This window comes from Peromyscus maniculatus, chromosome 12 (assembly GCF_049852395.1).
Source record: "Peromyscus maniculatus bairdii isolate BWxNUB_F1_BW_parent chromosome 12, HU_Pman_BW_mat_3.1, whole genome shotgun sequence".
Lineage (NCBI taxonomy): Eukaryota > Metazoa > Chordata > Mammalia > Rodentia > Cricetidae > Peromyscus > Peromyscus maniculatus.
In genome coordinates, this window is record NC_134863.1 from 15,334,960 (window position 1) to 15,406,754 (window position 71,795).

A 71,795-nucleotide genomic window follows, 5' to 3' on the forward strand; every position below is an offset into this window, starting at 1 on the left:
CAAGGTGAAGAATGGGTGGGCACCATCATGATGAGCAAATACCTGGTGGAGAAATGGGAGAGAAAGGGAAGGGGACCAGTTCATGTGCTGTGGACAGAGGCAGAACTGGAGAAGCAGGAGCAGTGAGGAACAGGCTGATATGGATGGCCTGCTTGCTGTTCAGGGCCCTGGTGATGTCCAGGCCTGGGTTGCTAACAAGGGCCATGTCTGGGTCTATGGCCCTACCCCAGCCAGGGTCTGTGTTGACATCTGTGGCCCATGTTGCCACCTAAGGACATAAGGCTGTCTGGAGTCTGGGCCAACACCTGTGGCCATGTTGGTGTCCGAGAGCCATGCTATAGCTGGACCATACTGATCTTAGTGGCCTGTGCTACCACCTAGGGCCAGGATGACATCCAGGCCTGAGCTACCACAGCCGGGGGCAAGGTTGATGTCCATGGATTCTGTTACCATGGAAGACTGTGCAGATGTCTGGGGTCTAGGTTGCCACCTGGGGACATTTTAGTGTCCAAGGACCATGCTGCTTCTGGGGTCATGCTGATCTGAGTAGCCTAAGCTACCTTCTATGGCCATGTAACATCTGGTCCACAGCTGGGACCTGTATTGATGTTGGTGTCCTGTGTTGCCACCAAAAGCCACATGGATTCCCAAGGTCTGGGCCACCATCTGTGGCCATGCTGGTGTCTGAGAGCCATGTTGCTGCCAAGGCCATGCTGATCTGAGTGTCCTGTACATGGTGTTGTCCGGGCTGGAGCTGCTGCTAAGGGTCATGTCTGAGTCTATGTTTCTGCACCAGCCAGGATCTGAGTTGATGTCTATGGTTCCTGTTACCACCGAGGGCCATGCAGATGCCCAGGTTCTAGTCAGCCACCTGAGACCATGATGGTGTCTGAGAGCCATGTTGATGCCAGGATTATACTGATCTGGGTGGCCTGCACTCCCACCCTGGGCATGGTGACCTCCAGGCCCAAACTGCTGCCGAGGGCCATGTCTGGGGCTGCCAGTGGTCCAATTGCATCTGAGTTCTTTGTTGATCTCCACGGCCCATGTTACCACAGGGAGCCACAGGAACTATGCATGTTGAAATCTGAGGGCCATGCTGAGCTGGCATCACCCTTCACTGGCCTTGGGAGAGCTGGCCCTGCCCCTCACTGGCCTTGGGAGAGCTGGTCCTGGCCCTCACTGGCCACTGCAGCAGGAGAGCTGGTCCTGCCCCTCATGAGAAAGCTGGTCCAAAACTCAGGAGAGATGGCCCTACCCCTCACCACCAGGGGGAGAGAGCTGACCCTGATGGCATGGACATAGAAGAGCTGACTCCACCCCTTGCCTGAGGTGGGGGTGGTCCCAGCAGCCCAGACTGACCAAATCAGCTACCAGCCACAACCACATCCAGGGCTTTGAGCAGGCCCACCCCAACATCTACGCCATCTATGACCTGCTGGAGTGTGGCAAGGGTCTGGTCCTATGGAACCACATTGGCAGGATCTCCATGACTGGGACAACAGCAGGATATTGTGGAGGAGTTTCAGTGAGGGTCCAGTATTGAGGGTGTACCAGAAGCCAGAGGCCTTGAACCTGATCAAAAACCCATTGCAATGAAGGTTTGCCAGTCAAGCTGAGAGGACAAAAGTGTACACTGCATGACACACTGCAGCTCCCAGTGCCGCTAAGATGGATGAAGAGGTGCTGGAGAGCCGGCAAAGATGGAGGAGTGAAGCGGTGTGTTGGTTTGTTTTTAATTGATTTTTTAATTTCCTTTTGGGGGAGCATGTTGCAGGGGTGAAGGGCAGAGGTGGAGGGACTGGGAAATGAGTGGGGTTGGGGTGCATAATGTGAAATTCCCAAAGAATCAATAAAAAATTATGTTGGAAAAAAAAAGAAAGTTTGGACAGAAAGAATTATACCAGAAACTCCTGAGAAGAACAAGACAAGCAAGAAACACCCGATGATGTCGATTAAACAGGAAACAGCCGCAGGCAGGAGGCAGGGCGTCAGATGGTTATATGTAAATGTGGCTATAGAGCGGGATGTGGGTGACGTACAGAACCGGTGTAGGCCCGAGTTCACCATAAGCATCGTGAATTTTCATTCCAATATGATCCCAGTAGCAGCGAGTCTACTTTCCACACACACCCAAGTTTCCCCAATTAGGGAACTAGGAACCATTGGAAAACTCAGATGCGGAGTCCCTCACTGACTGTTTTTGGTCAGTGTTGCCTGGTGGCTACCACCCCACCAGGACAAGGGACGATGGCACCTGCACACGGCTTCTGCATGTGGCCTGGGTTCGAGCTGCTAGTGTTCCAAGAGAATGCACGTCTCCCACAGAAGCGATGTCTCCTTTTATGATCTAGTCTCAGAAGCCACATCCTCTGTTGCCCAGATTCAAGGCAAAGGAATGGAGAGTCCCATATTGGCATCCACAGAAAGGCAGAGTTACGTTAGAGGAAGAAAATGACAGTCAGGAAACAGTGTTGTGATTATTTCCGGTGGTTCACATTGTCATGGCTGGTGGGAAGCTAAAGATGCTTCTGGAAGATTGAGACATAGGGTTACCCTTAGAGAATAAGAAGTTAACAGACTAACAGGGAAAGTAATCTTGAGCAGGGAGCTGCAAGTGAAATAATCTAGAACCATTTCTATTCTTTATCATTTGGTGTGCTGGGTTAAAACAAAAACAATCAAAATCGAGACCTGGAAGAAATATGGGACACCATTCCTTTTTATAGCACACAGAGTTAAGATGTCTTAAAGGTGATGTGAAGTCTCTGAATTGATTTAAACCTCAGCTACATGACCACATCTGCCTTGTCGATAACAGACTGCATTGGTCCATTGCTTCCTGTGGTTTCCTGTCTTGGCTGGTGCTTACCATGTTTCCTTGGCACACTCACTCTGATTTCTGGTCTAATTCCTTGAAACTTTGGGCCTCTGTGAAGAAGGTGAATTTATCACACATATATTTCAGGGCACCTCACAGACAGATTGAGTCACTGTGGTGGCTCTTACACCTCAAGATTCTATTTTTAGGATCACCGTTGTCCAATAAACTTCCATGGAATGTGCTTTGTTCACTCTTAGTTAACATTTATGACATTGTTACGAGGAAATGGAGAAATGGTTTACGATGTTTACATTGGAGAGCAATTAAAATTACTTGTCAGAGTCAGAATATTAAATTTCTTAATGAGATTTTACAAATTTTTGTGGCCTGTTCCCCAGCGGAGCTCATGTGGTCTAGAAATAGATCCAGTGTGCTCATTAGTACACCACATTTATAAAATGAACAAAGGCAGTGCTATGATTTGAACCTGTCCCTCAAAAGTCATGTCTCAGAATATTAATCCACAGTGGAAGAATGTTGGGAGGCGGGCCAAATCAGAAATAGTTGGGTCGTCATCTGGCTTTGCTTTCTTGAAGGAACTAATTTTATGAGAGTAAATAAACAGATTAGTTATCATGAGAGTAGCCTTGTTATAAAAAGTTCAGAGCCTGGAGAGATGGCTCAGTGGTTAAGAGAATGTACTTCTCTTGCAGAGGAAGAGAACTCAATTCCCAGCACCCACATCGGGCAATCACCACAGCCTTTAAGTCCAGAGCCAAGAGACGCTATATCTTCTGCTGGCCTCTGTGGTCACTGCAGTCACTTGCACACACCCACCTACCCACACACAAAAGCCAAAAATTTGTCTTGTCAGGGTGGCATGTGTTTGCAATTCCAGCACTCAGACAGGCAGTAGGATCACCGAGTTCAAGGCCAGCCTCATCTACATAGTAAGACCTTACTTCAAACAAAGCAAGACATTAAGTTCAGCTCCCTCCTGCTCTCCGGCTCTCACTGTCTCTTGCCCTTCTGCCTTTCACCTTGGAATGAGGTAGAACAAAGATTCTTTCCAGATACAGTGCCATGCCTGGAACTTCCCGTCTCCTAGAACTATGAGACAAAATAATTTGCACCATCTATACGTTACCCAGCCTCTGGCACTCTGTTATAGCCTCAGACTAAGACAGAAACCTACAGGGCACATCCATCAAATTGTTGCCTTACCTAGTTTTAGAAAGGGAATGGTGTAAACAAAGAACAGGACAATCTTTTAAATTTTTTTTTTTTTTTTTTGGTTTTTCAAGACAAGGTTTCTCTGTGTAGCTTTGCGCCTTTCCTGGAGCTCACTTGGTAGCCCAGGCTGGCCTCGAACTCACAGAGATCCGCCTGGCTCTGCCTCCCGAGTGCTGGGATTAAAGGCGTGCGCCACCACCGCCCGGCACTTAAATTTTTATTTATTTTTATTTCATGTGGGGTATGTGGTGTGTGTGTGTGTGTGTGTGTGTGTGTGTGTGTGTGTGTGTGTGTGTGTTTGCCTACATGTATTTATGTGCACCACATGTGTGCCTGGTGCTCACAGAGGCCAGAAGACAGCATTGGATCCCCTGGAACTGCAGTTATAAACCACTGTGTCACCTTACGGGTCTAGGAACTGAACCTGGGTCCCCTGGAAGAGCAATTAGTGCTCTTAACTGCTGAGTCGTCTCTCCAGCCTTGACCAGGACAATATTGAAGTAGACTTATCCTGGCTATAAGGGAAATTAGAATCTTGAAACTAAGTTAGAAGACAGAGTCAATGTGGTGATCCTAAAATAGAACCTTGAGGTGCAAAAGCCACCAGAGTGACTCAATCTGTCTGTGAGGTGCCCTGAAAGGCAATAAGAAATGTCCAAGTGGCTGAGGGAACTCTAAGGTTCAGGAATGGCTTCCATGTCCAAGGGGACCTCTTGATGGAAACTGGTCAAGGGACTCCTGGGTAGCTGCAATTCGCAACCAGGGAATCCAGGTCATTCTTCCAAAACACTTTGTATGATGCAAGAAATAGGAGAAACTGCAGCCTGAGGCACCAGGAGCCAGACAAAGAAACAATAGAACAATAGTCTCTTTCCTCATCCAAATACCAGCATGTGTAGGGGAGGATCTTGCTGAGCATCTAGGAGAAAAGTTAATAATGATGCCATACTGCCCATGTACCGTGAGCTTTTCTAAGTGAACATGCGTCATGACATCCAACACACATGAACCCTTTGAGGCAGTGTGTGTTGTAATGACATTCTGCTCTTTACACACGAGGAAACTGGGGCTCACAAAGGTCAGATGATATACCAAAGGTCACAGACGGGCTGGTCATTCTGGGATTTGGAGCCGTGTCATATGCCCGCAACCTGTGTGCATTTCAACATGGAGCTTCCTTGATTGATCACTATAAAATTTCAAACAATTCAAAAATATATTAAAGTTCAAAATCTTTAATGACAGAACCCATTTTATTTTTAAGAGGTATCATATCATTTTAGAAATGTTTTAGCATTGACACCTTCCCAGTTCAGTACAGAATGATCTGGGAGACCCAGAGGTCAACCTTGTGAGCCTGTGTCAACAACAGATGATGTGATGGTTAATAGCGATTGTTGGCTTGACAGGACCTAGAATCACCTAGAAGACGTATCTCCATGAACGTCTTGGAGAAATTGCCTAGACTGGGCCGACTGAGGTAGGAAGACCCATTGTGCATATGAGTTCCACCGTTCCATGAGCAGGCGTCCTGCACTGAGCAAACAGGAAAAGGTAAACTGAGCACCCACATCCATCACCCTCTGCTCCTGACACATCATGGACGAATGGGGCCAGCTTCCTCAAGCTCCTGTCGCCATGACTCCTCCATCACGATGGGCTGTTCCCTTGAATTCTGAGACAACATCAACTGGTTGTCCCTTAGCTTTGCTTCTCCGCAGATGCTTTGCCACAGCAATGAGAAGAGTGACGTCACAGTCACACACACTCTACTGGAGGCTGCCGTCAGTGCCTTGAAATCACACTGCATGGCAGCTTGCACACTCTACTAAACAGGGCCTACCTTGTGACATCATTGAATAGTGCTTCTCTGTGGAAAAGGATTACCAAAGCCTACAAAGAACTCCACTACAATTCCATTACAATAGTTAACCTGTAAGACAAGGACATGCCTTGGCATCCATATGTGATCATTCATTTTATGTCAACCTAGTGAACACAGGGCATTGGCTGACAGAGTATTTCTGGAAGAGGTTAGCATTGAACCAGTGGCCTGTGTACAGCTGGTGGCGCTCCCCAATCTACTGGACCTGAGTATAACAAAAATGGACTGTAGGAGGGTGGAGCTCACACTGCCTGGCTGGGCATTAGCTCTCTCCTCTCTTTGCTCCTTGCTAATCAGCCTACATACCACATTCCAGCTTCCCTGGCTCTCCAGCTTGCTGAAGATTGTGAGACTTTCCACCCATTTGGTACTCTGTTACTATGATAAAGACCGTGATCAAAAGTAACTTGAGAAGGAGAGAGGTTATTTAGCTTCCACGTCCTGGTCACAGTTCATCATTGTAGGAAGCCAAGGCAGGTACTCAAGCAGGGCAGGAACCTGGAGGCAGGAACTAATGCAGAGCCCATGAAGGAATGCTGATTATTGACTTGCTCTTTGGTAACATTCTCAGCTTCCTTTCTTTTTATTTTTGTTCTGTCAAACAGTATCTCTCTATGTGGCACTGGCTGTCCTGGAACTCACTGTGTAGACCAGGCTGGCCTCGAACTCATAGAACTCCACCTGCCTCTGCCTTCAGAGTGCTGAGATGAAAGGCACCACACACAGCTCATCTTGATTTCTTATTATCTCCCACAACTATTGACCATTGGTTCAGATACAGTACCACCTAGGGTGGGCTGGAGGCTGGGTACTCCCTATCAATCATCAATCAAGAAAATGCCTACTGGCCAATCTGATGGAGATAATTTCTCAGTTGAGGTCTCCAGACAACTGTGGCTACCTTCAAGGTGACAAACACTACCCAGGACACCACCCCCCATAATCACATGAACCAATTCTCCCCGCCCCCCATTGGTTTTGTTTCTCCAGGGAAACATGGGATATATAGGAACCATATGGCATATATATGTGTGTGTGTGTGTACATGAGATAGCGTCACATATCTCCTCTCAACAAATGATGTGTTATTCATATATTACAGTCACCAGTACAAAGGCAGAGCGCTCACCTTGAAGGGAATAAGCTAGTTAGTTTATTATGAAGCTGAAGATGAGTCATGACCCAGAAACACAGATTTAGGTTACCCCAAATACCATATTCCAATGTTGTTACAGGTTGGTGAAGTTCTGACAGTTAAAGAAGTTAAAAAGCCCTAAGACACAGTGCTTTTCAAATGTGCTGGTGGGAACCCCGGGTAGGTGTTTAGAGAAAAGCAGGGGAGTCTCTGCTGTAGGATTCAGATGCTTGTCTGATGACACTACCGCCTTGCAGGTTGGTGGAAGCTGGTGGGCTAAAGTACATTGCAAGAGGTTTCATGTGATAGTCACAAGGGTGCCAGACAAGACACAAGTGGACAGTGAATGGCTAGTAATGGAGCAAAAGACAGTTCAGGGTGATTTGGCTTTGGATCTGCAGCATTCTAATTCTTTATCATCACGAAGTTCTAATCAGTCAGTCCTCTTGCAGAATTAGTTCACACACTAAATATGTGTGCATTTATAGTTACAGATGATTAGCTAGATAGATGATAGATGGTAGCTAGATAGGTAGATAGACAGATGATAGATAGACAGACAGATACATACATACATACATACATACATACATACATACATACATACATACACACACACATACATACACACATACATACATACATGGATCGATCCTAGCTATTCTATTTCTCTGGAAGGCCCTGAATGACATCATGATTCTCTCTAAATGTGACTTTGGTGAAAAACAAAAAACAAACAAAAACAGTCATGTAGAGCACGTGAGGTCTGTATCACTGATCCTTACACAGGTATTGCTGCTCACTTAGTGCCCCTCTGCCTCTCCACCTAGTTGGGGCTGGTCTTCTTTCCAGGGCCTACAAGCACCTCTCAGCTTTGTCTCTGCAGTAAAAGATTCGGAGGAGGTGTGTGCCCTGGGGTGAGTTTGACTTCCACCAGAACTTGAGTCCAACAGCCTGTGGCAGGTCTATGAGTCTGTGTGGGATGCAGCTCTGAGGATGTGGGGGTCCTGGGACATGGTGCCTACTCTCAGGGACGTGGCTTAGAATGGAGCTGGCGGTACATCTATCTCTACTGTGGGAAGTGCCTGGTGGGTGCCTGGTGCACCACACCGTAAGGGAGACTGAGGCTGTCTGGCTGAAGGTAAGGGTCTTGCCTACCTCTGACCTGTGAATTTTTTATAAGTTATTTTGTTTTTGTTTTGTTTTGTTTGTTTATGTTGTTGTTGTTGTTTTCAAGACAGGGTCCTCTCTGTGTAGCCCTGCCTATCCTAGAATTTGCTCTGTAGATCAAGCTGGACTTGAACTCAAAAAGATCCACCTGCCTCTGCCTCCCAAGTTGTGGGATCAAATTAAAGGTACATGCCACCACCTCCCAGCTATGAGTTAAATTTTTTAATCAAAAAACAAATAGAATTTTATGTGTTTACTATTATTTTTTAAAATAAATGCTTTATTGTTCTTAGAAAATGTACTCTGTGGTACTAACCCGTGGAAATGTTTTGAGGCTATTCCTAGCCTCATAACTGTAACATTCTCTGTTGAATTTTTAAAATTTAAAATCTTTTAAGAGGTTGTATTTTAACTGGGCGATGGTGGCACACATCTTTAATCCCAGCACTTGGGAGGCAGAGGCAGGCGGATCTCTGTGAGTTTGAGGCCAGCCTGGTCTACAAAGTGAGAGCCAGGACAGCCAGGACTGTTACACAGAGACACCCTGGCTCAAAAAAAGATTGTATTTATAATTAAAACTACAGACCACAGAGCCAGATCTAGAGGTGCCAGCTGCTGACCACATCAGTTGGATGAAGAGCTCAGCCTCCGAGTCTGTAAAACATGGAAGCTAGTAGAGACTGGGGCAGTGGACTAGGGACAGGGCCCAATGTGCCGACAGAAGCTCCTGACACACAGTGAGTGCTCAGTATGATTTCAATCACAGAGCACTCTCAAATGCACAGCAGCTATGAAAACAGAGAACAAAACAGTGAGCGGAGAGTCGGGTGGAGGTGAAAAGTAGAAAGAGACCTTGGTGGTGGTGAACAGCTATGTACTGTGATGGTCGTGGAACCCTCCACAGAGAAAATGCATAAAAATGCACATCACTCATAAAAAGAGATTTTGGTGGCAGTGAACAGCTATGTACTGTGATTGTCGTGGAACGCTCCACAGAGAAAATGAGTAAAAATGCACATCACTCGTATGCACACAGACTCACATACACTGATATACACATACACTCACAGTCATAATGCGCAAACATACCCATATGCACATAGACATACCCATACAAACACAGATACACAGGTATGCACACACGAATGCACATACCATATGCAAATATGCATACATACATGCAAACATACACACCTGCATACACAAACATACACACACACACACACACACACACACACACAAGCACATGTAAAACTGGCAAAATGTGGGTTGGATCTCTGAATGGCACCATGAACAGTCTCACTTTGATATTGTGCTATGGGCATGCAGCATATTACCACTGGGGGACAGGGGGACAGAAATGCTGACTCTCTCTGTTCTCTTTCTGTAACGTCCCTGCTATAATTTCAGGATTTAAAAATTATTTAAATGATCCTGGTACATTCTGAGTGCTCCATAAATATTCTTTAGTACGATTGTCTATGTCATAATTGTTTTGCCACATTCAATATACATTATTCTAAAGTTAAAGATGCCCGGCAGCAGTGGTGCACATCTTTAATCCCAGCACTAGGGAGGTAGGTGGATCTCTGTGAGTTCGAGGCCTGCCTGGTCTACAAAGCGAGTTCCAGAACAGCCAGGACTATTACACAGAGAAACCGTGCCTTTGAAAAAAAATTAAAGAAATATTTAGCATGTTCCTTTTTGAGAAAAAAAAATATATCTCAGTAGGGTTACACACTGTTACCTATGCAGGACTTTGAGTTGCAAACTGTAAAATAACTTAGTGTGGATAGCTAGTACCATTTGCAAGTGCCTTTTGAGTTTCAGGGGCATTCCAAGCCATGGCCAAGAGAGACTCAAGTCTTGGGCAAGGAACTCTGTGAACAGTACATGAAAGAGCTGCCTTCCAGTCCTTAGAAGTCTGTGGTCACAGTGAGTGGCTGACATTCCGGAACACTCCAGTGAGCGCTCAGCCTCCTGTCTCAGCTCCCACTTACTTCGACTGGAGTCCTGTGGTTGTGTTGTCAGCTTTAGAGAATCTAGAATCACCTGGGAGACGAACCTCTGGGCATGCCTGGGGAGGGGGGGAATGGTCTTCATGCCGTTAATTGACATGGGGAGACCCACTATACATTACACACACACACACACACACACACACTGTAGGTGGCATCATTCTCTAGTAGCGTGCATTCGTGGATCTTTCTTTGCCTCCTAATTATGGATGTAGTGTTACTGGTTATTTCAAGCTCTTGCCACAGTGGACTGTGAGAGACATTGGAAGTGTGAGACAGAACAAGCTCCTTGTCCTCGAAGTTTCTTCTGTAGAGTATTTCAGTACAGCAACAGAAAAGAGACCCTAAGACAATGAGAAGTTGGGAGTAGGGGGTTGTCTTGGTAATCACCATGTGGTCTTTTCATTTAGAACCCCGAGCCCAGGGATGATGAGCAGTCCCACCAAGGCCAGAGACTGGATCCTGAGCCAGGGCTGTTCACCTGATCTCATGGCAGTGGGGCCCTGCTCTGCAGAGATTCAATAAGCCTCCACAGCCACCCACAGTCTTGGGGGCATAATCTGAGCAATGCTGAGGGGCACTTCTGCCTGTCACTGAGGGGTAGACGTGAGAGTAGGCATGTGCCCATTCCACAGCCTCAGTAATAATAAAGTGGGTGAGTTCTAAGTGTCCCAATGGCTTCCTAACTCCACCCAAAACTTGCAATATCCTTCCCCACAAACCTTCCAATTCTGAAAGACTGATTCTCTTCTAGGACTATGTTGTGCAATAGGAAAGCCGTGCACAGGACTGCGCAGAGACAGGGTCACCAAATTCCAAGGAGTGGCTGTGCTACCTGAGGTCCAGACTGGCCACTTACCAGTCCAGTCATCTTAGCTCATTCTCATCGTTTGCTTCTCAAACAAGGTGGGTTTTTTTTTTTGTTGTTGTTGTTGTTTTGTTTTGTTTTTTAGCTCTCAGGTCTGAACCTGCTTTTCTGACCTGGAGTATTCATTAGCAGTATTATTTGAAGGCTCTTGAAGGACTCTAGTAGAGATCGGCCTCATTTGACTGAAAATTGGGACAGGACTTCCGATTTCCTCGTTTTTTTTTTTTTTTTTTTAAGGAAAACTGGAAACCTACAGTTCAAAGGAATGCCAGAGTGGAAATTTCCACTCTCGAGGAGGCCCTCAGATCACACCCTATAGGCCACTAACCACTTGGGGTGAAAAGAACTAAAGGGACGGAAAAGACCCCCGTGGAAAACCAGCTCCAAAAGACAGTCTGACACTTTCCTGGGGGGCTGGAGAGTTGCAGATGGGGGTGGTGGTGGTGGTGGTGGTGGTGGTGGTGGTGGTGGTGGTGGTGGTGGTGGTGGTGGAAATGGTAAAACAGCCACTGCTTGTCCTACCCTGCCACCTTGTGGTTGTCTTTCAGGCTGCACAAATAAAATATCCTCAAAATAGGAAGTGGAGAGAGGGAAAATCAGCTTAAGATGAGCCTCCAACTGGTTCTCCCCATGCCAAGTGAGCAGCCCCAAAACATACACACACTAGCAGCACTGAAGTGGACTCAGGAGGTTGTGTTTATGTATTTATCTGTGTATACGCATACATATGTAAGAATAATAAAAAGAAGTTATGAATTTGAGAGAGAGTGGCAGGGCTTGGAGGGAGAAAAAGGAAAGAGAAAATGTTGTAAACACAGTGCACATCTGTTTAAAAATGAAATGTTTAAAAAATAAATAAAATACAAGTAAAAACCAAACAGAGATGTCACATGCCTATAATATCAGGGGAGGTTGGGGGCGAAGCATTAATGAACTATAGGGCAGGCTGAGAGACAAAGTGATATCTAGTCTCAAAAGTAAGTGAATGAGTAAGCAAGTAAACCTGAAATCCTAAAACACATTGCCCAGCACCCAGTCCGCTTTGGGCTGGATCTGAGGTGTGTGAAGGAAGGGTACCCAGATAATGACGCAAGCCAGGCGGTATGCAGGATGACCAGACACTGTACTCTTGATTTACAGATTCTCCTCTGGCAGGCCACCTTACAACCCCCATGAGCAGATATTGAGTCTCTTGGGGGTAAAGATCTCCTGACTGTGACGACTTTCACAAGTTCAAATATCATGAGCAACCATCTTCCAGAGTTCATGTCAAGGGACTTCCACCCAGTCTTGAGAGTCTATTCTATAAAAGTCCGATGCTTCTGTTTCATAGATACCTGCCTGACCTTGACTTGTCTTCACATCTGTACAACCCAAGTGTTAGTGCTCACCAAGCCCGACCATTCTGTTCACTGATGTTTATTTGTAGCAAGACCCACCAACGATAAGGATGACAAAACTGTTTAGAAGGGGGAATGAAGCATTTACTGGCCTTGAGCCAACACCACTGCCTCCATCCCCCATCCTCTGGAGCAAGAAGCAAGGCCAAGTCTCCTTGATGAATTGCTGGGAGCTCTCTGGGACCCTGTGAGCAGAGTCTGGCCATGAGAAGGCATTCAAACCTCAGCTCCCTGGACCTCTAGTGGGTGAGAGAACATGAGAAAGAGGATTGATGCTGGTGCCCTTTGTGAAAACGTTTCAGCGTGTCTCCCTCCTGAGCAGCCTCTATTCTAAGTTTAATCGTGTTCCTTTGAAAAGTCACAGGTTGAGATTTTAATCCCGAGTACCTGAGAATTCAGCATCGTTTCCAAACAGTTTTTATTGTATGTGCCATTAGTGTCACAATTACCTTTCCTGTTGCTGTGACAAACATTTCTAACAAGGGAAGAGGGGTTTATTTACACAGTTTAGATCCCTAGCCACTCACAGTTAGGTGGAGTCTTCCTGTCTCAATTAACCGAATTTAGCTAATTCCGCATAGACATGCCTAGAAAGCTGTCTTCTGAGCGACTCCAGATCCAGTCAACTTGATAATCAATATTAACTATTTCACATCCACCCCCTTGTCAACTTGACACCCAAACACATCGCTTTTAATCCATAGCCTTCCCCTCCTTGTCCCCACAGGCTCGAGGCCATTTCACAGCACAAAATGCATTCAGTCCAACTTGAACAATCCCCACAGCCTTTAGCAATTCCAAGACTGTTTAAAAGCCCAGAGTCCGAATCTCTTCGGAGAGTCAAGGCAATCCCTTAGCTGTAAACTCCTATATTTTTGGTTGTGAGCCTAGCCTTTAATGGCGGAACCATCTGTCCAGTCAATAAATGGAGATAATTTTTTTCTTTTTTTTTTGGTTTTTTGAGACAGGGTTTCTCTGTGTAGCTTTGCACCTTTCCTGGAACTCACTTGGTAGCCCAGGCTGGCCTTCAACTCACAGAGATCCACCTGCCTCTGCCTCCCAAGTGCTGGGATTAAAGGCGTGCGCCACCACCGCCTGGCTGGAGATAAAATTTTTTAAAAAGAAAAAGAAAAAACAAGTGTTTACATAGTTTTAATACATGATGGTACCAAGTAAGCATTCCCATTTCAAGATGGAGAAATAGGGGGCATAACAAAGAGTGATCAAACCAGATCAAGACCCAAGCTTTCAGGGCAAACAGGAAGCAGCTTGTGATGTCATCCTCTGGGCAGCAAAGAGCTGAAGAGCCCTGCAGGTACAGCTTCGCCGCCTGGAACACTCACAGACTCTGGAATCCCCTCTGTGTGTGCAGCCTCCCTTAGCAGGAGGTCTGTGGTCCTGGCATCTCCACCGTTCTGGGGGCTCGACTGCAACTTTAGCTTCCTCCTCCTCCTCCTCCTCCTCCTCCTCCTCCTCCTCTTCCTTCTTTTTCTTCTTCTTCCTCCTCTTCCTCTCCTCCTTCTCTTCTCCTTCTTCCTCTTCCCCTTTCTTCCTCTTCTTTCTTTCCTTCCTCTTCTTCCTTTCCTTCTTCCTTTCTCTTCCTCCTCTTCTTCCTTCCTTTATCCTCTTCCTCCTCTTCTTCCTTCTTCTTTTTGCTTTTCTTCTTTCTCCTTCTTCTTCCTCTCCTTTTTCTTTCTTTTCCTCTCCTTCTCCTCCTTCTCCTTCTCCTCCCCCTTCTCCTTCTCCTCCCCCTTCTCCTTCTCCTCCTCCCCCTTCTCCTCCTCCTCCTCCCCCTTCTCCTCCTCCTCCTCCTCCTTCTTCTCCTCCCCTTTCTTCTTCTTTCCCTTCTTCTTCTTCCCAGTGTCATGTAAGGGTCTTAAGAGACCTAAGGGTCTCCTGGCCGCACACTGCCTAGCCTGACTGGCTTTTAGAGACCTTGGTGCAAGGCTGCACTACTCTTTTTCTCTTTCATCTTTCACGCCTACAAAATCAGAGTTGTGTGGAGTATGCTCCCAGGTCCTGCTGCAAGAAGGATGGAGCCCTGTCCCCTTGAGAAAAGCTGTAGTGGCCTCTGTGTGCCATGACGGCTGAATCTGTGAAAACGTCTTCCTGGGCAGTCAATTTGAGCAAGAAATTTCTTATGCAGCATTCTTGTTCAGACTCTCTTCTTCCAAATGATATTTGTTCTTTCACAGGAAGGAGCCTGTGATGGGTGGGGTCTCGCCCTTGGGATATTATTTTTACTAAAAACCCAATGCCGAGCAGGAGGTTTCTTTTTAGTGTTACTGATCTCTTTAATACTTAGAGCAGTTTTCTCATCACCCACCTTATCTAGAACTTTAAACTCTCCTCTTTCCCCACCAAGCAGTACAATTTCACATTTATTGATTCCGTTATTGCTTCCACTCACTGCAGACCTGATCAGAGCAGTGAGCTGTAGCCCAAATACTATCCTGTAGTGGATATCTGTTCTACCTACGACCTGGAGGTACAGCCCCTCCAGATGTAGCAGGGAACTGTTCTACCTATAACCTTGAAGTACCTCCTCCAGGGTGTGGTCTCAGGGCTACCCTTAAGACCTGAGATGCATGTACACCAGTCTCTTCTCTCACTTATGGGCTTGGATGGTGCAGACTGATTCATGTGGCAGTACAGTTATGAGACTGTACCTCAGCCTACCCAGACCCTGTGACAATTTTCCTATTCTGTCTAGCGAGTTCGTTCCTAATAAATTCCTTTTATCCTTTAAGCAAACTCCTGTGGATTTCTCATTATACCTTGTGCCCAATGTGGGGCACGAACCCATGACCTTGAGATTAAGAGCTTTATGCTCTACCGACTGAGCTAGCCCGGCCATCCAAGCCCATGACCTAGAGAAGAGACCAGTGTAAATGCATCTCTGGTCTTAAGGGTAGCCCCAAGACCACACCCCAGGGGCAGATACTTCAAGATTATAGATAGAACAGTTACCTACTACATCTTGAGGGGCTGGACCTCAAGGTCATAGGTAGAACAGCTATCCACTACATCTCCCCCTTTTATCTAAATAAGAAAGTTCTAACAAAATACAAAACTATATACAATAGAAGTGATTGTCAAATATTGTCCAGGAGAGGGTAAAAGTAATAACATAAACAAAATAGAAATACAACCAAGAACGTCAAGCAAGAAACACATACTAAATGTTCAAAAATGTCCAGACCTTAGGTAAATGGCATGTTACAGAGATTACTCTAATAGTTGTCTTATTCTAAAATTCAAACTTTCCATTTTGATGTTAGTAATGTTCAAGTTTTCGACAATAAAAAATAAGTCTTTCCAATAGCGATCTCTAAAAGTCTCCAGAAGGAAGATGGGGCCCCACAACAACTCTACCCAGTCCATAATGATGCCATTGAAACCACTCAGTGCTCAGCTTCGAACTGCAAACTCTTCAGAACAATTCCAAGATGAGATGGTCCATCATATTACACTTCTAGCCAGAATCTCAGATAACCTTACCCATCACTCTGAGACTTTACAGCTAGTCCTATTGATACTTAACCATTTAGCTTTCTTACAGGATCCCACAGAGATACTGCTACCCCCTAAACAGCAGAAAACAATTTTAAGAAAACGATACCCCCCTCTCCCAAAAGGTTTCATTTTTCTCAGGGTTATGGATAAGTTATTATAGGGTTGGGAATGGAACAATATAATTTAGACTCAGAATTTGGAAAGGAAAAAGGGGGACTTGATTATTATATTAGATTATTGTATCTACCTTAATATAGCAAACTATCAGTAATTTAGTAAACTATCAGCCTTACATAATTTGCACTGATATGAATTCTTGTATATTGACATAAATATTAACTATTTTTCTATTCCCATTGAAGATAATCTATATATTGATACAAATTCAAAACTATAATTGTTATATTGTACACATATTCCAACTCCTATTTGAAATATCTTGTATATTGACACAAATATAAAATTATATCTGTCATACTATTTGTATGTTCTACTTTTGTTTAGGATATTTTGTATATTGATACCTATTAAATATATTGTTATCATATTGCACTATACATTTCTACCTCCATTTAAGATATTTTGTATATTGTCACAATTTTGAGGTCATTGTCCTTATACTGTACATCTGTTTACAGACTGTCTACCTTAATAGATGAAGCCTTAGTCCTTAAGTTATTTAGGTAGATAAGACTTACAGATTAATAATCACTCACGCTTGTCATCTCTATAGTTATGTTAGTTAGGTTTTCCAGTTTTACAGAAACATATGTCAGATGGATAGGCAATCTTCAAACACTAGAGAGACCTAGAGAATGTGGCATTTAAATGTTTTGATAGCTTAGAATTCTGTTGACATGAGACATGACTGCTTCTGGCAGCACCAATCTACTCCCAAAAGAATGTTGGACTTCTAAGATATTCTGTTTGGAAGTTTGTCTTCTTCTTAGCACAAAATGGCCTGCTGAGCAAAGAACTGCCCTTACCTCAACTGCTGACAGTATGAACGCTGTCCTTTCCAGACGAGCAAGACCCAAGAAAAGTGACTACTGAAACCTACCAAGACAGGGTAAGATGGTCTTTTGAAATTTCTGCTTCTGAAAATGGTCTGTCAGATACTCTAAGCCTGTAACTAAAAATGGATACCCCAACAGTGCTAAGAAACTTTAGGCTGCCAGCTGTCTCTGTCTATTCTGGCAATTTTTTGGAAATTACTTGCTTGCACTTACTGTTTTCTCAGGTGATAATATTTTCCTTCTCGGGTCTTTGATGGGGTTGAAGACTAGATAGTTACAGTTATAGCCCTCTCGTATCTTAGCTAAGAACATTTCAGATACTAAAGTTAGAATCTTTAGGATAGGACAGCTATTGGAGTAATCTCTGTAACATGCTATTTACCTATGATCAGGACATTTCTGAACATTTAGTGTGTGTTTCTTGCTTGATGTCATTCTTGTTGGTTGTATTTCTATTTTGTTTGTGTTATTACCTTTCCCCTCTCCTGGACAATACTTGATAATCCTTTCTATTGTATGTAGTTTTGTAGAGATTTTTCTCCATTACTTCTTAATTCAGCCTCATTCACAGTCTCAGAACAAAATAAAGTCAGATTCTGCCAGAACGTAACACGAATGGCCTCTACCCCAGTTCCCGATAAATATCATGCTCCTTCCTAGAACCTCATGAGCTGGGGCACCACTGTCAACATGACTCTCGGCATTCTGGTCTAATCATCTCCCACCAGGATGGCCCGTTAAGTTCTGCTCACAGCATCCAGGGCTTCTCTAAGCTAAAGTTCCAAATGTTTCCACATTCTGCCCACAAGCCAGTTCCAAATATCCAATGACCACATGGTCGGGTTTATCACAATCACAGCAATCGAAGACCACCTCTTGGCACCAATATTCAATAGTAGTTGCTTTTCTCTTTGCTCAACCAAATGCCCAACAAGAAGAAACTTAAAGAGACAAGAGTTTATTTCAGATTACAGTTTAAGGGAATACAATCTAGAATGGTGGGGGAGGCATGGTGGCAGGAAGAGGAGGTGCCTAGTCATTCTGTATCCTCAGGACCCAAGGATGTACAAAAGCTGGTGCCCTGTGGACTTTCTCCTCTCTCTCTCTCTCTCTCTCTCTCTCTCTCTCTCTCTCTCTCTCTCTCTCTCTCTCTCTCTCTCTCTCTCTCCTCTCTCTCTCTCTGGTGTTGCTAGGGACCAAACCCAGGCTTTACTCATACTAAGTAAGTGTTCTGTCTCCTAGCTACATCCCAGCTCTCTTTATTCAGTCTCAGACCACAGTTCATAGAATGGCGCCATCATGCTTAGGGCAGGTCCTCACACCTCCATTAACCAAATCTAGCAGCTCCCTCACAAACATGCCCAGAGGTTTGTCTCCTAGGTGAGTGTAAACCTTGTCAAGTTGACAATCAATATTAATGGTCATTAAGATTCACAGGCATTATTAACCCAATGTGGCTGAGGCATCTTTGTCTTTTTGTCAGGGTTTTTCTTCAGCATTTTAATTTTTTATTTTATGTTTAATTGGCATACAGTAGTTCTGCACACTTAATGGGTATACGTGTGCTTTGTTACATATAGGTTTGTGATAACCAGATCTGCATGTCCCTCTCTTTATGTATCACTTCTTCACAATATTTTTACTGTCCTTTCCTTTACTCGTTTTTGAAATATCTGCTACCATATTGTTAAAAATAGCTGTTGTTCTGTGCAATACAACACCACAAATCATTTCTCCTACCTGCCCTGTGCCCATTGGCCATATACTTTTCCTATTCTTAACAGAGTGATCTCTGGGTTCTGCTGAAACCATGCAACTGCAAATAATAGATCCCTTCCTTTATACTGCATCCATTCATATGTTTATAGATACTGGGTCATTTCCACTTCTTGGGTACTGTGATTCACACTGCAGTGACTACGGGGTGTTAGTCTATGATTTTGTTTCCTTTGGATGTGTATACCCAGCAGTTGGATTGCAGGGTCATCTGATATTGTATTTCTAATATTTGGGGAACTTCCATACTGCTTTCCATAATGACTATACTAATTTACATTTCCAAGAATAGTGTGTAGAGTTCCCCTTTCTCCACACACACATGGCAGTACTTGGTACTTTTTGCCATTTTGATAACAATCGTTCTAGCAGAGTCAAGTAATAGCTCACTGTGATATAGATTGCCATTTCCCTAATAATTGATAGTATTGAGCATTTGTTTCATGTTTCTCTAGACTGTACAAACGCCTTGATAAGTGTCTATTCATGTTGATACCATTTTAAAATTATTATTATTATCATCAATTTTTAGTGTATCTATGTGTGCAGGCACATGGGCCACAGTGTGTTTGCAGATACAGAGGGCAGCTTTGTGGATTCGGTTCTCTCCCCTCCGCCTTTACGTGAACTCCGGGGATCACACTCAGCTCACCAGGCTTGTGTGGCAAATGCCTCCATCCACTGAGCTGTCTCACCAGCCCCCATAACCATTTTTAGTCTGATCTTTTCTTGCTATTGAGGAGCTTGAGTTTTGTATATGGTCTAGGTATTAACCATTTGCTCACTGTATAGTTTAGAAATAGTTTGTCTCATTTTATAGGTTGTCTCTTCGATATGTTCCCTGTACAGACCCTTTTAAGTTGGTGTGGTGTAAAAGAAGTTGGTTACACATAGACTCATAAAAGTACACACATGTTCACACACACACACACACACACACACACACACACACACACACACACGAGAGAGAGAGAGAGAGAGAGAGAGAGAGAGAGAGAGAGAGAGAGAGAGAGAGATTTCTTGAGGAAAAAGAGAGGGAAACAATGTTTTCATAAGCCAAAGAAAATAAAAGATTGCCAGGAAGCCACCAGAGTCTCAGAAAGAATCCTGGAGCAGACTCCTACACTGCCCTCAGGAGGACCCACCCCTCCTGACACCTGGTCTCAGAAATCCAGCCTCCAGACTGTGGAGCAGCCACCTTCTGTTGCTGAAGCCATTCAGTTTGTGATACTGTGATACAGCAGCCCTCACAAACTCTAGAGACGGTCACGTCAAGAAAGACAGCTCTTTCCAAACAGAGGAGCCCTGACATCCCATTGAGAAGGCTGGGGCTCTTGAGACACCCAGGATACTTATCTCCAGCTCAACTGCTCAACAAGTCTGGTTGTCTGAATGAAATAGCCCCCATAGGCTCAGGGAGTGTGACTGTTAAGAGGTGTGGCCTTGTTGGAGTAGGTGTGGCCTTGTTGGAGGAAGTGTGCCATTGGGGGTGGGCTTTGAGGTCTCAGATGCTCAAGCCAGGCCCGGTATGGCATTGTCTCTTCCTGCTGCCTGCTGATTCCGATATAGAACTCTCAGTTCCTTCTCCATCACCATGTCTGCCTGTGTGCCACCATGCTTCCCACCATGACGATAATAGATAATGGGCTAAACCTCTGAACTGTAACCCAGGCCCAGTTAAATATTTTCCTTTATATGACTTGCCATGGTCATGGTGTCTTTTCACAGCAATAAAAACCCTAACACAGACAGCAAGGCTGACGACCTCCACATAGTGCCTCCAGAGAGCAACGTGCCATCTCAGCCATGTTCTTCTCTAAGTCCTAGAATAACGTCATTTATTGGCCAAAACTTTAATGCCTTTTGGTATTTCTTTCTACGCTGTTCATGGTATAGTGTTCGAACTTAGCTGCAAATGCTTTGAGGGCCTGGATCATGCTAGAAACTCAGGAGTAAAGTGATCTCCCTGATCAAAATTCTTGCTGTGACCCTTGATGTGAGGTCTTCCTTTTCTGTGCCTGGTTTTCTTGACTAAGTGAAGTTATCATAATCCTTAAAGAGCCTCAGTTACAATAGCCAATGATTCTGACTCCATGCATGCTTGCTACTTAACCAGCCTGGCTACCTAGGATACAAAAGCAAAAGAGAAACTTTGTATGGTGGTACACACTTACAATCCCAGCACTAGGGAGGCTGAGACAAGAAGACAGCAAGTTCAAAGACAGCTTGGGTATGTAGTGAGTTTGAGACAGGGCTGGGCTACATACATAGTAGGACTCCATCTTTAAAGCAGAAGTGAGGGAGGCCTGACTCATTTGTTAAGCATGCTAAGCATCCGTTCATCTAGGGAGGTAGACCACCAAAGGTGGGTGGTCCAGTGGTCCTCAAGCATCCCAGCCCTTTCTGTCTTGCCATCTCTCTTCCTAGAACTCTGCTTTCCCAGTGCCCACCGAAGCCTTCTCCACTTGTGATGAAAGTGCCCCTCATGACTACAGTGGTCGTGTTAGGTATCCTAACCCTCTTTTCCTTCCTCGGGGAGTAGAGGAGCTTAGCCTTCCCCACTGGTCACAATATCTTGGATAAACCGAGGTTTGTGTCTTTCCTTGGAGGAATCCAGCAAATGTCAGCCACCATTAAGAAATGCAGATGTGCGGCGGGGAAATGGGTCAGCTGGTGAAGCATTCGACTTGTGAGTGCGGCAAGCTTGGCTCAGGTCTCCAGGAACCTCGGAAATGTTGGGGTGTCTTAACAGCTGCCTGTAACCTTGGCACTTGGAATGTGGAGACGGAGGATCCCTAGGGCCAGCTGGCATGGTAGACTGGCCAAATCGGGGAGTTCTGGGTTTAAGTTAGAGGCCTCGCCTCAATAAATAACGTGGAAAAAAGACTGAAGATACCTAAGGTAAGGCATATGGCCTCCACCCATATAAACATGGGTCCCCACATGTAGGTGAACACACACACACACACACACACACACACACACACACACACACACACACACAAAGACCTTGCCACAGCAGTCACTGTTCTGTTAATTGTAACCAGTTACAAATTTTGGTTTAGTTTAATACTGAAATAATTTTACTCCAAAGGCCATGAGCTGTGGGAAAGCTATGGTAAAAAAAAAAAAAAAAAAAAAAAAAGAAAAAAAAAAAAAGGTGTGTAGATCTCTATGAAAGTCACAAAGTGCTCAGCTCTACTGCTCAGCTGTGAAACGCACTGGGCAAACTTTTATCGTTGTGCCATAATTAAATGTGAAACTGATAACTTAATTATTGTAAAATAGTCTCCAAAGTCTAACGTTATCCTTCATGGTATTATTTCTCTATTTTTTTTTTACCCCTGGAGCGGGAGTTACAAACAGTTTTAAGCTGCCTGCTGTGGGTGCTGGGAATTGAACTCAGGTCTTCTGAAAGAGCAGCAAGCGCTCTCTGCCCACCCCTCTCTCCAGCCGCTCATGCTATTGTTCCTTACAGTCAGTAATGCAAAATGATCAAGTTGCTAGGAATAAATGTGTACTTTGACTTGCTGCTTTTGATGGAGTACTGTAAAAGTTTTATTACTTAACAATTTCACACTTGATTTTAGCCAACAGGGGGAGCAATGTTACTGCTTAACAATTTCCAATCATCTCATTTAATAGTTTGACTATAGATACTTTTCCCTTTGCCACTTCAGAGATTAGTAAATGACCCTTTTATATATTTTAAAGTAGTTATATTAATAAGAACATTGTAAATAAGTAACTTAAAACCCAAAGATATACTTATATCAAACATGAAATATGAAGTATATATGAAGTTTGGCTGCCAGCATAAACTGTGCTCTGGTTCCAGAAACTAGAAACCCACACAGACTAGCCCATGTAAAGAGAAGGTGCTGGACACAGGTACCCATAGACACATAAGTAGTTGTAAGAGATACTGAGTCTCACAGAAATGTAAGTCCAGAAACCTCCAAATGATAGCAAGATCCATAGAACCCAGTACTGGAAGATCATTTTGCTTTGAAAGCCTCGCTCTGGGGCTCCGCCACTGCTGTGGCCTGACTAGTGCCCAGAGGTCAGCTCTTCCCGGGTTTCCTTCCCCCCTTCTCTTAACGTTTTCCTGAGCATGCCTCTGAGAGAACAGGAGACAAGCTCGTATTCGTTACTGCTGTGAGGGATACAAAGAAATAAAAACAAGATGCCGAAGCCCTAACTACTGACTGAACATGAAGTTCCACAAATAGCTGGGTGTGGGAACTCAGGCAAGCTGGGCACTTAGCTGCGTGACCTTGGTCCTGCCGTTTCGTCAGTTCCCTAAATCAGAACAGACACCTGTTCTTTCCAAGGGTTGGGGTAGGGAGGAGCCTGGTCTCCTTACTTGCCCAGTCACCCCATGGCAACAGACCTGTTTCCCTTAGTCACCTCATGGATCAGAAGAGACACTTGAACTGGAAGGTTCTCTCTACTGTGTGTCTTCCAACTCCTGAACAGCTCTGCGTGTCTACTCACTCACATCCATAGGCCTACTACTGTGATTTAGATATACAGTCAAGCCCCCAATCTCTCCAAAAGCTATTTATTGTTTTAAAAGGCTTATCCTCAGTGGGTGGCACTATTTTAGAAGGTTCTGGAAACTTTAGAAGTTGAGGCCTAGCTGGAGGAAATAGGTCACTTGGGACTGTGTCTTGACCTTCTCTCTCTCTCTTTGCTTCCTGTCCGCCGTGATATCCTGTCTCTCCACAGGCCCAGAGTTAGCAGAACCAGGGACTACGGACAGAAACCTCTGAGGCTGTGAGCTTAGGGACATCAACCCTTCCTACGTCAACCCTTCTTCGCTGTGCTGAGCATTCGGTCACAGCGGGGAGAAATCTGTGCTGCTCAGTTGTCAACTCCACTCTCGATAAGGTCATCTGGGAAGTAAGAACCTCAGCTGAGAAGATCCTACCCTCAGACCGGCCTGTAGACAAGTCTCTGTGGCATCTTCCTGATTTATGTTGATGGGGGAGGGTCCTGAGCAGATGGGCCAGGGTTGCATCAGCAAGCAGGCTGAGCAAGCCACGGGGAACAAGCCGGTAAGCGATGTTCCTCTGTGGTGGTTCCTGCTTCGGTTCTTGACTCTAGGTTCCTGCCTTGAGTTCCTGCCCTGACTTCCTTCGAAGGTGCACTGGGATCAGGATGTGTAAGCCCAATCAACCCTTTCCTCCCCAAATTGCTCTTGGTCTGTGTTTTATTACGGCAACAGAAAGCAAACTATAACAAAAGCTGATACACCTACCTCCATACACGCCTCAACTCGAGGTCCTGACAAACCTTTGCCCCCCGCCCCCCAAACGTCCATGATGTAAACAATATCAAGCACAGCCTGGGTTTTGAGACACCATTTCTTTTTAATGTGAAAATGGATTCACTCCATGCTTTTGTAATAAAATTCTCTCTTCCCCTTGCTCTGGGCTGTACTCTCTTAATAACACTGTTTAGAGATGTTTTCTTGTTACTTATTATTAATCATCAGCTGACTGTAGTAGCTCTGTCTTTGATCTCTCTTGTGTCGGAACACCCCCCCCCCCCTTCTGCTCCTCCGTCTCCCTCATAAATAGTAATGATACAAAAACAGACTCTCGGGAGCAAACCGAGCCTGGGGCCAGCCTCCCTCGGGCCTGTGAATTGTCATTCCTGAAGCTGGTCTCTTCTGTAAGTTCTTCTGCCAGGTTTCTATGGGAGCAGAGGGATCATTTTCTCCCTTTTCAAAGAACAGGGTGAGCTGAGGCCCTGAGCTGGCAAGTCCTTTAAAGTCATTTTCAAAGGAAACCTGAGCTGCAGGCCCGTGCGGTTGGCAGAGGGTGGCGTGACTTTCTGAAGCTCTCTCTGGGGCTCTGGGTGGTCAGCTCCTCCGGCTTCCCGACACGTGCTCGGAGCTTGCTGCGGCCACTGCCGCGAGCTGGTCAGGGGGCACGTGTCCCCTCGCCACTGCCACCCAGGAACAGGAAGGGGATGCGGGCTTTCTCTTCCGGGCCCATTACCAGAACCACGTTTGTCTTCCCAGTCCTCGGAGCCTGTCAATCAGACTGGGTCCTTGGGGTTTTCTGAGGTAAAGTAAGAATGGATGCCAAAGCAGGCCAGTGTGAACTTACATCTGAATCATGGTTATAACTCATAAACGGTCTGGTTAACCCAGCCTCCTCTTAGATAAGCTGGGACAGAGAACTAACTACAGCAAAAATGGTGATCCAACCTACAGAGGTGTGGTGGCTGGGCTCCAGCACAGGGGTAGGGGCTTGCTTGGCCTCTGGCCAATCATAAAGCTTTTAAGTCTGTAAACAACTGCCAGTCACCGGGGAGACGCCAAATGTACCGAGGCTGAGAAATGTGTGGCTTAAGCCAGATGCCTCTGACCTGCCCTGGGTAGCCAAGTGAAGAGAACTTGTTTGTGAAGCCAGGGCCACGATGGGAACCTCTCACTTAAGAAAGGAATAATCAACTGAGTGAGGCTCACGTGTGGAAGAGACCACGAAACTTTGTGTCTAAAGAGCAAGGGCTGGAATGCAGAGCGCCGCCCAGAGCTGGGGAAGGGTCCATTCAAATCCTCCACTTGACCTACAGGCCCTGTGTCTGGGGTCTGCAGCTGCTCCTGTGCTCGGGACAAAAACAGGCAGAAAGAGGACAAACCTCCATCTGGCCTTTTCAACGTCTCCCTGGCCAGCAGTCCTTCCCCTTCTAGAACATCTCCCACTGGAACATGAACACGGGAGGCTGGACCCCTCCCCCGCCCCGCCCCCGATGGATCTCCACGCAATGATAGATCCTCGGAGAAATCTCACTTGACTTTTCAACGTTTTATTCTTATATTTGTACAGCTATATTTTACAACGCAATAATGCAGTTTAGACACAGCCAAACCCTGTCTCCGGAGTAATTATAAGAACAAGCATGACGCAGAATGTGGGAGGAGTCAAACATTCCCAAAGAGACTTCAGTCAGTGACAACTTCAGGTCCCTGTGTCTGTCAACACTTCCAAAAGGGATGGCGCACGTTCGTCCATCATGGAAAACTTCCGTGAAAAAAGGCACCGTGAGGACACGTTACAGGTATATACAAACTGAAAACTAGAACAAAAGTAGACATTTCTCCTTCTGCAGCTTTTTTTTTGTTCTTTTTTGTTTTTAATACACACTTTGTAAATTGTAAACCTTCACTTGCAAAAAAATACAAATACACTGAGGCATTTTAGACAAAATATTTTCTTACTTATACAGACGCAATACTTAAAATATTCTCTTAAGTGCTCTTTCTCAATAAAGATTCTCAGATCCGTGTCTGCCTGCAGATACAAAATCGAGCCTTTAACGCAGTTTTATATTTTCAATATATCTTTTTAGGTTTATATATTTATATTATATATATATATATTTATATATTTACAACTCTGCCATATATTCCTTCACCTTTGGTTAAAAAAATTAAAGCCCTCTCTTTGACAACATACTGAAGTCTTGTCTTTTTAAAACAATACATTTACATACAAAAGAGATTTCTGTTCCCACAGAACGTTTACATTCCTCATGTTGCAACCTGTCACGTCTGAACTTTTGCTTTCTTCCCTACTTGGATACAGAAAGATGATTTTGCTTTTTTTTGCTGACATGGTTTGCCGTACACATAGGAGAAGAAGAAGCAATAGTATTTTCTTAATGTTTTATGGCAGTGTGGGAAGGGGAGCTGCCTTGGCTCCCGGTCCGCAAACCCCACCCCCACCCCCCCCACCCCAACTATGATTTGCACTAGTGGATGAGAGAGGCACTACATCATGGGATGACCTTTGTAAAGTGTTACAGCATCCTTCGGGGGAGGCTCTGGGGGAAAGGGCTCGGGAGAGTCAACACTCCATGCTTCAGCAGGCTTTGGGGAGCTCCGGAGGCAGGTCGGCGGCCGACACGCGGTATTGCACCTTGGTGTTGGTGATGGCGCCGTGCTTCTGGCGCAGGTGGAGTCGCAGTTGACTTTTGTGACGAAAATGTAGGTTACACTTCTCACACTGGAGAGACACCAGAAGCAAAGTGTTAGCCGTCATCGACTTGAGGAACGTGTCATTTCTCAAAAAACCCAGAGCGGAGCCCAGATGTCCCTGTGAGGGTGGGGTGGAGGCAGCTCCTCCCTCTAAAAGGGCGGGTTCAGAACCCATTTGAATCCTGGCTTCCACTGGATGTTCAGTATACTTTGAGCAAATGTCCCTGCCTTCCCTTCCAATGTGTCACTCCTGTTCCCCGGGCTTGAGATGCCCTTCCCTGACTTAACTGCAAGATTATAAGTCTTATCCAAAATAAATTCCGATGCAAACTCCCCTAATTAGTAATGCATTTCTGAATCTAAGATAAAACAATCCATCTCTTTCTAGATCACAGATTTACAGCCTTGCCCCACAATCATCCTGGTGCATTAACGTCCTCAGTCAGGTGGTTGATACTTTGAAGTTAATACTTCTCATCCAAACTTTGTGGTCTCCCTACTCTCTAGCAGAATGCACCCTCAGAAAACTGAAATCAGTCTGAATGCAATAGCACAACTGGATTAGATGGCCTAAGTTTATGGAGATTCAAGACCTTGGCTTTCCCTTCTGCAAGGGGTTGTGTCAATCGATGCCAAATGTCCCTTTCAATTCTTATAGCCTCTGTGACTAAAATTCTGAGAGATCACGCCATAGCTGTGAGCTTGAACAACTCAAAGCCCTGAATGAATTAGTTACCTAAACAGAGCCAGTTCATGAAGTAGGCAGTACTTTCTGGGTCAATGTACAGATAGGGAAATTAAGGCACTAAGGGTGAAAAAATTAACTAATTTGCCAAGAGAGAAACAGCAAGTACAAAGATACTCATCCAAAGCCTTAGAGGCAAGTGAACAAAAATTGGCATGCTTTACCGCTGGGTGTGAGCAAACCGTTCACTGATTAGCCCAGCAGCACCTGAAGCGTTGCCCTTGACGCCTCAAAGCAGCCTCATACACTATGTAAACAAATCAGTGTGGCTGCGTTCCAATTGTATATTATGTCCTATGAAAGTTAAATTTCACACAACTCACAACGTCCAAGTTTTGGCTTACACAACATTCAGGACTTAACCAGCAGGCCGTCGTTTGCTGAGACTATGCTCTGTGACACAACCATCCCAACAGCCTGTTCTTAACATGGCACAAAGCATTTAGGCACCTGCTCTTTCTTTTGACTTTCATTTCTTTTTATTGACGCATGTGCGGGCTTATTTATATCTGCGCCACATGTGTGCAGGTACCTGGGAGGCCAGAAGGGGGTGATGAATCCCCTGAACTGGAATTGTAAGTGGTTGTGAACCACCCAGTTCAAGTGCTGGGAACTGAACCCACACCTTCTGCAACAGCAGCAAGTGCTCTTAACTGCCCAGCCACCCTCCAGTGCCTGCCTGCTCTTTCTTGAAACGATGTTTTCTAGGTTTACTTTGGGTTCCGGTTTTGGTGTTTTTCTTGGCCATTTCTCCCTGGTTGCTCTCCTACTTCTAAGCTCTGCTTTACCATCTTAGGTACTCTTCCATACATATCTAGTGTAGAGATATGATGGAGACACTCAGCAAGTATTTGTGGAAAGAATGAATGGCCCAATTCTATGTATTCTTTCCTAAGGCCCAGGTCACCCAGACCCATACCTCCATTTCACAGATGAGCACACTGAGACCTGAGGTGACTGTGACAATCAAGCTCCGATCTGGATCTCCTGAACCCCATTAGTCCACTGTACGCTAGAGGTTGGAGAACATAGCTCCGCTGCCCGCCTGCTCCACATCCCTCCCTCCCAGGCCAGCCAGGAGCCACAGGGTCCACATACATGGTAAGGTTTCTCTCCTGTGTGGATGCGCAGGTGGCTCTTTAGGGTCTGAAGGTGCCTGAAGCGGGTGCCACAGATTTCACAGGGATACGGCTTCTCTCCAGTGTGGATGAGCACGTGGGCACGCAGGTGGGCCACCTGGAGGAGGAGCACAGTGTGAGAGGTGCGGCCAGGGTGCACTGCCAGCCAAGGCCCAGGTCCTCATCCCCACAGCGTCCCTTCCCCCACGCTGCCCTGCTCACCTGCACAAACCTGGCCCCACAGGTCTCACACTTGTAGGGCTTTTCTCCAGAGTGAATTCGGGTGTGGGTCTTCAGGTTGGCTGGCCGATTGAACTGTGCTCCACAAATGTTACAACGATAGGGTTTCTCACCTATTGCCAAGACACGTTTTTTTCCCATTACAATGGAGGACCACACTGACCCTAAACTTCAAAGCAACTACTCTTGTCCAAGGCCACGAATGCCTCCCCTTCTCTACAGGGAGGTCAGTGGGAGGATCTAGGACGGCGGTTCTCAACCTCCCTAATGCCGCGACCCCTCACTACAGTTCCTCATGTTGCGGTGACCCCCAGCCATAACATTATTTTCATTGTCCCTTCACAACTGTAATTTTGCTACTGTTAGGAACTGTAATGTAAATAGCTGTGTTTTCCGATAGTCTTAGGTGACCCCTGCGATGGGGTCGTTGGACCCCCCAAAGGGATCATGACTTGCAGGTGGAGAACCACTGATCTAGGGACCTGTCATCCTTGCTCACACACACCAGCACAGGCGGCAGGGGACAAGGCCAAGAAATAAGCACAGGTGGCATGGTTGGGATGGGAATCAATGCTATGCATAGGACCCGGTGGGGAAGGGTTCAGGAAGCCCGACCTGCAGAACAGGTGTTGTCGCTAGGGTCATCTGCCTGTAGGGCTTGAGCAAGACACTGCCCTTCTCTGGGCCTCAGTTTCCCTCTCTGAATGGGAAGGGCTGATCTAGACGACCTGGGAAGACTCCCCGGGCTCTTCCCTTGGACAGACTGATGCAATAATCCACTCAGTCACCAGGGAGATACAATCAGGCTGCTCCAGTTTCTCCCAGAACATACTTTTCCGCTTGTGGCAAGTACAGCTGTATTCCATTTGCAAGCAAGGCGGGGTGTGGGGCCTGAGCAGAAGCCGGGCAGAGGAAACCAATCTACGGTTGAGCCTTCCACCATGGAAAGTTTCAGGGATAATGGGGCCACTGAAAGGTCTGAGAGCTAGTTAATGCCCACAACAATGAGGCTGTGAGAAGTGTCCTGGGAAAAAGAATGTAAGGTGGTTGATAAGTCCTTGAGGGACATCCAGCGGCTCTTAGTTTTAGCTGGTTTTACCCAGACCCAATCCACTTTGCCTCTATCAGCATTGGTCTCCTCCTGCAACCAGGGGGATTAATTCTTCTAACCCCAGCAAAGGCAGAGAAGCAGGGATAAGATCTCAGAGGAAACACAAAGAATAAGGGGAGGTGGAAGAGACAAGGCAGGTTAAGCCCCTAGTTCGGTGGTTCTCAACCCTCCTGACGCCGCGACCCTTGAATACAGTTCCGCATGTTGTGGTGACCACCCCGGCCCACCCACCCCCATTCATAAAATTACTTTCGTTACTACTTCATAACTGCAATTTTGCTACCGTTATGAGTCATAATGCTAATATCTGACATGCAGGATATCCGATATATATGACCCTGTGAGAGGGCCATTCAGCTCCCAAGGGGGCTTGACCCACAGGTTGAGAACCGAAGCCAGGATGGGGGCCTGCTTCACTCCCACAAAGTCCTCAGGGTTTTGTTGTTGTTGTTGTTTGTTTGTTTGTTTGTTTGTTTTCCTAAGGTCACTGTCTGCAGTCCCTGACTGGAGCACTCACTGTGGGACAAGGCCATACCCGTGTGGACGGTCTTGTGGCTGGCGAGGTTGCCTTTGTAGCGGAAGGAGGCCTGGCAACGGTCGCATTTGTAGGGCTTGTCGCTGTGCGTCTGCAGTGTGTGCCTCTTGAGCGAGGCCTCCTCGGAGAAGCGGCAGTCACATTCGTTGCAGAAGAAGGCCCCATTCTCTGCAGAGTATGGGGGGACACCGGGTCAGCAGGAGGGGACAGGGTAGAGCCCCAAAGCCTCCCTCCTCTGGAGCCATGTCAGCGCTATGCTGGACCCCAGGCTCCCTAACCAGCACTCAGGGGAACCCAGGGGACCAGTGGGATTTTCATTTTTCTTAGCATGTAGAGTCTTAGCCATGGAAGACAAAGACAGGAGGCACGCTGAATCCCAAGGTCCAGACACTCACTCTAGGGCTCTCGTCTGGCCTCACCAATTTGAGGACACCTTAGTTTTTGTTTTGTTTTGTTTTGTTTTCCCTCCTGGAGCTCTGAGAAGGTTTTCTTATCAGTTCAACTTGTATGCACACACAGCAGCCCCGGGGCAAGACCCTCTAAGCTTCTCTGTGTTGCTCTCTCCAAAGTCAGGCTAATAATCCTGTCCTGCCCTCTCATAGGAGCATGTCATACAATGAAAAAAAAAAAAAAGAATAAATTATGGGGACATGAGACACGGGTTCTTTAAGTCCCTACAGAAGGGATTAATGATGAAGATTCCATGGTCATCTTCACACAGAGATAGGACACTAAAGGTGAAACCGAGGCCCAGAGCCAGGAACTGGAATAAAGAACAGTCATCTGAGGTCAGGCGGGCACAGGCTCCATTCTCCCTCTGATCTGGGACCCTGGGCCAAACTGCTTGCAGCCAGCGACTTCTTTATTTTGTCACAACAGTTTGAGAATGGTATATCACTGCGATTTAACCCTGGTTATGTGTAACCTAGGTCACAAAAGACAGTTGCTAGAGCTGGGTAAAGAGTGAGACCTTCTGCCGGGTTAAAAACTGAGGGAGCCAAGACTAGCTATATGGAGATGTTAATTTAATAATTTAGTTCAACTAACTTAATTCAGCAAACATTTTCTAAGTGCATCCTCCACACTAGGAACCAACTAAGGCCCATGAAAGACACATGAGTGACTAAGGCCATATGTTTCTCCACAGAGAATCTACAGCCTTCCAAGAAACACTACTGTGCACCCAGGTCAGTACAGTAGTTTGGGCAGACAGGCTGAGAAAGCTCTGGGGGTGCCAGCAGCCCTGCAGGCCACCTATACTGGGGTGAAGCTGGAGATTTCTCAGCCACTGCAGCTACCCCACCTCCTTGCCTGGATCAGGCCCGTTCCTGGGAGATGGAGAGGGAGGAGTATCTATTGTTGGTGATGGTGAGTACCAGTGGACTTCTAATCCAGGCCATGTCCCAGGAACAGCATCACAAATGGAAACACAAATCCCATGGAGCAGAGGGGCCTCCCTTCTCCTAGACATTGAGAGGAAGAAGGAGAAAGGGACTCACCACAGCTGGAATCCGAATACTCCGACTGGGTCTCTCCCATCTCCTCGGGGAACGTGGGGCCAGCAGTGTGGAGGCACATCTCTGTATGCTGCGGGGACTGAGAGCCACAGGACGTGCACTTTGGGGGGTGCATGTAAAGCGGCGAGTGGTTCTCGCTGCTGCTTCGGGGGGAGCCTGTCAGGGACCTGTGGACAGAAAAAAAGGGGGCATCAGCACCCAGCGGTAAAGAGTGGTCCACGTGGTCTCCACGCTAACCTCTCTCTGCATGCTCACGCAAGCCCAGAGACCAGTTCTGAGGCTCAGAGCCCCCCTCAAGCCCTCTTCTGCTGGCTTGAGTCAACCAATGCCCTCTTTTCACTTCTAGGCCCACTTGCTTCTCCCAGGCCTGCAGCCCACAGCCTCCCTCCGTCTAAAAGAGGGGTTCCCTGATCCACCAACACCACAGGAAGGGCTTTGGGATACGTGGAATGCTTTTCTCTTACACAAACCAATGCTCTCTCTTGCTACAGAAAACAAAACAAACTAAAACAAAGATACAACTTCAGTGTAATACGCTTCCCGACTCAGGCTAAACTCACTCTGATCCTAATCCCCTTCAGCATTTCAGACAGAAACAAAACAAGCCCCGCATTCTGCATGCATCAGAGGCTATGAACCTCAGAACTGTGCTCAGGGAACCCCTGACCTTAGACCCATGCGACCGTCTGTCCTCTGAAATCACCTGTTAACGATGTTATTGAGCCGGCTAGCTTGGGGGATGGTAGAGTCCTCTCCACTGGCACTCAGCTTGGTTGGGGACTGGAGACCAAGGTTCTCAGGCTCCAGGGGTGGCTGGCAGGCAGACGGGGCAGGGTAGGCTCGAGGGGACAGGCGGCCCAGCTCTGTCTGCTCAGAGCCCTCCGGTTTGGCATTCTGGTTGAGGTTGTTGAGCACAATGAACTTATACTTCTTCCAGTTGCAGGCTTTAGGGTCAGTGGGGCTCTTGGCTGGAGGGGAGCCGGAGGCCTGAAGGATGCATGCGTTCTTGCTACTGCAGGACTCTGTGGGCGAGTTGGGCTGGCAGTCGGATTTCTGAGGACTCTGGGGACTAACCAGACCCTTCCGGTTCAAGGGTGCATTGTGGGGCTCAAAATGCAGGGCTATTTCATCCTCTGAAGAGGGTCTCTCTTCTTCTTTGCTGGCCTTGTCACAGGGGAAGTACGAGGCATTCCGGGCGGAAGGGGCAGCAGGCTTGGGACCCTCAGCCACACTGTAGTGCATATCACTCCGCGCCTCCTCGGGGACTGCCTCCTTGGGTGAGTAGATGTTGCTGTGGCAGAAGCTGGGGGACACCTCCATGGCTGGCCTGCTATACTCACTGGGGACTGGCCTGGCACTGTCACAGGAGAGGGTCCGTTCCTTGGGAAAGGGGTTGGCCACAGGCATGCGGGCGTGGGCGTCTCGTAGCTCCTCATCGGAGAAAAGGAAGCTGCTGAGGGGGAGATGGCTGTACATAGGATATGAGGCTGGTGGTGTCGACAGGCCACTGTACAGGCTAGGGGGGAAGGCTCTGCTCTCACACCCAGGAGTATTTCTTAAAGGCAGATTGTTCTCCACGACCTCTCGACCTCTATAGCCCATGATGTCATGGGGCATCAGCATCCGGCTGTTCAGGAACTCTTCTCGGGGAGGCTTAAGTGCAGGGACCATTTCTGCTTCACTGTGGGGGTTAAAAAAAAAAAAGGAGCCAAAATTAGAACCGTTAAACAGGTGACCTTCTGGTAACACTGCTGTATAACCCCATCTGGGCTTGAGTCAGCTAGACACGGGAGATGTGACTCTGGAGTGGGAAACACGATTATAGGGTATTAACACTCAGCAGTCTAGCAATCCGAGCCCTAGTTGGGGAAACCGAGGAAGAAGAGCTACTCATAATACTCTGTATCTGACTGGACATGACCTTGCAAGCGTGAGGCACAGACGAAAGCATGTCTTTGGGAACGACAATTCTTCCGACGATTTAGAATTTTATGAATTACATAAAGCTTTTAAAGTCTTTATCTCATTTGGAGGAATGAGATAAACTGCTCGAGCCAAATCCTGCAGGGAGAAGCAGGCATTTTATATGCACGGAAAGAAGGAGGGAAGGATGTGTGCATGTTGGTACTACACATTCGGAGGATATCCACTAAAAGACCTGCCCCCTGTAGGTTCAATGGATTCACCGGGAAGTTCATGGAAAAGAGGAGGCAGTGACCAGTGCAGAAGCCCTGGTTCCGGAGCAGGCTGGCCTGGTTTGCAAACCCAGCTCTGACCCGGTGCAAGCTGCTTAACCATTTGGAGCACAAGGCCTGGCCTGTATAAAGTACTCCCAAATGATGGCAATGATGAACTTGCCGCCATTATCACCCACTGGAGACAAAAACATTGGCTGCAAATACTTAAAGGGACTTACGTGGGTGAAAAAGTAGGGCAGCTGAACGCGCTCGCTCTCCACGGAGCGAGATCAGAAAGTGAGGGCTACCAGAGCCGGATTGCAAGAGGCTGCAAAGGGGGACATCCCAACTACCCAAGGTAGACAGTATGGCTCTGAGAACAGGAGTTCTTAGTCCCTGGAAATGTTCAAATACAGGCTGGAAATCCCGTCTTTGTTAAGAAAGAAGGCGGCTTCCCTAAAGCTGCTGAGTCAAGTGATTCTGAAAGAGTCTGGCCTCACGTAGCTGCTCCATTTAGCAAAGGCGCTCAGCTTCTTTGCCTCTCGGGATCCTCGCCCTCTGGTGATGCTCATGTCTCCTACCCCTTGGGTTAGGGTTAGACCAAGTGAACTCAATTCAATTCACTAAGTGCCCTCCCGATAGGAGCCTAATGACCGAGATGAAGGGAAGCACAGCCACGTAAACCCAACAGCCGATGCTCTGGTCGGGAACTGAGGTACATCGATAAGCAGTTACAATAGAAACCTACAGGAGAACTAACACAGGCATAAAAATGTTAAGAGAAAGTCATCAGAAAAAGCAAAATGCTGCCTGCCAAACAAAGATGAGCTGAGGAAGTCAGAAAAACCTCCATGGCAAAGGCATCCAGTCCCAGCCTTGCAGGGTGAGTGGAAAGAAAGAGACTAAAAGAAAATGGGGCAGAGGTGGGGGGCAGGGAGTACCCAGGATAAGCACACCTGGGCTAGAGTCCATGCATAAAAGGTAGAAATGAGCATCATTGTAGAAAGGTGGATAGAGTGTGTCAGAGAGGCTGTCAGGGCACGCATGAGTTCTGATCCGGAACTACCCTTTCTGTATCCACAGCGTCTACCTAGGCAGCAGCTCACCTGGCCTTGATGAACTTCCTGCATGTGTCCACGACATGTTCCATCTGCAGGTACATGGCTGTAGCCATCACAGCCATGATGTTGCCTTCCCTCAGGTTGAGTCTGGACGTGTACATGAAGTCCAGGAGGATACAAAACCCCTCAGGGTTGATCTCAGGATCCAGATTGATGACACTAAGGTTGCATTTCAACTGGTCGGTGAAGATGCTGTAGAACAGGCCACTGTAAAGCAAACAAAGGTACCACTGGAGTGGTCACAAAGCACCTGCGCGCTTTGTCTTCCCAGAGCCCAGAGCCCGAAGCTCCGTGGCACTTACTAATAACTTCTGCTTGTAGTAAGCCCAGCAGATGCCAGGAATTCTTTAAGCATTTTTGCATGTTTGCATTAACCTGTATCTTCCCTAATCCTGCGAGATATGGACCACCAAGTTCCACCTTTACAAATGGGGAAACTGAGACAGCAGAGTGTGGGAGATGTTCTCAGAGTCACAGCACTGCTCTCCTTTTGTCTAACTTAGCACTCATCTGCAGTCAGTAATCTGACTCTGTGTTTCGTGTGTCCCTTCCTTTACCACAATACCCTAATTTTAAAAAGTCTACTTCACGAGGAGCGAGTTAGGGATGGGTAACAAATAACAGCACGTCCATATATATTCCACCACCTTTCTCAAAGCCCAAGGATCACCAGACTGTCAATTATTCCTAGAAGATTCGAGTCACATCCAAGCCATGCCTTCAGGTCACGTTGTCTAGTCAGTTAAAACTAGAATTCTAGACGAGATTGTCATCTCAACTCTACTCTTTCTGGGTGGGTTGACAGAAATGAGCCAAATCTTCCTTCCCCAATAAGCAATTCTTCAGCCTTAGCTAATAGCCTTGACTCCTCTGTTCCTTGGTTTCCTTATCTGCCAAGTCAGGGGAGAACTAATAGGGTTGTGGCAAGAATGAAAAATGTTAGCAGTATACACTGATGCTTGGCACACAGTATGTACTAAACGCTAGCTATTGTTTTATATCGGTACAACCGGGTGAGAGTCAATTCTCTCTTTACACTATGTTGGTCCTGAGGTTGAACTCAGGTCATCAGGCTTGGCAGCAAATGCCTTCACCCACAGGGCCATCTCACCAGCCAGCCCTTCACATTATTTTTTTTTTAACGTGCTATTATTAGACACTGGCTACGTTCTCTACTTGCAATGCTGAGCTGTGCATCATTACACAGACCTGTGCCTTGCTTTCATTATCTACAAAATGGAGACGTAGTGCCATCCACAGGAGTCAGCTGGCAGGGAGAACTTAGAAATGACTTAATATGATGTCACCCAGGAATCTTGAAATTTGGGGAACTATGAAGAATTAGCTGTCTTATGCACTCTGTGCTTAAACCATGGAAATATAGTTCAGTATAAATTAATAATGTAATTGGGGCATGGTGGTTCATACCGATAATGCCAGCACTTGGAGTGAGAGAATCAGAATTTCAAGGCCAGCCTTGGCTAGGTAATGTGTTCAAGGCTAGCTCTACATGAAAACCTGCTTCAAAAAACAATTATTTAATAAAGCACAGTTATGACATTGAAGGGCAAAAGATGTCACGCTTGCTTGAACCATTTAGAAACTCTCTTTTGCTTTGCATCCTCACACTAGCTAACTGAATTTCTTTTAGTAACCAGCACCCGTCTCCCTGCTGGCCTCAGACACATTGTGTCTTTGAGAGTGCATTTCTTCACCCACTGTGCCTTTGAAACAGAAACTCTCTTCTAAAGGTGTGTTCCTTCAACTGTTTTCTGAGAGTCCAGAACACCAGGCCATGTGCTGAGATCTGGAGACAGGGGAATTTCACCTCAGACACAGGAAACAGCCTACATATTCATCTCACTGACTGCCAATTCCAGCTCCCCCTTTTCTGCAGTCACCCCTCACTCCAAGACCACTCACCTGCAGGCCATGAGCACTGTCTTATGGGCTCTGAACTGCTCACGGCTCACCACAATGACGACGTCGGTCAAGATGTCCCGACTCCGGAGGCGATTAAGGTTAAGAAGAACATCACTCGCATGGCGGGTGAACTGGATACAGCTGTCAGCCGGTGAGGCCATGTTGTCTTCGCCTGAACAGAAGTTTAAACGCCTGTTAGTCCTCAAGAGCCTATTCCCTGCTTCCCAAGAGCGCCAAACAGACGGCTTAGCATGCTAAGGTGTAGAATGCAACTCAGGTGTCTAGTGAACGAACGATTCATAGCCCATCTCTGGACATTACAATTCATAGCTGTCAAATGGGGAGAATAAAAGCTGGGGTAGAAAGCTCTTTAGAGGAAAGGGGAAGGGAAGGACTGTTTGTTAAGTGTTTTTCCCACACACTAAAGACTCTGCCAAGCATTGAGAGGCCGTGAGTATGTTGCAATGGAGAAAACCACTCTTGGAGAGTTACCCAGTTCGTTTTGCCTTTCACCAGCTCTGTGCCTTGGAGCATGCTCTTACTGTTTCTGGGTTTTGGCTTTCCAAAATAGGAACAGCAATACCTATGTGGTATTTAAAATTAGAAATATGTGCCTAGACCATAATAGGTTCTTTTTTTTTTTTAAAGGTGCAGCTATTTTTATCAGCATGTCATTTCATTATCCATTCCATGCTCTGGGATGGTGAGCTGTTCCATTCAATAGTTTGAAAACTTAGCACTAGCCCAGCACTGGCAGAGTTGGCGACCAGGTTAGCGTGAACTAAGGAGGAACAAGGGCATGAGTGAGTAACACCGTGCAATGGTGTTAAGTCTGTTAGTATAGGACGGAGGGGTGAGGACCGAGACCTCTATGGAGAGAATTCATTATCCTTTATTCATCGAGTAAAAGGTGGCAAGCTTAAAAACAACAAAAACAACAACAACAACAAAAAACAAAAACATGCACGGGTAAAATCCAAAAGAAATCATTCATCTACAAATCTTATAGCATATAATTTAATTCACTCACCCAATGCCTTGCTTCACAGTCCAAAATTTTGCTTTAAAACTGCAGAGAAGAGAGCAAACAGAGATTGACTAAATGAGTGTAAGATTGTCCACTCCGGTCTTAATTTAGGACACACGTAGTTAGCTTTGCTTTGATAGCTGCAGCCTGCCAGCTGGTGCAGTTTTCCCACAAGCTAGCAAACATACTCCATCTCTGTGCTTATAGAAACAACTCAAAGCCATCCGGTCACAATGCCTTATCCTTGGTGCTGGGAATACCACTGCATACATTAATTACATATACCTGTACACATAGATTTCCTTTCCCCGAGTTAAAAAAAAATACACGTCAAAAGTCCATTTGAGTTTATGAGAAACTAAAAAAAAAAAATTAAGTAGTTCTTTCAATATTAATGATAATGATTCTTCAGGGACCTAAAAAACACTGGATGCTATTCAAACCCTAGCTAAAAATATTATCTTTCAAGTCTTAGAATGATTCCACAGGGCTGATAGGGCCAATATCTTTATCCTTATTTCACTGGTGATGAAATTGAGACTCAGGGTTCAAATGACTTGCTCAGGACAAACAGCCAGCCAGTATCTCCTGATTCTTTGGAACACTGAAGACTGAATACCAAGTCTACAGAATAAAACCCGAGACATGGTGTTTGCGCATTCCTTGAGTATCTTTGCCCTCTTTTTCAAAGTTTCCCCTCCCTCTGTTTCCAGGTCTAAAACTAGGCAGAGGACTGACCTAGCTTCCAAGTTTGGGCTTCTCCTGGCTGGTGAAAGATTTAACTGTGTGGTTTAGCTGAGAATTGGCCAGGGAGCCTTAAAGAGATTTAATGAAGTATGTGTTCTTTCCAAATTGGTTTCTTTTAAACAAAAATCATTAGGAGCATAGGTGTAAGATTCTCCTTTATGATCGGAGGCGGGCTGCGGAACAGAACAATAATATATTGGAACTTTGTTCTCCCATTTAAACAGCACAGCCCTCCAAAGCTGCTTTCCCAGTAAAGGAGCCTAAGGCCAGTGAGGTCATGTTGGGCCACGTAGATAGTTGATGTCCCGGCCCTAGGTCTTCTGGCTCAGATTCCTGTCCCCTTTCCAAGTCGGCCTACGTGCTGTGGAACACGCAGGACAGCAGCACCCTGAGGTGGGTGAATCTCAGTTTCAAGCTCCTTCCCCCACACAAACTTTGCCCCATTCCATGGGGCTGAGTCTTACCAAATGAGCACTCTACAATGAGAGGCTCCCTGGAGTCTGTGACCACTCAGCTATTTCTCTGTGGTCCCAAGTGCCAGTCAGCCAATCTCATCGGTTTCAAGGTTAATACGTGCGTGCATGCGTGTGAGTGAGTGGGTCCGGGGTAGGAAATGGGGAAAGAGAGAGGACAGAAAAAGACAGAAGAGCCGGTTTCTTCCTGAGCCCATCGGAATTCAGAATGAGGAAACAGATTTCACTTGAACCTCACCCAGGTTCAATCAATGTCTCTTTTGAAAACAAATGCCGAAGACACGTGAAGTTTATTTACTAACTTTCTCCCGCTTCCCCACGGAAGAGATCCACAAACCTCTTCTGGAATACTTGGGCTGAGCCATAACCACCAGCTCACTTGTGGATTTCCAGTCACAGACTTTTGGAACCACAGGAAGCCCAGATTTGCCATTTCACCATGACAAGTGGCAGTGAGTCACTCCAGATGAGGACAGACTCCAAGCAAACAAAACAGCCAGCCCTGCTATGTCCACTGTCAGGCTGCTCTCCGGCTTTTGTTTTTAACCTTAAGCCCTGCCTCCCTCCCCACAGCACACGTCCATACAGGGGCAGCCTGGGTTCTATGGAGTCACTCCTCTCTAAGGATTCACTTCTCCGTAAGCCAACCAGTGCTCAGCAGGTCTCAGCACAGCTGCCGGGGGTGGGGGCTAATGTTGGAGCTGAATGTCACCTCCCTCCCTCCAGACGCTGCCGCCACCGCCGATTCGGCAGCTCTCCAAACTAGCACTCGGCTTATTTGTTTTACAAATCACTCATTCCTTTTCCACCCCTTATTGTACCTTCTCTTTAAAACGGCCAGGACTCACTAGGAAGGAAACTGAGGCTCCAGGAACAAGTCCTTGCTCAAGTTGTCAAAAACCATTCTCCAACCACAATGTTCTACCAAACAACCCCAAGGAGAATCAGGCCAGCAAGGAGAACCGAACCAGAACTGGATCTCTGCTCTAACTCCGGGTCCAGCTGCAGTAATCCCCAGCTAAGAATTAAATGATGACTAACACACCCCTGCATCCTTGCCTCCCTGGGCGCTTTCCTCGTGTGCATTCAATGAGAAAAGCTTCACGAACGGAGCTTCCAGTGGGAGGGGAAGGGGGGGGAGAGGAGAGAGAGGGAAAAAAAACAGGCAAAGAAGGCAGCAGAACTGGGATGGGGGAGGGAAAGAGGGAGAGGGAGGGAGGGGGGAGAGAGAGAGAGAGAGAGAGAGAGAGAGAGAGAGAGAGAGAGAGAGAGAGAGAGAGAGAGAGAGAGAGAGAGAGAGACCAGCAGAGAGAGATCAGAGAGGCAAGGGGAAGAGCTAGCAAAGGAGCCAATGCGAAAGACTCCATCCTTTCCCTTCCCTTTTGGGCTGAGGGTGGCACTAGGCAGCCGCGCTCGCCTGCTCACACGCACCGGCACAAACCCCAGCCCCGCCACCTGGCAAGCTTGCACAGACTCGCTCACCGCACCTAGCTGTACCTGTCTTCCTTGGGACCGCCCCACCCCCTGGCGATCGGCTGGCACCGCTGCCCATCCGCCTCGAAGCCCCGGAAGGTGCGGCCAGGGCCGGGTGGTAGGACTGTAACGGCCCTTAATTTGGTTACATTCAAATAAATGTTTTCGAGCACGTCGGTATTATGTGCTTTTTTTTTTTTTTTCTTTTTTCCTGTTACTCTGTCAAAGCAGGGGGCCACGAGGGGAATGGCACAGCCCTCTCATTCCCGGAACGTAGTCGACCTCAGCTCTGAGGATTTCATAGAACACTCCTGCCCAGCGCGGGCTCCAACGAGAAGTAACTTTCCAGGAAGCCGCGGCCTGACAGCCCAGTCCGGGTTTGCTGGCTGCGCAGCGCTGGCCGGGACGGAGCACCCTTTCCCCTAAATCTGCCATCCACAAGGGTTCCGGCTTCCAGGCCAGAGTCCCCCTGGTCCCCATCCCTGCCTGACCCCAGCCATCTGAAAGACGCAGAGTGCGGAGCCCAAGAGCCGGGAGACAGGCTTGAGACAGAGGCTGACCTCCTGATTTCCAGTTTGCCCCAGTCTGGCAACTGGGTGCGCTGGTGTTTGTTTGCTTTTTGTTTTGTTATTGTTTGTCCTAGGGTTTTGGTGTTATTTCTTGGGGTTTCTTTTTGTCTTCTTGTTTGCTACCCTTTCCTCTGCTTTAGAAGGGAATGGGTAGGTAAGAAGTCAAGATCAAAAAGATGGAGTCCCCTGAACTAAGGATCCCTATCCTTCGAGACCTGGCCGAATGAGGGGAAAAAAAAACACTAAATCTGAAAGAAAACTAAACTGAAAGCCCCTTCCGCCTACGTTGGCAAGAAAGGGGAGGTTTCCGCCCAGTCTTCTTTAGAGCCAGAGCTACCAGGCTGAAGCCAGACAGGCTCCGGGATTCCAGAATCTTATTTTCCTGAAACCATAGAGACCCGGTAACGGCGCCGCCGACTGCGCCTACTAACACATGGCAGGGTTGCCTCGCCTTCCCAGGAATGAACCCCCGCTGTGGCCACCCACTAAGTCCTCTCGGTCGCCTTGCGCCTTGGGGGCGGTATCTGCACCACTTGGGTCCAGTCCTAAAAGTAGCGGGTTGCATCTCTGAACCTCACATCCATCCTTTCGGTGGCGGAGGCGGGGTCAGCCTAGCACCCCAGAGATGGGAGTCTCTCTGGTCTTAAGATCCTGTTTTGGGTTTTCCTCGCCCTTCGCCCTGGGCTAACGCGACAAAAGGGAATTTTACACGGGACAGGAGTGAGTATCTGAGGAGTCCCTGCACTTATTGGAAGTGCCATCATCCCAAGCGGTGTATTTACCTCGGCCTAACGCTAGAGGGAGCCCTCCACCAAGGCTTGAAACTGCAGCGGGCTGCTCGCCCCGCCCCTCCTTCCCATTGACCTAGTTTGGCCAGCGTCTGGATTTGGAGAACGCCTTTCCACTCCCCTCTATCCAGGATGGTTGTTGGATTATTGGTAATCTAATAACTCCAATAGCTCGCCGAAGACTCTAAAGAGGATCCTGAAAGTGCAAATCACTGTCTAGGGACAAGGAGTTTGACTACGGCGGAATGGGGAGGTGGAGCTGACGCGCTGAAACCTGCCTCTGGGCTCCAGCAGGAGCGCTCTTTCCTAACAGGACGCTTACTTAGCTCTAGCCACCCGGTTCTGGCGATAATGGGCAGAGTCAAAGTGTTGCTTCTGTTCTGGAGGCAGGGGAGGACAATACTGGTGCTCTTGCCACTGGGCGGCGGCGACACTTATGATAAGAAGAGATGTTGGGGGAAGGGGGGGTTGCGATGGCCTCCAGAGGACTTTATGCCCTGGCTTTCATTTCTGTTACGAGTCCTGCCTCGGAGCTCTTGCAAGGCTGCAAACTTCGAGGAAATAAAATAAAATAATAGAGGGATGTGTTTTTTTATCCTCACGATCTGAAGAGCTGAAGGGACGCTCCCCAAGAACCTGGCCGAGACAGCTTCCAGAAGGCCTGCAGGCAAGGCCAGCAAACTAAGTCCTTCAGTAGAAGAGATCTCTTCCCCAATCCTGACTGGGATCGGCCTTGGGGTAGGGAGGGGGTGGGGAGTACTGTGGGGCAGGAGAGAGAGGCATGATCTTCCCCCCAAGCAAACAATGCCTTTTAAAATTCGATCTAGACAGAAGTCAGCCAAGGTCTTTATTCACGTTAATGAAGATGGAAGGCACTAACTGTCCTTGGAAAGCGATGAGTCAAACTTGACCGCGCTTCAGACACGTCCCCAGATTCGTTTCCAACCCGAACAGAGGCGCATTTCTCCGCGCGGCGGCCTGGGACAACTCCCGCAGTGATAGAGGATGAACTGGATTCCACCCGGCCGGCCGGGGCGGGGGAAGACAGCTGTGTCTCTGCGGTCAGGACGCGGGCCGCCGCTAGAGGGCGCCAGCGCGCCGGGGCAAGCGGGCCATCTCCGTAAGGAGCGTGGGGAAAGAACTTGACTCAAGAGAAGGGGCATAAAGTCTCCAAGAATAATGCTCTATTTATTCACAGCTCCCCTCTGTCCCTGCCTCTCTCTGTGTCTCTGTCTCTCTCTCCTGCCACTAAGTCAAGGATAAACGGGATGGAGAGAGAGTTCAAGCTTGGAGACAGCTAGAACAAGTCGTCCCTGGCCACCCTACTCTCAGGGCAAGCCTGTGCTGCAGCTTTGAGATGCCCCACCCTCTCGGCACCTCGGTAATCTTTCCATGCCTCCTGTCAAAAGCCTCACGCTAAAGACGGGTAGGGAACGGTTTCCAGTGTGCAGCGGTCGACTCCGCGACCTCAGGTTAAACGGCTGGCTGTCCACCGTGAACTGGGATAACCTCCCCGGATGAATTCTTTGGAATTCAGAAACTTACTGTTTGGCCTAATTCCACAACAGCAATGGCGAAGTTGTAAATCCTAAAAGCTCCTGAGCGTTTCGGGTTGACATCTTTCTGCTAACCAACTTTCTCTGTTGGAGAGGCCACAGACGTCCTCAAAGACAGGACCGTTTCTCGGTCGAGATAGACAGTTAAGGCTGGGCGACTGTGGGTGCGGACAGCGTGCGCGCATGGGTTTCATCTGTCTTGTCAAAAACTTTGAAGTCAGATGCCGTCCCCGCTGGAGAATGCCCTTCCCGTCGGTCCTGATCAGGATCAGACCACCACCCCGAGCAGGAACCTGGACCTGAACCGACCACTAGGTGGCGGACTCGGTCCGTTCAAGAATCACCCTGCTAGCACAGCCTTCCACACACGGTACCCCCTCAACTAGAGGATTTTTGTCTGTCTCTTGGGGAGTCGGGGGGTGGGATGGGGGGAGGGGAGATGCTTCCAAAACTGAAGTCGGAAAACATTTAGTTGTTTGGGCAGATGTAATTCCGTTCTTCCGGTGCTCATGCCCCTAGCTAACTAACATCGCAACCGTTTCGGGAGCCGCTTTCAGGTATTATTTGGTTATTTGTTCCCCTCCTCCGCTCCTCAAAGCCGGCTACACTCACTTTCAAAAAAGAATGACACCTGAACGTACGGAGAGAAATTCTTGCAAAAAGGAGAGGGGGAGAGAGGGGGAGGGGAAAGGAGGGAGGGAAGGAGAGAGGGAGAGAAAAAGAGGAGGAGGGGGGTAGCAAAGGTTGGGAATAAGCTCAAGCACCATCCCCACCAGGAAGGGGGGAATCGGAGTTAAGACCTTGACCCACTGAGCAAGGCAGGGGAGGGGAACCGAACCGAATACGTTCTCCAGGGGGTGCTACCGGTCTGGAAATGGGAAGCAGGGAGGGTCGGAAGGAGCGAAAGGAGGCCGGCCAGCCGGGCCACCGTGCAGGGCCCTCGCGCGCGCGTCGCTGAGGTCCCACTTGTTGCGCAGTGAAGGACACCAGCACGCGCCGCCGCACGGCTCTGACTCCCCGGCGGCTGCAGCCCAGCCTGCCGCTGCTACCCTGCGCCCCACAGACCTCTGCCCACCACCCCGGCACACGCCGCCACGGCCCCCGGGGGGAAAAACTGCAGCACTTTCAGCCCCACGGGTTTTCCGCACCAAACACATTCCTCCTTTTCCATCAGCAGACTTCGGGCACCCTGAGCAGTCAAGTCCGAAGGGGGAAAGAACTGTATCAGACCCCCCCCCCCCCGAGAAGTCGCTGCTAAGAGACAACTCCATCCCACCCCCCACCTCCACCCCTGCAGGGGTGTCCTTAAATTACGGGAAGGGCATCGCCCATTATTGACACTGTGCTGGTTTGGAAAACGACGTGTTTCTATCCTCTTTTAAGAGGTTAACTGCAAAGTATTTTCTTTAAAGGTTTCATCTCTCAAATTTTTTTGAAAATCTCTCAGAGGGAGTTGGGACCACATGCCTAATTACAGTTATTTCACAATTATTTTTCGAGTATTTGGTTTTTACCAATAGTTTTGCCCACCAAGGGGTGGCGCTGCCGCACCACCTCCCTGAAACTTGAAGGTTTTTTTTTTTTTTTTTTTTTTCTTTTCTTTTCTTTTCACAACAGAGTGGGATATCCCCAGCAGGGGACAGAGGGAAGGAAGGATTTTGACATCTAGTCATGGCATTTACTCAACCCATAACTGGAACTCCTCCTCGGGGCTCAGTAAACGACAACTTAGAAATCTAGGATGCCATTCCTGACCACCAAGCCCAGAATAAATCAGTCTTTTCAAGAAAATACTGCTGTAAAGCCTTCAAAACTGAGGAGAGGAACAGGGTAATTAGTGAGTACCAGCTTTTCCTCGCTGTCTCAGTTGTCATGAACAGCATCCAGCCTTATTGTAGGCACCAAACAGACCCTTAAAATCACTCAACGCCTCAAAGTATTAGAAAAGAAATTCTTCCAAATAGGATACTGGAAACTTCTATTTATAAACGGGGGTGGGGGTTGTCCATGTACAGGTTTCTATTTTGGCCCCAGGACTCAACTGCAGTCATTTTTGCAAGAGAAATGTCCATCTCCTGGTGTTTTCTCTCCATTTCCTCTTCCCCCAGGGACAAATATCTTTCCTTTTTATTAAAATCGGTATATAAAGGAGACTATGATTTCACCTCACTCCTCTGAGCTCGTGTTTGCTACCTCCAGGAATAGCGTGTGGACTAGGGCCAGATGAACTTCAACTTGGGCTGCAGATTTACGAGGTCCTGCTCAAGCGCCAAAGGCTCCTGATAGTAAATAGTGAGCAGAATAGATACCTGTCTCCGGATGGGTCATGCTGCCCCCTCCCTTATTTTAAAGTTATTTATTAAAACCACACACAACACCTCGCAAAGAAAAAGGGAAACCAGCGAACTGCAGAGGAAGCCAGCGGCATAGCTCAGAGCCACAAACTGTATTTCTAAACAGTCCCTTCCGAAGATCCCTCTCCTCGCCCCCTCCTCTCCCTCTGTCTTTTTCTTCTCTCTCTCTCTCTCTCTCTCTCTCTCTCTCTCTCTCTCTCTCTCTCTCTCTCTCTCTCTCTCTCTCTCTAGTACTGCATCCATAGCAATATTTTCCTCCTGGGAACTATACAATGTTTGGGAAGAAAAAGACAAAGATAAAATCACTTTTTTTTTAGGGGGTGGGATGCGGTACTTGTCTCTACTACAATCAAGGACCCTGAAACAGCTCTAGACGTCCAGTACCGGGTTTGAGGTAATCCCTCACTATCCCTAGCACCAAAACTAAATCTCTACGGGAGGGAGCACAACACAGAGGTTATTTATTTTACTCTTTAAAAAAAAAAAAAAGAAAGAAAGAAATGTTGGTTGGTGGTGTTGTTTTTCATGGGGCAGTTTTAAAAGTCCTTTTAGCAACACTAGTTCCATTTTCGCCAGGGCTCCAACAACACGGTATTATAAAGGCAACGCAACCCACAGTTCTCAAGACATTTAACGTTCACTGTTTCCGGCAGGGTTGGCCTCTAGCTCCTGCTGCCCCCCAGGCAGCCGATTTCCTAGGTTCCAACTCCCAACCCAATCCCGCCCCGGGCCGCCGCCGCCGCTTTTCCCCGTTCCTACTCCCTCGAGGAGAGCCACAGGTTGCAAATCCAACCAACCTCGCAATCTGTTTTTGCAAAATCACTCACAAAGATCTCCCTTTCGCACCCGCTACTCCTGTCCGGGGTCCCCCAGTCAAGAGTCACAAAGTGTTCTTCTTCCCTCTCCTAGTCTTTCACATCAGGAACGAGGGCTGAGGCTCTGTTTTAATTCCTTCGCCCAAAAGAAGGACCTTGGGAATCTGAAGCCTGAAATCCGCTATACCCAGGCCCATAGCTGCCTTTTTACACAGCTTGCACCGAGGGGGGGAAAATGAAATTACATTTAGGAAAGGGAGGGGAATTATCGCTGAGAGCCAACACAGTCACGCAGCACCCAAAATACAAACACCGCGGCCGCCAGAAATCCCGCCACCTCCCCGGAGCTCTGGGCTGGCTGGCCAAGATCCCTCGGGTCCCGCACGCTGAAAGCGCCGCAGGTGCAAAAAATAAAAAAACCAAAAAAAAAAAAAAAACCAAAAACAAAAACAAAAAACCGCGCACCCCTCTCCCGCCCACCCCCCAAAATCCCTGTCCCGCCTTCAAGCCTCCTTCCTCCGGCTGGGCAGACCGAGCGCACCCGGGTTCCCGACTGCCTCGACTCACAACCAAGAAAGAATAATTTTCAAAGTATTCAACATCCCCGCCCCCCCGTGCAAGCGAAGCCTCCCCAAAACACTCTGTCTCTCCTTGGGAAGATCACGGCTCTCAAAGGAAACTGCAGACACGCTACTTCATCTGGCTTTATGACCAAAAAGAAAAGGGAAAATAAAGCAACCAGCCGAGGAGTTGGCTTGCATTCCCCCATGCCGACTCCCGGCTCGGCTGCAAGGCAAGGGACTGGTGAGGGGCCGGGGCCGGTGGACAGCCGCCAACGCGGGCACCGGGAGAACTGAGCGGGGAGGGAGGCAGCGGCGGGGAAGGCAGTTTGCAAGCGAGCAGAGAAAGCAAGCCAAGCCGCGCGAAGCCGGCGGGGCCGCCGCGGTCCGCCCTCCCAGGCCGCGCAGCCCAGCGCCCGCCGCCCCGCGCCCCAGCGTCTCCAAACACCGAAACAACACCGGGCAGGGCGGCACAGCCTCCCCGAGGCGGCCGAGGCGCTCCAAGACAGCAAAAAGAAGAATATACGTATGCGTAAAGCTAGATCCTACAGTGGGAGAGACGTGGGGCTGATCTTCGGCATTTATTTTAACACCTGACAGCTAGAATCAATAAATAGATACATTTATATCAATAGATACACATAGGAAACTTGGAGCCAAAGCATTTGGCAAAAGCGGAAAAAAAAAAGAATTAAAAGGTAAAATAATGATCATGAGCAGCGGCGGCGGCAGCGGCACCAGCGGCAACAGCGGCGGCGGCGGCAGCGGCAGCGGCGGCGGCAGCAACAGCAATAATCACCTGGTGTCCGGCCTTTCCTAGAAACTTCTTGCATCACCACTTCTAAGAACCCCAGTTCTAAGAATCAACAGAGCTCAATTCTCGGAATTTGAGCTGCGGGCTTTACCACTGCTCCGCAGCAGGGGAGGACTCGGGGACGGCGGCGCGCGCCGCGGCGCCCTCCCGGCCGGCACAGGGCCTCGGAGCCGCGCCGCCGGCCACCGTGCGCACCGCACCGAGCTCCCCGCAGCCCCGCCGCCCGGAACACCGAGGGTCCCGCGGCGGGCGAGCGCGGCTGGCAGGCGACCCTCCCTGTCCCCGGCCGCCGATGGAACGGTCCGCTCCGCCGCCGTCACGTGGGCTCCTCCTCCGTGACGTCGGCGTCTTCGCTGTAGCAAAGCTCGGCCTCTGGAATTCTGAGAACTAATTTGCTATTCGGTGACATAAGAGGGGGAGTGCGCTTCGCTTTCCCCGGGGTCTGGGGCTAATTCTTCCTCTCCTACCCATAAACTCGGCTCCTCGAGCTAAAGACACAAAAGGGAGCGAGAGCTTTTGAGCCGTTGGAACAAGTATGTTAGAGGCAGGTTTAGAGAGGCGAGTGAAAGAGAAAACAATAAATACCACAGCTCCTTCCAGCTAGAATATTAGGCACCACGAGAAAAATATTTGCCAAGCAGTTTTCGGTGGGTTCATTTGTTTTCTTTTTATTTGGGACAGAGTGTGTTGGGGCGGGGGTGAGGGTTTTTCCTTTCTTTTTTTTCTTTTGGGGTGGTGGCTTGGGATTGATTTTGTTGTATTTTGATGATTTAGAGGGGTTTTTTGCTTCTGATTTTTGTCTTTTGCAAGTTTGTGGTGTTATGTAAATCGTAGGAGCCGTCATCCGTTGATTTTATTGTCTCTGTGTTCTTTTCTTTCCCTTTTGAATCGCTCAGGCATTTAAAATATGCATTATTTCAACCCTAACACCACTGACAGAAGCTTAAATTTTTTTGGCCACATATGACAACCTCAGCCTCCACCCCCCACCACACACACACACACACACACACACACACACACACACACACACCACACCACACCACACACCGCCCTTGGGGTAGCTTTCTCTCCCTCTTGGACTTTTACTGAAGGGAGGGCTCTCCTGCACTTGAAAGAGATGTAAAAGGATTTGGTCTGGTTTATTTCTTTCCAGGACAGCAAGTGGTGGGTTTCCTCTTTCTGTTACTGTTGACTCTTAGGAAATTTCTTGATGTTGGAAATGTGTATGGGGGTACGTGTTTGCTTGTCTGCTACAAAATTCTCTGAAGCCAAATACATGTTTGTGTTTTGCTTTTTCTTAAGGTCTTGAACATTTTTTTTTCCTTTCCCCCCCTCCCCCTGGGTTCGTTTCAAGGTCGTTGAGGGGGGGAAAAAATCTCTTCAGTATGTGTTGAAGGGATCAGCCTGAGGGAATTCTAAAGGCCTGGCTGCCAGGATCGCAGATACTGCGTGTATTGAGAACAGGCTGTGCCACAGCTAGACGCCACAGCACGCAGCCCAGCCGGGTCCTCTGGGCTCTGGAGAGGAGCTCGGAGAGGAGGAGCAGCCAGGGAAAAGCTCTCCTTCCCTTCTTTCCTCCTTTATTTTAAAAGGCGAGTGCTGGGCAGAATCCTTTTACTGTGGGCCCTGGCTTGTTTGTTCAAAGCTGCCAGTTTCCCTATTTAAACGTTGGTTGGGGGTTTTTGCCCTCCTACTCATCCCTGAATGAGGGAGACTCTTGTTTCTTTTATGTCTGTCTCTTGAAAGAAGGGTGTGAGGGGAAAAGAATATTCGGATTCCTTAAGAATTAACCCAAAGTGTTTGGAGCCAAAGAGGCGTTCAAAGGTCAGGCTGTTCTGGGCTTTCGCTGCGAATGTCCTTCAAGCGGCTCGTTAAATCACGGATGACTTCTGAAAGGTTCTGTTCTGCAAAATGTCCTCACATATAATTTCTGATGACTATCTGTGGACCACAACCCCACATCTGGGCTGAAAAACAGAGATGTGAGCAGAGCTCTGAGCGCTGCTGATGGTTTAGGGGTTTGGGGGGATCTCTGCCCCCCCCCCAATGGTCCTATAAGAAGTTTCAGCTATGTTGTTGGAGTAACACCACCACTTCAAAAGGTGATGTCACAGGCCTTAGAACAGAGACAGTCCAAAAGAGCTGATTGTTTTCCACGGGGGTCGGAACTTATAAAATCCCTTGTCTGTCCCTGAGAAATCTGGATATTTTAATACGTATTGGCAGATGGATTACTGCAGCCCCGGCGGAAAAGCCTGTCTTGTGAAGGATTTTTGAGGAATATACACAGGCCTAATCCTACCACCACTGTGGAAACGAACATTTTACTTCCGAGACCCATGACTTGGTCAGATGGGGTCCACGCTGCCGTGAAGCATGGTGGCTGCTTTTGGTTTTTGTATTTAGGGTCCCCATTCCCTCTCCTTTTAGAGTATCAAGTAAATCCCATTGGACCAAAATGACACCCTGCTCCTGCTGAAGTGATTTGCTTTGTGTAGCTAGCTGTCTACCTTTTCCGAGCAGTGAGTACTTCAGGTTTCTCAGCAGCTTCCGTAGCTGTTACAGCAGCAATTGTATGGTGTTGCTCTGTTGTTGTTCCTATAAATGGAACGGCTTGTTTGTTTATTTATTTTGGTTATTTTTCTTGTCAAATTGACCGTGTGCCTCCTCCCCTGACTCTTACCCCCCAAGCCTTAAACATAACACTCATTTTGTCCTGTGCATCTTCTGTTCTCCTGGCCACTCCACTCTTAGCCCCATGGGGGCGCTGCAGAGCAAAGGGAAATGTGCTCCCTCAGGCGGTAGAGCCAGCCAGAGTGGGGGCTGGGAAGGAATTTACCCTTCTCCTACCTCAAGCCGGCTTCGATTCTCTCAAGTTTCCGGAGCAAGAGCCCACCCGGGCTGCTTATCGATAATTGTCCCCATCACCAGAAGCCTTGCATCCTCTCTGGGACCACGCGCCACAGTGTGTATTACTGCGGTGGGGTTTTGTTGTGTTGTATTTTTGTTTTTGTTTTTTCCTTCTCTCTCTCTCTCTGTCTCAACTCCTACCCCACATCAAAGTGTTGATGTTGGAAGAAACGGACCAGAATGGAAGGAGGCGCCTACTTTTAGAGGAGCTTCTTTTCTCTCTGCTGCATGAATGTTGAAGAAAATTGGGCACTGACCTTTCAATTTCTTCAATTCCTGGGAAAGTAACTTTATCAAGTTCTATACCAATTTAATCTCTTCCCGAATGCCATTCTCTCATCACTGGTCTTTCCCTATCACTTCCAGCTATGTGGGCCCCCTGAACTCCAGAGTGCTATTATTGGGGGGTAAAAAAGGACTTGAATATATTCAGATTCTTTTAAATTATCCTTATGGAACCCTCACAAGTGATCCCATGCCCTAGTTTCCTAAGAATTATTTCTGCAGCCATGAGAGCACTGTGTATCAACTAATGCGATGATTTAATGATTCCTGCTTGCTAATACTCAGAATAGAGGGCCAGGCCAGCTTCCATGCTGACCGGCAGACTCAGCGTAGGAATGGGTCTCTGAGCACAGGTGCTGGGCAAATGTAAGCTTTATTACAAAATAAAATATCCTGGTACTAATATTACATGTGTTTAAAGACTGGAACCCATTTCATACCGGGTTCCCTTCACAAAACCTTTCCCACAATTCAGTCATATTTGAAAAGGAACCTATCCTTGGGGTAAACACTGCCCTGTCCACTTGCTATGGAGACTTGGAAGTGTGTCCCACCTGTCAGGACCTTCTGGGACCTCCACGGGTCTCTTAAACTGTCATGTCACAGGACTGTAGATTTTAGAACGAGAAGAGAAGTCTTACAGATTAATCTTTCCTCCCGGTCCTTCTTCCCAAAGGCTAGACTGGCCCTCATTGCTAACCTAGAGTCAGCAAGCCTGTGTGATTTGATGGCCCTGTGCCATTTCTGAAGCTCAGGCTACCTGTGGGTCTGGGCTCGGGGGTGTGGTGTGTACCCCGTTTCTTGAAGAACAGAGGAAGGTAAGGCTGCCTTAGGCCCCATGTAAACTGTAGCTGGCTCTGAGAACCAACTCCAGGTCATGTTTAACCAACTCCAGGTCATGCTTAAGGGACTTGGTTTGGTCCTGTGGGTTTGGTTGTGTGCACAGTCTATGCTGTAGATCTCGACACTGCTTTTTGAGGAGTCGGGCATGGCGTTTGCTAAAGTTTGCCTCTCTATTCTATTTCAGACCCCTTATTTAGAACTGCTGTAAACAAGCCAGGCAAAACTCTTTAATTCCAGCACTTGGGGAGGAGGAAGGGAAAGGATTAGTTGTTCAAGGCCATCCTTGGCCACATAGAGAGTTGGAGGACAGTCTGGGCTACATGAGAACTCATTTTTGAAAAACAAACTAAATAAACAAAAAAACCTGCTATACGCATCTCTGTATATTATCCTTAAACACAGGAGAAGGCTTTTGTACGTTTTAAAGAATAGAGGGGTCGTAGAGTTCAGGGAGACTGAGGGAAAAGCAAGAAATCGAGCAAAAATGTAGAGATACTGAGACAGGAGAGGACAGACCTAGGCAGATTCCCAGCCACCACCTTGTGAAGAGGATGCAGCCGCATTTCATTTTCTCCTCTTGCTCAAAGCTGGTTCGTGCATTCATTTATGCATTCATTCATTCATTATTATTATTCTCCTCCTCCCCCTTTTTCCTTCTCCTCCTCCTCCTTCTTCATCACCCCCATCATCCTCTTTGTCACCATCATCATCATCTTCTCCCCTTTGGCAACCTCTTCCAGCCTGACTTAGAACTTTCCATCACAGAACTGATTGTCCGTGCTCTCCTCACCTCAGACGGCCATGAATATCTGGGTTTTAAAATAGAGAAGTGCTGGAGATGGCAACACGCAATCACTTGCCGTTTTGCATTCGATCACTGTTTCGAATAGCAAGGTTTTCACTTCCCACGAAACCTTAGCATGAGGAAAAGCGGAAACTGGACCATCAAGTGAGAGGGATGTGGGGAGGAAGGGACTTGAGTATTTGTAAACTCAGAGCGGCTCGCCTGCCTGCCTGCCTGCCTGCCTACCAGGCTGCTCTCACTACTACCTGAGGGCTAGGAGTGGAAAAACTTGATTTACGTGTTGTGCCTGCCTTTTTTTTCTTCTTCTTCTTCTTCCCCACACCGCCCTCTGTACACCTGACCGTGCCCAAGCCTATCTGAAGCCGGCTTGGTGGCAGGGCAGGCTGGAGAGAGGAAGAATGTGGGGAGGGAGGGAGGGCTGGTACTTTTCCATTCACATCTCCACAGTGGCTTTTCTTGTTTATTTCAGCCTCCGCCCGCAGAAACTTTTTCAGCTGCCTGAAATTCAAGTCATTAAACTGTCCCCTGAGGTCAGGCTGCCGAGGCTGGGTGCATGTGCCCTACATGCCGGTGTGTACGTAGCCTGTGCACACAGAGAACACAAACCTGGCTCTGAGGTCCATAGAGGGAGGAAGAAGACAAGGCTGGGCTGGCTGCCCAAAGCCCTTGGTTTCTAATTACAATTCTGCCTGGAACTTTTCACGAGGCGAGGGGCAAAGCCGCTGTCAGGACTCAGTTTCTTCGCCCATGTGAAGGGAGAATAGCCCGGTGATGTACAGGCCGCCCGTGTGCCGTGACTTCTATGGCGCTGTATCTGGCCATGCATTTATGGCACTTTAGAATTTAGGGGTAGAAAGGGTCCGTTGTGTGGCTGTGTCTGGGGGTGGAGCAGGAGGTTAAACTGTAAGCTTCGGAGTAAAGGGAGGCGGTCCTCGAATCCTCACCTTATCAATTTTTAACCGGTTGTAGACCAAAGTCTCTGATGGGGCTGGGTGAATCCAAAAGCCAAGTGAAGGTTTCGGATGCTAAGGATCAGAAGGAGCAGCTTCTGAGAGCCCTGCTCTTGCTCTCTCTCACTCATGATCAGAAGTGGCAGGCACCAGAAGCTTTGCTGCCCTTCAGGGTTTTTTTTTTTTTTTTTCCTTTATTATTTTTTCCTTTGGGAAGCATGGGCAAGCAAGCAAGCAGCTTCCAGACGCTGTTGTACCACACTTGAAAGGGATGACACGCACTTTCTATTATTATTTCTGCTCTCCGGTCTTTAAAAAGAAAGGCCTAAAGCCTCTTCAGCCTGATTGTTTAAATAATCTGTGACCTTTTCCTGTCATTGTCAGAAAAGAAAGTCGTTCCCCGTTTTTTAGCAACGCTCTCTCTGCCAACCTTCCATCACTTAGACCATGTGAATACCAGACCTGTGTGTAAGGAGGAGTGAAGCCAATTATATTCCTTCAGCCCAAGACCATTGAGAACTATAAGAGTGGGAGAGTCCTTACCAGTGTCCCTGATCTTCCGTGACTAGAAGCTGAGCCTCGAACAGAATGCATTCACCGCGTACATTATCACAGAGTTGACCCAAAGCACGTGCTCAGACCCTGAACTCACCAGGCTTACTGCATTGTTCATTAGAGAAAGCAGGAAAGGGGTGGGCAGTCCGGTATACAAAAGCTATTTTACATGTCAGCATTAGTGGCGTTCTGTTAATGGTGTGCCCACAAGCCTGAAAGAAGGCCATAATGCACAGGGCATATGTTCAGGACTATAGAGTTACACAGTACCGTGATTTGCTACTTCTTACAAGTCTGCGGCGTCTTATGAAAAGGCAGTTGCATCACAACCCTTTGCGGGTTGGTCTTTAAAATGTAAGATCTGAACTGTATTTGGCCTTGAAGCAATGACCGGCAGCAAGTATACCTAGTACTCAAACCTTAACTTCTAGAGTCAGGATGTCCCTGTGCAGTCCTGGCTGTCTCGACTGTAGACCAGGCTGACCTCAAACTCAGAGATCCACCTGCTTCTGCCTCCCGAGTGTTGGGATTAAAGGCATGTGCCACCTTGCCCAACAGCCTAATATTTCTTAATAACAAGAAAGCAAGAAAGAAGGCTCCTTGGAGAGAGGGCTGCATTTAGAACCAAGATGGGAAAGAGACTAAATAAAAATGAAACATTGTGGAGTGCATGAAGTACCTAATTCTGAAAACAAAGCTACAGTCAGGAGACTTCCCAGGATATACAGGACCCCGGTGCAGAGCTCCTGTACAAAGACGGTCAAATTTGGGCAATGAAATAGAACATTTCAGATTATTATCCAAAATATAGAATAACCTATGCAAATAAATTATTTTTTAAAATTAATATGTGGGGGAGAAAAGACAAATACCCTATGCAAAAATCTAAATAATTTACATAGGGGAAGTATAAATCCTACCTCTTTATAGACATTTATTCATTTATTTACTTATTCATTCATTCATTTGTATGTGGTTTTTGTGTGTGTGTGTGTGTGTGTGTGTGTGTGTGTGTGTGTGTGTGTGTGCAAGTATAGGTCAAGGACAACTTGCTAAAGTCAGTTTTCTCTTTCTACCTTATGGGGCCTGGGGATCAAAAAGCCATGAGGCTTATTAGCAAGAACCTTTATCCACCTCGTTATCTTGCTGGCCCATAAACCCCTACTCTCTAAGTATGGATTTCATAGAACCTTTCCCCAAAGATACGGTATCTAAAAAACGAGTAGAGGAGAGTTCAGATGAAACCCCATCTCAGCCTGGTGAGCAAGGGCACTGCCAACAATAAGTCGTATTGATATTATGGGCCCTTCCTACGATATGATGAAAGTGGAGTTTTATCTTTATGGTTTTTTCCATTGTCCATATCTAATCATAAGAAAAACATCCAACATGCTAGTAGAGGCATTCTACAAAACACTTGACCAGCATCCTCAAAACCATCAGGGTCATCTGAAACAAGGAAAGTTAGAAGAAGTGGTACAGCCAACAGCAGCCTGAGTGACAATGGCAGCCCAGTAGAGGAGCATCCTGGATGGGATCATTGAACAGGAAAAATCATAAGAGAAACCTAAGCAAGACTCAGTCGATGATAGCAACGGACAATGCTGTTTAGAAACGTGATGTTACTAATTACCAATAGTAGGGGAAGCGAGGTCCAGGGTCACTCTCTGGACCATTTCCTCACTTTTCTGTTAATGCAAAATTATTCTTAGAAATAAAGCCTGTAACTCAGAATATTTATCTCTGCTTTTACATTATGCCTCTATCAAATTCAGATAGGTTCATATTAGCCCTCAAAACAGAGGCAGGACAGTGTGTTTATTTATTGTTTATAATATATATTCATTCATGCATGCATGAATTCATTCATTCATTCATTCATTTGGTTCCTTGAAACAGGATTTCACTACAACCCAGGCTGGCCTCATAATCCTCCTGCCTCAGCTCCCAGGCTTCTCTGTGACTAGAGCCAACCATCTCACCCAGGTCTTCTGTTTATTTCCCAGCTCCTAAATTGAAAGCAACATAGTTTTTGTGTGCCACCATCTAGAGAAAGAGCTGTGAGAACCCTAGGGAGATGGCCAAGGCCAAGTGTAGCTCCAGGAGCAGATGACCCAAGCCTTTTCATCAATCCACATACTTAGCATTTCTCTGTGGAAACCCTCCATGGAAACAGAACTCTCAGTGAACCTGCCACTAATCCATACGGGACACATAGAACCTAGGGCTTTGTTGCTGAAGTAGTAGATGTCCTCAACATCTCTCCAGAGTGTCTGGTTTTGTTCAGTAACTCCCGTGGAACTGTGGGTCGTCAGAGTTGTAACTCTGGATGTGTAAACGAGCTGTGGACTGAACTCCCAACCATGGGCTTCCCTTCATTAACCTCATACAACCTCATAGTCTAAATGGGGAAAGCCTCTAGCTTGATCTTTATTTGATTAAACTGAGCTATATAAAGCTGTTTTTCATACAACTATGATATATTCTTTAAGCATAATCCCCCCCCCCATTCTACTCTCATCTTTTTTTCTCACAAGTTCTATGTTTGGGGGAAATCCAGAAAGGGAAATAGTTTACAAAGACCACTTAGCAAGTTTATGTGGCTACATCCCATCAGAGTTACACTAAATCAGTTATTTAGCCACAGTGTCTCCTTTAGTAAACCGACAATCACTGCATTGATATGCAGAATGACTTAAAATGTCCCAGCAGTTTCTAGCTGTGTGTCAGTAAGCAGTGGATTGGAGTTCTAAAGCTTATTCAAGTTAAGTGTCTCTTTCCTTCTCTCCTCCAGCTTTTCCCACATCTGCCAACCTCTATGTCAACTGTTTTGAGTCTTTGAACCAACACTTACGTTCATTGTATATAAAACATTTAAATAATTCTTGGAGAAATGCTGTGAGACTGAGTCCTTCTGTGACTAACATGACTTTTCCAGAAACCTATCTGGTCACATGTGTCAACAATCATAAAGTACAGTCATGCCCTTTCACCCAGTGCCCCACTTCTAGGAATCTATGCTCTAGGTATAATTGAACATGCAGGAAGGCAAAATCTTTGAAGAAATATACCTGTTAGCTCTGTATCAAATAGCAAAACTTTAAGGTCCGGTCATGACTGGGTTGGTGGAAAGGGTATTAGGTAGAGAATGGCTAAGCAAATAATAAAATACTAAGTCTGAAAGGTTGTCATTGAAAAATTTACATGGGTTGGGTGTGGTGGCCCATGCCCTTTACTCCCAGTACTCGGGAGGCAGAGGCATGGGGCTCTCTGTTGAGTCCAGCCAACCTAACCTACGTAGTGAAGGCTAGCCAGAATGACATGGTGATACTTGTCTCAAAACAAACAAACAAACAAAAAACAAACAAATATAAATGGTAAAAGAATGAAGCTGGATACATACATATATACCTATTATAGGTCCATATAATACATTTGCAACTATATTTTAAAATATTTATAGGAAATAGACTAGATATAAATAGTATACAACTAACAAAATATGTATAGTGGCTGCTTTCAGGTAGTAGGATGATGGGTGGTTTTTCCTCTATTCTTTGACTTTGAAAATGTGTGCTGTCTGTCACCTATCTCAGCAGCTCATACTCAAGACATGAAAAAAACCCCGAGTTAAGCCTACAGTGAGTTGCTAGATTCCCATTTTTGAACATTTGACGTCAAGTGGCAATTACTCACCTCTGCGAGGCTCACAGTGAAAGTGAGAACCCTTGACTCTGGAGACACTGGCCTCCCCAGCAGCAAGCTGCCACCTACCCTGTGGGCACTGACTGCAAAGAGGTAAAATGAGCCTGCAGAGCTCGGCTCTACACCGCCCCCCCCTCGATGGTGTGGGGATCTTGTTAGTGTTCCACGACATTTGCAAATGTCAGAGGGTTTCCTGGGTGCTGTACTATCCTGGCAGCCAAATCCTCAGGACCCTCTTGGGTCAACAGGTGGTTTATTTTGATTCTTGACAGCATGTTTGGCTAGGAAATACTGAAAAAAAAAGTAAAGATGAGCTCTTTCAATGTGTTCTCATTGGAGAATCACAGAGCTGTTAAAAACTTTGGGATTAGGCCATTATCAGTGTCACTGGTTTTCAAAGAAGGGCATGGGGGTTATGTCAGTGTCTAGAAGGTGAGAGCAAGGCTCATGGGTCTCATAAGACTCTCCTCTCTTAAACAGCAGATGTGATTCCTCCTGTTTTCATTCATTCTATTCACACATGTACTACCATGTCCAAGCTCACATATTCTATTAACCTTTTGTGATGTAGATGCTGTGCTAAATGAATGAAGCGTGGGCTTCTGACCACAGGTGTTCACCATCAACTGAAGATGTAAAGATCCAGAAAGATGCTGAGACATGTTTTAGGTTATGCAAAAGATGGTGCTCGTACTAAGATTTGCCCTAAATGTCCTGACTTGGTGCCCCTTAAAACTATGACTTCCCAGAGTCTGTTCCCTGACAGGACTCTCATATCAGGGGGAGGCACTGGCTCCCTCAGGACAACATCAGCCCTTTGAAGTGCTTAATCTAATATTTATTAAAACTGAGTATAACCCAGTCACCTCCATGTACCATGCAGGGAAATCTAACTGTAGAGAGAGCACTGAAGATGCTCCCAGCCTCAGCTTTCTCCACCATCAGCACCAATTTTGCTCAGCTTTCAGGCCATAGCAGCACATTGAAGGGTGTCCATTATCCCAGGGAGAGTAGAACCCTATCTCAGCCCCCACTTTCACTTTCAGCCTTCTTGAAAAGCCTATGATTCTGAGCCGCATGTTCAGAGTCTACTAGGTTCTACCATGAACGAAGATCACCCAGAATCATGTTGTTCCATTGCACACAACCTCAAGGAACATCCACATCCTGGATTCTAGAATCCAGCATTGTTTACAGCAGAAACTGGACACCGTGATTCCTATCTGTCCAAGGTCAAGTTCACCTCAGCTCTCAGGGCATTCCAGAACTTGGGGTCATAAAGTGTAGGTATTATCTCCAGGTACCAGTCCTGCCACAAGATGAGTTGTCACAGCATTCCAGTCCTCAAGACCCAGCCTACCTCAGGTTGGACCCACCAGCCAGGAGCTGCGACTGTTCGTTTTCTGTGGCCAGGCAAAAATAAATTGGATATTACATAGTACTCACCTTCCTATTCCTATAACAAATAGCGATGTAATAACATTTAAAGAGAAAACGTTTATTCTGGCCAGGTTTTAGGAGTCTCAGTCTGGGTCATTGAACCCGTTGTTTGGGCTTCCTGGCAAGGCAGCTTATCATGATGGCAGAGAGTGGTGCTCTCACTGCAAGGTTGGAAAGCGGAAAGACAGAGGTCACGCCCTTGATAAACTGACGCCCTCTGGGAGTGCTACCTCTTAAAGATTTTCACCTCCTAATGGGATGGAGCCCAGCCTTTAACATATAGGACCACTGGGGGCGGTATTCCTGATCTGGACTGCACAGATATGATGGCAACATACATAACACCCAGATGAGATTTTCCCATTAATCCAAAGTCCAGCAGCTTTTGGCATTTAAGCCTCAGATGATTGAGGTTAGCCTTGCCATTTATAAGCACAGACACTAGAATTTCAGCAAAATACTCAAAACAAAATGGACAGAAAAAGACTACTAATGAAGTTTTTTTAAAAGACCATACTTTAGGAAGGTACATTAAGAATTGAGGAAGTGTGCCGGGCGATGGTGGCGCACGCCTTTAATCCCAGCACTCGGGAGGCAGAGCCAGGCGGATCTCTGTGAGTTCGAGGCCAGCCTGGGCTACCAAGTGAGCTCCAGGAAAGGCGCAAAGCTACACAGAGAAACCCTGTCTCAAAAAAAAAAAAAAAAAAAAAAAGAATTGAGGAAGTGGTGCTTAACCAAAAAATTAAATCCTTCAGCCTCTCTATCTTCTTTAAAGTCTCATACAGAATTTTCTGCACCAGACTCCCGAGAATTCCCTGGAGAACCATGCCGTTCCGTCCACTCTGCACCCAGAGCCTCCATGCCTTGATCTCTGTCTTGGGGTATAAAATCAGAGTCAGGGGCACTTGATTTTTGTTTTCTTGGTGTATGTCTGACAGACAAGGCTCACTTAGAAAATGTTGACTAAGTCGAAGCAGAGAAGAACTGAAGGACTTCAGTGTGACGACTGAGAACCCAGGTTGCAATTAAAATCTCTGCAGTTGACTAAGTTCTCTGGATCTCGGTTTCCTGTTCTCTAAAGTGGTCATTACTATGAAAGGAGACGCCAGTGGGCATCTCATGAGGATTGAGAGTAATGGAGGGAAAGGTGACTTGAATATTCAGTTCAGAGTGGTTTGTGAAATGGTTAACTAGATAATAAACTGTCCCAGTCACAGGAAGGCATTCCCTTATTTGATAACACACTCTGAGACTCATATTATTTCTAGAAAAACTGTATTTCAAGTGCCCTGTCTTGACTTTGTAACCATCTTTAAATATGATGATTTCACTTCCTCAAAAGCTTTAAGCTTTTAAATACTGGAAGACATACATTTCTGCTAAAGATAAACACTGATCCAAAGAAAATTTAAAAAGATCATCAGAAAGTCTTTTTGTTCTTGAAATGCAGAATTGGAAATGAACCATTTTCCTGTAGTGGGAACTGAAATCCAGTATTAGATCCTTGTTTCTGGTACCTCCTTCCCCTTTCTTCCTCCCCCTTACTCTAGCTCCTCCCCAAGCCTCATCTACACCCAAATAGGAAAAGAGTCCTTGTTTTCAGCTAACTTCACTCTTAGAAAAATGTGCAGTGAATTCCTAACCGATTAGGCCTGTGTTCTAAGATCGACAAGCTAGCTGCTTACAAAATTTTCAAGCAGTTAAGTGATGAGTGAGTTAACAAAATAACGAGGTAGGATAATTATCTACCCCTAAACCCTAAACAATAGAAAGAGCCCTGGTCTAACGCCATCCCATGAGATAATCTCTAAATCTATCCCTTTTATCTTTGCAGCAAATACAGAGCCATCCCTAGGATATTACAGTAAATAAAAGAGGATCTTTATAGGGATTAAAGAAAATATCAGCATTGGTATTGAGGGAGAGAGTCAACCCACCAACTAAAGAAGGCAATGATCAAGCAAATAAAACAATGGATGATTGACATCTGCTATAGTGTAAAGTCAAAAGGATAAATCCTAAAAACCCATCTTGTGAGGCTGGGGAGATGGATAAAGATAAGTAAAGCGCCTGATGCTCAAGTGTGAAGAAAGACCTGAGTTCGGATCCCTGGCAGCCATGTGAAAATCTTGGCATGGTGGTGTGAATCTATAACCTAGTGTACATTCGAGGGCAGAGAGGAAGGCAGGCCAAGTCAGGCCCATCCTCAGATGCTGACCAACCTGTCTGGCCAATTGTTGAGCCCTGGGTTCAGGGAGAGACCTGTCTCAAAATACAAGATGGAGAGGATTCAGAAAAGACACCATATTTTTGATTTCTGGTTTCCACACCATATGTATGCACACATACTCCCATTCAGATGCACACATATTTACCCAACACACACACACACACACACACACACACACACACACACACACACACACACAATTTTGAAAAGCCCATTTTGGGGGCTAGAGAGGTGACTCATGGGATGAAGTACTTGTAACAAACATAAAGATTGCAATTCAGATATTCAATACCCACATAAAAGCCCATCACTGTGGAGTACATCTCTAGCCCCAGAGTTGGTAGATGAGTAAAGACAGGCAGCTTCCTAGTGCTCAGTGGCCAACAAGCCTAGATGAACTCTGGATTCAGGGAGAGACCCTGCCTCAAAAGATATGATAGAGAACAGTCACGGAAGATCAAGGAAGATACTCAATGATCTATCTCTAGCTTCTACCTGCATGTGGTGCACATGCACACATAGCCATAGGTACATGTGCATATATTCACATGAACATATATACACATACCACACACACAAAATAAAACTCAATAAATAAAATAATAATTTAAAAAGCCTCCCCTTTCCCTCTCTCATTCTTTCCCTCTATTCCTTTCTCTTAAAGATTGACCCCAAACTCGCCATGTAGCCCAGACTGGCCTTGAAGACCTGGCCTTCCTTCCTCTGCCTCTCAAGTTCTGAGATTGAAGGTGTGTGCCTCCATGTCAGGTCCATCCTCTACTGTGTATAGTCTACTCTAAGTACCCAAATGGAACAGAAAACTCAGGGGATCACACAAGAATGGATTCACAACACCTCCAAAGCAAAGGTGGCAGACTACAGCATGGCATGAGAACTCCTACAATTTGCCTATGCTTGCCAGTTTGATCAACACCAAGCCCATGATAAATAGGGCATTGATATTTGGATTCCTAGAGGTAAAGGGGCAAGGATATTGGTGTATATGGCCTAAAAAAAATGAAAATGGGTGCACCAGGACAAAAATTAGGATCCTGAACAATGTCAGTATTGGGCAAGGATAGCCATCTATGGTTCCATTTTTCCTCTTTCCAATTACTCCATTTCCAACACCTTTTACCCATACATGTGGGTCCCTTATTCCCACCCCAAACTAACTTATATCTAGGGGGAGCAAAGGAAAGGAACCATCACAACAAGGTTTGCCCTTCTCAGTGCTAGAAACTGGGAACCTGAGCTTGTCCAAGAAGAGAATGGAGTACCATAAAATTTGTGGAGTTTAAAACAGAAACATAGGGACACACTGAGCACTGTATTTCCACTATATTTATTTCCTCGGTTGATCACCCACGTGGTTGTACATCCTCAGCATGGGATTAACCACATATACATATCTTCAGGACTCACTAAATAAGCAGCCGCCAAAGTCAAAAACGCAACAGTTAATTAAGAACTGTGCAGCTAGTATACACTGAATTCTAGGCTAGAGTTCACAAATACAAAAACACACAGCCTCATCCCTGAAGGAGCTCATGTGCTACATGAGGAGATAAACATCCACAAATTGAGTGTCCTGTGACAACTGGGATGCAGGAGATAATTAGAGCAATGAAACCAGGGAAGGCCACAATTTACGCAGGTGTACAGGGATATCTGTTAACTTTAACATGAGATTTAAAAGAGAAGGCTAGTGGGCAGGCGTCTCCATGACGGGTAAGGTGACCTGCTGACGGCCCATGCAACCCAAGTCAGAAGCTCATTTTTTAATAAAAGGGGGACCTGCAGGGTCCTGGCCCCCGTTTTGGGTAACTGTTGCCTTGCTTGCGGACCCTGACCTGGATATCCTCCCAATGCTAATTCCCTGCCAGATTCCACCCTCCTGAATGCTTAAGGGAAGTTCCTTGTCTGTGTATCCTGAATAATGGGCGTTAACAGCTTAGATGCAAGATTATAAAACTTCAGTAGTGAACTTCTGCCCTCCAGGGTCCTCCCATTGTGCTGTAAGCCTGTATTTAACTTCCTACCCACTTCAAGAAATGACATTCGACATTTAAAATTAAAATATATATATAAAATTGAATGAATACTGTGAATGCAATCTATGAATACCACAAATGTGATTAATATCATGAGTGTAAGTAATGAATATCATGAGTGATGAGTGTAATTTAAAAAATAAATTAAAAAAAAAGTAAAAAAAAAAAAAATAGAGAGAGAGAGAGAAGGCTAGGTTACCCAGGCCAAACTGAAGAGAGAACATGGTCAGGCCAAGGCAACAAGAGTGAAACATTACAGAGAGTAAATTCATGGCATGTTCAAATGTCTGAAAGGCAAGGTAGAAACTGAGCTAGGGAGAGAATGAGGAGGTCGATTCACAGACTGCAGTTAGGACTTGACAGATCATTCCAAACGCATAAAGATAGCATGTAAGATTTTTTAGCAAGATGGTAACAAGATCTGACTTTTGTTTAAAGAAAATTCTATCTTAATTCACTTACTATTACTATGACAAAGCACCATGCCTAAAGCAACTTGGAAAGGAAGGCTTTTTTTTTTTTAACTTATAGCTTACATTATCAGTGAAAGACAAGACAGGAACTGTAGCAGGACAGGAACCTCGAGGCAGGAACTGAAGCAGAGACCATGGAGGGGTGCTGCTTACTGGGTTGCTTCTTATGTCCTCAGCTTACTTTCTTACACAATCCAGCACAACCCATCCAAGGGTGGAACCACCCACAGTGGGTTGGGCTCTCATACATCAATCACGAATCAAGAAAATTACCCACAGGCTTGCCTGCAGGACTATCTTAGGGACTTTTTTTTTTTTTTTTTTTTTTTTTTTTTTTTTTTTTTTAAACCTGAGGTTTCATCTTCCCAAATGACCCTAGCTTGTGACAAGCTGACAAATAAGCAAAACTAACCAGCTCACTATTCCGACTGTTTAGGGGAAGAAAGGGGCCTGAAGAGAATTTTCAACAAGGCCATTGTGGGATCCCCAGTGGGAGACGAACTAACACAGACTAAGGAATTAGTCTTGTAGATGGAGAAACATAAAAAGACTTGACACATACTTCCAAGTAAAAATTGACAGGATTTAACAACAACAGATCAGCCTGAGCTGGGGGAGGTGGAGAAGGAAGGAGAGCTAGTGATAATAAATCTCAAAGTTTTTGACTGGGCAGCTGGATGACTGTTTCTATTCACTCGGTTAGAAATGGGGTAAAAAAAAATCTATTAGGGGGCAGTTATTCAAAACTCAGCTTTGAACGTGATATGTTTAAGATGTCTCTGAGGTAGATGTTTTAAGGGAGGCAATTGATCATTCAAGACTGAATTCAAAACTGATGCCAGATTGGAGACACAAATTTGGAATTCATCAATTTTTGATAGTTGGAGAAAGAATTGATTTTCGTACCAGACAAGTTTAAAACAAAAACAATAAAAAAATAACCAAGCCAAAAGTGGTGGCTCACTCTTGTAAGGCCAGCCCTCACAAGAAGGCTGAGCTACAATGTGAATCCTAGTCTCAATGAAACAAAACCGAACCCCAGAACAGTAAGGGTGAGATGGTCCTTAGAAAGATGTGCAAACATACTTGTCAATTCATAGAGAAATTGGGACCAAACAAATGAAGTCCCTGGTGGAAATGGGGTTGTTGAGATTGCACAGCTCCGTTGGCCTGAGGAGACTGTTTTCCATTTCATGTTGTATTCTCAAGATTGCCTATTAGGAGACAGACAAAGCCTCTGCCTGGCCTGAACTCTGTGGATGTGGTTCATGGCACCACCTCTCCTTCATTTGGTAGTCCTAGCAGCGGTGTGTGAGCCAACACACACGCACAGAACTACCTTCTCTGCTTCCTCTAAGTTGAGAAGGAATCTTCTTCCTTGGCTCCTTACTGGTCAGAAGAGTAGGTGTCGTCATCTGGGATGAAAATAGCTGGATAATTTGATAGTCTAAACCTTAGCAGAATGACTGGGCCTAAAGCATATTCTCTGTAGGTCCTTATTACTCAGGACTCATGTCCAATTAGCACTACCTATTAACTGAATTGTCTGTCCTTTTGAATGTGAGTATGTGATGATTAAGACTTTTTTTTTCTCCTTGGCACCTTAATCTAGACCTAATGTGTGGGTTAAACAATTTACCTATTCAATGCATGACTTGAGTGAGAGGCAACCAATGAATAGGAACTTCTATTGAGCTCTTTGTAATATCTTGGTTTCTCTTTGTATTTTTCATGTAAACACATTTACTGTGAGTATATTATGTTTCAATCAGAGTACAAATGGTTGTAAAATTGTTCAGTCCTTAAAATATATTGTATTTAAGAATACATATAACTATGCTATGCCCCAACAACAGCTAGCATGATACAATAACCCTAAAGGTACAACATTGGCACAGATACCTAGGCGGTAACCAGCAGCTTTCTAATTGGACATAAGACCCACTCAACAAGAGGGAAATCGTGTTTGGTACTGGAAACCTAGCCAGCAACTCAGAGCTGGTGAAGTCATGGTGATTGGAAGAGAGCCTACAACCAGCATAATCCTGAACATCCTAACTACTGGTTCTTAGGCCCACAGAGAAGTGTAGCCCCCATCCCTCATCAAGGAAACTTTTCTGTTTTCAACAGGTACAACATTACAGAAAACCACAACCAATGAAAATCCAAAATTTTGCAGCCTCGTCTCAATGGATACAAGACAACTCCCACACCTAAAGCTCAGGGAACATTTCAGAAGAGGAGGTAGAAAGATTGTAAATGCCAGGGAGTTTGTTGTGAGATTATGTCTCTTAGGAATGCCAGAAGTTACACCCATAAAGTCTCACCAACATGACTGCCTACATATGAGCTAAACAAGGACAACAATAGACATACCAGAGTGGATGGGGGAAATCCCAGGAAGCCTTGCAAAGAACTACAGACAACTAAGGAATGCGGGAGAAAAAGTCTTCCCCAGCGAAGATCACATCAATTGGTTATCCAATACCAAATGATCAGTCCTGAAAACATACATACAAATAACATTAGACAGAGTGAGCAAGTTGTATTTAAGAATATATGTGTATATACACATATGTATATACAACAATTAATAAAAAGGGGGCATGAAATTGAAAGAGAGCAAGGAGGGGTATATGGGAAGGTAGTGTGAAGGTATGAAGGTCGGAAAGGGAAGGAGAAAATGATGTAATTAGATTATAACCTCAAGAAATATGATATTTTAAAAATAAAATATTTTAAAAATATATGGTTATGCCCTAGGAAGGGTGTATTAGCTGCTGTCCAGCATGATTAGGCATATCCATGTGTATACAGTTGCATACCTTCCATCAACAACTATTTCAGTGTGCACTGACCATGTATACAGAGGCCAAAAACATAGCCTCTGTCCCTTGGTGCTCCGAGGTTGGTGCAGGAGGGAGGTACCAACAAACAAAAGCAGTGACCACAGTTGTCAGAGACCAACAATACACTTTAGTAGACTATAAGTACATGCTACTGTAGACTGAAAGATCTAACAGGGCCTCTTGGAAGTGAGAGATTTCAGCATAACATTGAAACGAAGTTAAAAAAAAAAAAAAAAAAAAGAACCTATCCCTGAAATAACAGACACAAAACCAATTAACAGCTTTGAAATAATTAGTTCATTTTTTTATCATAGTACTCAGTATGGACTGTTATAAAAAATACTTTGTATTTGTGATTTATTCAGTCACTGTAACAATCTTATAAAATTGGTGTTGATGTTGGTGGTATTGTCCCTATCATGTAGACTGGAAACAGATGTGCAGAAAAGATCACATTCTGGACAGCAGAGCTGGGATTTGAACTCAGAAAATCTGCAGCCTGCTCTTTGTTGTTATTCTAGACTCTTCTAAGGGAAGCACAGATTTCAAAGTACAGGGCAAGGGGAGGCAATGTGGGGAGACAATGATCTCATCTCATCTCTACGGTCACTCTCTGTGGTGGGTGTCCTTGCTTCTCAAAGGGGAAATAGCTCGAGTCTGACTCCTTTGGGGGAAGCTAGCGATTCCCACTGAGCCATGCTAGTATTCACTTTCTGGCTCTGCTCAGATTTTGGTCCCAAAGAACCCTGGAACCCTGAGAATCCAGAGCATCACCTGTGAGTTCATTAGGTAGCTTCTCTGACAATGGAAAATCCCAATTAATATCTTTGCCAGAATCTTCCGGTTACTCTTACATTTGGCCGCCCTTCCTGTGTGTTGAAAGTCAATATTTAAATATGAAACCTGGCTTCAGTGTTTTCAAAAATTTAATTCCATTATTAGAATTAGTTGAAACTGGGCTTTGTGTCTGTGTGGAAATGGCTAGGAACAAGGCTGCCAGTAACACCCCAGTCTCAGTCTATCACTGAAATAATGACAAAACCCTGTACTATACTGGTAGCCACATCCGGTACAGTTCAGTAAGTACCATTCCATAGGGCACAGTTTAAGACCCTCCAAGGGGACTATACAATCAGTGCCCAGAGAAGAGGACTGTCTGTATCATGGACCCAGTGGCAAGTAAGTCAAATGCTGTAAGAAAGACAATCAAGATACGAGTGAAAATTCACAGCCAGCTCAACAGCCAGCAGCAAGGGCTGGGTTCCCAAGCACCATTGGATCTGTTTGTGCATGTTCAGTCAGGGATCCTAGTCAGAGGACTCTATTCTGTTCTTTTGTTTTCTAGATTCTATCACAGCTCTTAGGAGAGTTGTGATCTCAGCCCAGAAAGGCAACATTTGAACAAGACAACAAGAAAGAAAGACAACTAAAGTTTGGGGTACAAGAAGAGAGAAGACGCAGGGCGAACATTTGAAAATTTGACATATGGTTTATCAAGGCTATAGATCTTGCCAGTGACAGGGCTCATTCCTAAACATTGTCAGGTCTTCCGAGAGGGTCTCCCCTACATGTTAGACGTCATTATTTCTTTGTAGGGCCCAGGCTTTGGTTTGTTCCTTTGTAGAAGGGGGGAGAAATTGTTACCATGCAGGCAATATATGGAGGACTTAATGTAGCAAGGCGCAGTGGGTATCTTGCAAGCACAAATCAGAGAGTGGATTTTCATGTGCTACCATCATCTCAGCCTTCTGTTTAAAGGGAGGGTGGGGCTAGAAAGATTCATTGAACGGAACCTTCTAGATCACCCGAGGATGATAGATGAGGAGAAGGGAGACCTTAGAGTGTGCCTTGCCCACGTGTGAGGATGCATAGGACCTTAGAGACGGAGATGGGATACTGGGGACATTTGGACTGGGGACAAACTTTCCTATGCCCTTGTAACACAGTGGCTTTTTGTTTGTTTGTTTGTTTGTTTGTTTGGTTGGTTGTTTGGTTGGTTGGTTTTTTGAGACAGGGCTTCTCTGTGTAGCTTTGCACCTTTCCTAGAACTCACTCTGTAGCCCAGGCTGGCCTCAAACTCACAGAGATTCATCTGCCTCTGCCTGCCGAGTGCTGGGATTAAAGGTGTGCACCACCACCGCCCAGCCACATACCTATATTTTATAAATTGGGGGCCCAGGGAATTACCCTCCCAATTAGAGGGCCAATAAGCAGGTGAGAGACTACAAGGGAGGTGGAGCTGAACCCAGATTCCCAAGTCCACACTCCTGACTCTAGACCATCTCCCCAAGAGTTTTCTTTCTTCCTTTCTTTTTCTTTATTCTTTGCAGTGTGGAGATTGAAGCTTGCGCTTTGTGCATATTAAGGAAAAACCTTACCACTGAACTACATCCCTAGGCCTCAGCCAAGTTTCTCTTTCCTTGCAAAGACCTCTTTCTTGAACTTTCCACGGTACCTTCTGAAAACAGTGGTGGCCCAGGAAGGCATGTTTGTTTTAATTATTTGAGTCTGCTTATGCATCAGAGTGTAATTTTCCTTCATGTGGCTCGACTTTGAAATCTGAAATGGTTCAGTGTACCCAGTGACCCGGTCTTCCTTATCTCTAACCCTCTCTAGTGGGTGAGTCACATGGAAGAAAAAATTGTCCTTCTTTACCTCCAAATCCTAGTGTCCCTATTATAACTTAAAATTGCCTAGGTATATTTCTCACGGTCTTCTGAGGCCACCGTGAGGTACTATCCCTCCCATTTCCTGTTACCGGAAAGGTTACGCAGGAGGTGCTCTACAAATTTTCTTGTGCACTAATTTTTAAAATAGGATCTCTCAGTACTGCATACACATTTACACACGAGGGGTGCATACGGAACGTCTCTGCTATCTGGGCTCTGTCCATCCATCATTCATCTAAGTGAACTCACGCATTTAGCCAAACTGGGCTGCCTCCAGGCATATTCTGTATGTCCACACAGACCCACGAGTGTACTTAGAAACCATTGCTGAGCCCTCTTAAGTGACAACAGGTAGCTGCTGAGCGGCTAGCTTCCCAAACATCTTACTTTCATTCCACTGATTTGAAAAGGAAACCTGATGTATAGAAAGACCAGAGGGCATCACCCCCAACTCTATTTTCCATTTACTCTGACTGAGAATACATGCCAAATACCCGATTTCTTAAAAAAAAAAAAAGTCATCATGTCCACCTGAATAGAACACTCTCCACACCAGGCCTGGTTGCAGGTTTAGGTGCACCTCGGCCCTCTTTCCCACCTTTAGAACATGTCTAACAACTCCATCTGTTGCCTGCTTTGGCTCCCACTTTAAATGTATGTGAAAAGTCAGCTCAATAAGAAGGGTGCAGGCTGTAGAGATGAAGATCCCCCCCCCCCCAGATTGATACTCACAGTTGTGTAACCATAAGTAAGTGAGCTTGAGTCTGCTGGTCTCTGAAGAAGTCAGTACCAATGTATAACACGAGCATGTATGTAAAGATGAAAGGAGAAGTGATTCCTGGTGTGCAGGGAAGACAGAGCACCTTATTAGGACGCTCGCCACATCCTCAGGAAGATGCGTCTTCTTCTATTCCCCGCCACGCGCCCCAGGATGTTACTCCCCTATCCAAAAGCCAGACAAAGATCCCCTAACCAGCTACAGGTCTGGGAATCTCCCCTCCTCCTTTCCTCACCACTGAGGTAAACGAGATGAGTCCCAGTAATTGTGTGTCTACACACTCCTACATTCTACCAATCACCACAGTGGTCCAACTCTGAGAGAGCGGGGCACCCTCCATTAGTCACCTCATTTGAGCTGCACAGCACTCCCTGAGAATTGCAAGCCATTGCTGCTTTGGCAGATGCGCAAGCTGAAGGTCACAGGGGTTAGTGGCTGGGTGGCAATCATAATCCTAGATTCAGGTCCCTGACTCTGAATCCCCCTAGGAGCCTTCTACTACACCAACAACCACGGGGCTTCATCACTTCCACATGAAAGGCAATGATATTCTGGAGGAAATAATGTTAGGAAGGTAAATGTTGATGGGGGAAAGATCAGGGGACCCAGTCTTACACAGTACCATCACCCCCTCCCGGGGCCTCTGTTCTGTGTCCCTCTCCCCTCCGTCTTTCTGACTCTGGTGCTGTTGGTGATATGCAGGCTCTCTTTGATAAGAAAAAAAAAGTCTTTGGTCAACTGTTCTATTT

At 46.3% G+C, this 71,795-nt stretch overlaps 1 protein-coding gene across 3 annotated transcripts; it reads right to left on the minus strand.

The window, feature by feature from the left end:
• Positions 1-25,647: 25,647 nt before the first annotated feature.
• Positions 25,648-48,650, minus strand: Bcl6 (BCL6 transcription repressor). Of its 3 annotated transcripts, none has more exons than XM_006985077.3 (10): positions 48,483-48,650; positions 38,352-38,390; positions 37,322-37,493; positions 35,384-35,605; positions 32,804-33,781; positions 32,083-32,267; positions 30,584-30,751; positions 28,920-29,050; positions 28,678-28,815; positions 25,648-26,862 (listed from the first exon to the last, which is right to left on the minus strand). In XM_006985077.3, the coding sequence occupies exons 3-10, from the start codon at positions 37,480-37,482 to the stop codon at positions 26,719-26,721; spliced, it is 2,127 nt and encodes a 708-aa protein (XP_006985139.1). In that variant the 5' UTR covers positions 37,483-37,493; positions 38,352-38,390; positions 48,483-48,650; the 3' UTR covers positions 25,648-26,718. The 3 variants fall into 3 exon arrangements, with proteins under 3 accessions (XP_006985139.1, XP_076404747.1, XP_006985140.1); XM_076548632.1 differs by lacking the exon at positions 48,483-48,650 and adding an exon at positions 41,066-45,166; XM_006985078.4 differs by lacking the exon at positions 48,483-48,650 and adding an exon at positions 39,560-40,705.
• Positions 48,651-71,795: the final 23,145 nt, after the last annotated feature.

What these genes read in the sequence shown, in the direction of transcription:
- Bcl6 (XM_006985077.3), bottom strand. Translation starts at nt 37,482, where the DNA reads ATGGCCTCACCGGCTGACAGCTGTATCCAGTTCACCCGCCATGCGAGT. An exon ending in ACAGTGCTCATGGCCTGCAG is followed by an intron (nt 35,606 to 37,321) that starts GTGAGTGGTCTT and finishes TTTGCTTTACAG; the next exon opens with TGGCCTGTTCTACAGCATCT. An exon ending in CTCAATAACATCGTTAACAG is followed by an intron (nt 32,268 to 32,803) that starts GTGATTTCAGAG and finishes TTCTGTCCACAG; the next exon opens with GTCCCTGACAGGCTCCCCCC.